Source organism: Mesoplodon densirostris, chromosome 1 (assembly GCF_025265405.1).
Source record: "Mesoplodon densirostris isolate mMesDen1 chromosome 1, mMesDen1 primary haplotype, whole genome shotgun sequence".
NCBI classification, from domain to species: Eukaryota; Metazoa; Chordata; class Mammalia; order Artiodactyla; family Ziphiidae; genus Mesoplodon; species Mesoplodon densirostris.
Window position 1 is genome coordinate 219,146,849 of NC_082661.1, and position 72,089 is coordinate 219,218,937.

Genomic DNA, 72,089 nt, shown 5'->3' on the forward strand with positions numbered 1-72,089 from the left:
TCATATTCATCCTGACAATTCCATACTTCAGCTATATATAATGATTGAAACAAGTGTCTGTGCTTGTAGTGTTGCATCAAATATTTAATCACCTCAATAACACTGAAAATAAATATGTCATAATCTATATATCATCAAATAATCAGCACTCAACTATATGTTTATGACATTTAGAGAAATATAAAAATATAACAATAAGATACATAGAAACTCCCTAGAGCAGATCAGCTTTTCTTGTTATGCTCAGTAATAGATTCAAAGGAGCTCAATCAAGTAAAGCATATTGATAAAATATGTGTTGATTAATCATAGCAATATAGTTATGTGTTAGATGCATGGGGCCATGCATCATTTGAAACATAATTTACAAAAATTCTCAGTAGAAATAGTGTTGAGTATCTAATTGCATGAAGTTGCCAAAAGATGCAAAGGGATTTATTTTTATTTTTTCTTCCAGTTTTATTGAGATGTAATTGTCATACAGCACTGTATAAGTTTAAGATGCACAGCATAATGATTTGTTTTATGTACAGCATAAAATGATTGCCATAATAAGTTTAGTGAACATCCATCATCGCATATAGTTAAAAAATAAAAGAAAAAAAAATTTTTCTTTGTGAAAAGAACTCAGAATCTACTCTCTTAACAACTTTCATATGTAACATACAACTGTGTTAATTATATTTATTATATTGAATGTTACATCCCTAGTACTTATTTATCTTATAACTGGAAGTTTGTGCCTTTTGACTGCCTTCATTCAGTTCCCCCTCCACCTACCCCTTACCTCTGGTAACCACAAATCTGATCTCTTTTTCTATGAGTTTGTATGTTTGCTTGTTTGTTTGTTTTTGAAGTATAATTGACCTATAACACCATGGTAGTTTCTGGTACACAACATAGTGATTTGATATTTCTATACATTACAAAATGATCACCACAATTAGTCTAGTTGCTATTTGTTTTATTATTTGTTAATAATATTACATTATTATTAGCTATATTCCCTTCACTGAACATTTCGTCCCTGCGACTCATTTATTTTGCATTTGGAAGTTTATTCCTTTTCATCTCCCTCAGCTATTTCACTCATCCTCTCCAAGAGACAGGAAGTGTTTTCAAAGAGAAGAGAATTACCATAATACTCAGATTTAAGTTCAGGAAGAGTCACATGTCCTTATATTGGGCTGGCCATGAAGTTCAGGTTTTTCTGTATGATGTTACAGAAAAATCCAAACAAACTTTTTGGCCAACCAATATGAAGAAAAACTGACCTAAAGAAAGAAAGAATACATTCAAATCAATTGAGGAAGTCAACACAAAAAAAGAATACTAAAGAAATGAATTGGAATGTTCAAAGGCAAACACCTAGTATGAAAAAAGAACAGGTTTGAAAAAAAGGAGGTGCTTGGGAACAAATAAATTTACTTGCTTGATTTTTTCCTTACAGTTTCCTGAGGTTGGATGTGAATTTCATTGTGCCCCAGGGCACCGGAGTTCAAATTAGTATTACTAATTTTTCATCACCAAGTGGAGTTAGTATCTAGAAAGTCACAACTGAGTGTCACTCCATCCAAACAACTAGAACAAGCTAGGTAAGCTACAAATGAAGGGTGTTAAAAAATCAGAGAATTGACTATGCAAAGAAACCAAAATGAACTAAAATCCTGAAAGTTATTAGCATTTGGACACCTGCTTTCACTGCTAACAAGGGGAGAAATGGAGAAATCTTCCAGAGATAAGGGTAAGACATGTAGAAATCTGAACAACCTTTAATGAACTTTCACAGCAGAATGTAGATCAGTATGATGGGTGAGAACCATAGGGCACCTCAGCCACAGAGTAAGCCTGTACCCACCTGCCCAGTCTTTCCCCAAGTATTCACATAATAAGGTACACTGCAGCCCAGAGACAGAGCAGCAAAGTTGAGAGAGATACCCCTCAAGGTACCTGGGCCTTCCGAAGGAAAAGCAGCTATATACTGAAAGCTGGGTCTAGGGAGGGAGTAATCAGAGAAATTCATAAAAATTTTCTGGGCTTTTGCCACTGTACTGCAGCAGCATGCCAAAGGCTGGGGCAGAGCAGGAGAACAGAGAGAAATCCCTGTGGGAAACTCTGGCGCTTCACCAAGTGTACTGCAGCAATACAGAAGCCTATGGACTGGGCTGCAGGACAGAGAGAGACCTCCCAAGTAGCAGGACCGGAGAGCAAAGAGAACTCCCAAATGGCCCAGAAAGCTGGAAGCTGGATGTTAATGAAAAAGAGGTTAGCAGACTCTTGCCAGTGCCCAGGTCCCAAGCCTCGCTAAAGGGAAACATTTTAAGTCAGTTCTTCAAAGTATTTTAAATCAGTGATTAACTGAATTTAACTAAAGCTTCAAGAAAACTCAGACGGAGGTCAAATATATATTAGGCTGATTTAGTCCTCATCACTAATGGCTGATATAAGAAGGGCACACATTTATGGAGATAAATATTATTTTCTTTGGTTGCTTATGTACAAATTCTGTCATAAAAAGCAATAATAATAATAAACAAAAAGAAATAAGGTATATGACCTTTGATGAAGAGAGGAAATAATGGAAACAGAACTAGAATTAGCCACAATGCTGGAATTATCTATCAGACAGTGACTTTTAATTAACTGGGAAAAATATGCCTAGTGAAAAAGGTAGACAACATGCATGTACAGATGATGGATTTTAGCAGAAAGGTAGACACTATAAAAATGAAGAAAATGAAAAATACAATATCAGAAATCTTTTTTTCTATGGGATTAACAGAAGACAGGACACAACAGAAGGAAGAATCAATGAGTTTGAAGACCTGTCAACAGAAATTATACAAAGTGTAACCCAAAGAGGAAAAAAAAGGTGCAGAACACCTGAGGTCTGTGGAACAATATCAAATGGTAAGGCAATATATGTGTAATTGAGGTCCCAGAAAATGAGCACATAGAAAGTGGGCCAGAAGAACTATTTGAAGAGATAATTTGCTGGGATTTTTTCCAAATTGATAAACCATATTAACCTATAGACTGAGAAAGCTCAACAAACCTCATGCAGAGTAAATGCAAAGAAAACCATAACTGGTTTCATCATACACAAACTGATGAGAACCAAATATATAGAAACAGCTAAAGAAAAATGAATCATTACATAGAGATATATTGGTAGCTGACTTCCCATCAGAAACAATGAGAACCAAATACAATTGAATAACATCTTTAAAGTGCTGAAAGAAAAACAAAAAAGAACCATCAAATGAAATTCCATATTGAGTGAAAATATGCTTCAAATATGAGGGCAAAAGAAAGACATTTTCAGACAAGCAGAAGCCAAGCGAATTGATTGCTAGCAGACCTGTACTGGGTGAAATGTTAAGAGATATTCTTCAGGAATTGATACCATAGAGAAGTCAGATATGCAGAAACCATTAAGGGGACCAGATAGGGTAAAAGTATGGGTAATTATAAAACATCTTTTTACTTTATTTACATACAAATTTATTTTTAAATGTTTTAAAAAGAATACTGACTTATTAAAGCAATATGTTTTTAGCATATACAGAAATAAAATATATTACAATAAGCATGGAATTATACCATTGTACTTTTAAACATTGTAATGAAGTAGTATAGATAGGAACAAATATGAAGATGACAGACAAGCTCAACCACAATATACTAAATTAAAATGAGCTAATCACTCCACATAAAAGGCAGATATTGTTAAACTGGATTTTAAAAAATGGATTCGATTATATGCTGTTCCAAGAAACACAGTTTATATATTAATAAAGATATTGAGAATAAAACCATGAAAAGATACACCATGCAAATGCTAAGCACAAGGAAACTGCCATGGCTATATTAACACGACAGTGATTTTCACTAGAACTAAAGACATAATGATAAAAGAGGAAATTCATTAAGAAGACCTAGCAAGTTTAACTTTATAACTACATAAAAACAAAACTTTCAAGTATATGAAGTACAACTTAAACACTAAAAGAAGAAATAGACAAAATTCACACACAGTTGGATATTTTAAGAACCTTATCTCAGTGGTTGAAAGGACAAGTAGACAAAAATATAGGTATCATGGTGGAAGACTTGAACAAGAGTATCAACTTAGTTGACCCAGTTGATATTTGTAGAACTCTATACCCAACAGCTATAGACACACACATTTTTGGTAAGCATACATAGAATATTCACCAAGAAAGACAATAAGCTGGGTGCAAAAAACAAGTCTCAATAAACTTCAAAAGATTGATATAACAATACAGAATAGTGTTTCTGACCCCAATAATGTTAACTAGAAATTAGTAACAATAACATATCAAAAACATCACAAAATATTTGGAAATAAAAACACAAATGGCCCATGATCAAGATACAGAACTGGATCAGTCTGGTAAACTTTCAGATGCCATCAGGAAACAAGAGTGTGGGTATATAGCTATAGAGCTATAGCTTTAAAAGCACAAGGAAATGATTATTCCTTCTAATGTGAAACAGAAATCTTCTTATATGTTTCATGATCACTGACAGTTAATTCCTACTTTTTGGAGTCTTGATCAACTATGTCATTCATTTCTGTCTGAAATATATGGGATATTCTTTTTTACAATTTCTCCCCACTGCTCCCATTTTATTCTTCATCCCCAGAAAATAGTTTATAGTGATACCAGAATAGTATGGGCAGCAGCTGGTAAATACATTTAGTTCCCCCAGGAGTCCACAGTGCTATAGTTATCATTTTAACAACAGAATGTTTGTAAGGGAAGGTTAGGTGTCAGTAATGAATGTTGTTAATTAATCAACTCATGATCACAGTTGTAATTTAAATAATACAATGTTGGTATAGTTAAAAAATAAGTTCTCTAGTATTAAAAATCTTACAATAAAGCAAGGCAAACAAATGTAAAGAATGAGATATTATGCAAAAATGGAACATAAAACCCATAATGATTGTTCAATAAGTGCAGCTGCATAAAACTAACGTGCATAAAACTATTTTACTTTGATCTTTCATAAGAAGACTTGATGGAAATTGGTAAAGTATACAAAAATCAAAAGATTTTACATCTGATTATAATACCTGCATCTATAGAATAATATCTGATCACAATTCTTTTCTGTTAAATTACTAGTAAGTATTGGGCCAATTTTGCATATGTAACTAAATTTTCTCCTTTATTTGGAAGTCGTTTTTGCTCTTCAGATTATTTCTATAATCAAAGTAACCTTGTTCTATTTTATAAAAGTAATGCATGGATATTATTAAATATATCATATATAGAAATGTCTAAACTGAAGAAATGTATAAAGGAGAAAATGAAGTTGCACCTTAAATCACCCTAGAGATCATCACTGTTCAATAGTCAGTAAATATCCATTCATACTTGCTTATGTACATAAACAAAATTTGGAGATATGTATACATATATATGTGTGTGTGTATAAAACATTCATTAAATGTGCATATAATTATAAATACATATATACACCTATTATCCTGTAATCTTATTTATTCACATAATTATGCAAAGCAGTTATATTTCAAAATGTACTATAGGTAATAAAAATCCAACATATATAATAGCTGTATGCCAGGTATTTTTCTCAGCATTTGACATAAATTAACTCATTTTATCTTCATAATAATCAGTGTGTTAGATACAATTATTATCATTTACAGCTGAGAAAAATGAAGTATAAAGAGGTCAGGTAAATTGTCCCTGGTTACATCACTAAGATGTGGAATAACAGAGGACTTCATCCTCTTTTATAGTTGCCTGACAGCCCAACGTATAAATGCACCATGGTTTATTTAATTAATCCCATATGGATGAACATGTAAGCTACTTCTACTATTAAAACAGATGTCACAATAAGCAATCCTATACATATATATATGTATATTTGTCCAGTCATTTTCAAAGGATAATTTTGTAGGATAAATAGACTAGCTGGGTTCCAGGAGACTGGGGGTGGGGGTTGGGGAGAGATACACATATGTGTGTACATATATGCATGTACAGTTGCACCTTGATTACATGGTGGGGCTCACGGGCACCAACCCCAAGCAGGTGAATCCATGTATAACATTACAGTCTGACCTCCATATTCAAGGTTCCTCTGTATCCATGGTTCCACATCTGAGGATTCAACCAGCAGTGGATAGTGCAGTACTATAGTATTTATTAAAAAAAACCCACGTATAAGTGGACCCATGTAGTTCAAACCTGTGTTGTTCAAAGGTCAACTGTACATAGTAAAACAAATAGAAGAAAAACAGTTTTTGTTTCTTGAAAGATTATTGATAAGGGTACAAATGGAGAAATATAAACTTTGATGATGAATTTTCTATATGCATATAGATATGTTATACATGTGCGTATATATAGTCTTACAAATAGGTTTTATACACACACATATATCATGTAAGTATTGTGTATGTATCATGTGCATATTGCATATATATTTATGTAGGTATATACAAACATGAAATTGTATATCAAAGTGTATTTTTATCCATACATACCTTTACCAATAATCTTTGCAAAAAACCCACAAAATTGTGTTTCTTTTACTATTAGTAATATTATGTATCTTTTCATAAAGTTTATTAGCTATTTATTCTTTCTTTCCCAAGAATATTTGATCCTGTGTTTACTTCTACTCTGGGAGACTATTGTTTCACATTTGTGGCTGCAGTCGGGTAACTGCTTCTAGGCTACGCAGTGCTCTCAAAAGGAAAGCACATGTTCCTATAATTTATCTATAGTTAAAATAAAAGTGCCTGAGAGTTGGCCTCTGTGGGAAGAACACTTGCCTGGAATGCAGGAAAATAGATGCACAAGCCCCCATGTGTGATGCGCCTGCCTCTATTTGTAATGCAAAGTTTGTTAATAAGAGCCAGCTGTCTCTTATAGTGCCAGGGAGTTCCTACTCAGAACATGTTTACTAAAAGGCCCTCTCAAGCTGACAACCAACTGGGCAAGTATCCTCAAGCTGTTTTTAAATGAGAGAAAAGAAGGGAAAATGGGGTTAAAGATACATTTTATAGAACCCCTGCTGAACAACTTCAGGAAGCTTTCCAATAAATTTAAGGTGGTACTCAATAAATGAAAACAATTCTACTTAGAAATTGCCTTTAAGTCCCTTAATAGCCTTCATTTTCCCTGCATTTGGACCATTTCATCAAACCAACTTCTAATCTGGTCATGATGCAGATCTCTTTACTTGTTCAAAATATCTATCAATTATTTATTTTTCAGTCATATGCCAAAGTGTTTAAAGATCATTTTTCTTAGATCTGAAAATGAATGCCTTGAAATGAATTTTTCAAAATGAAATATTACTCTTACCTACTGTGTGTGTATGTGTGTGTGTGTGTGTATGTATGTGTGAAAGCACTTTAAACAAAGAATAACATACAGTTTATGTGGAAAGATTTAGGAAGCCAGTAAGGAACTCTATTATTCACAGAAGAATAACTGTGGAAGAGAACTTAAGCAAGTTGTTTAATGTATGGATTATGATTTGGAATATCCTGAGAAACAGGACATAGTTGGAAGAAATCCTTTAGAGATTTCATGTGGTAAACCATGTCAGCTCAAGCAGTATATTATTTGAAAGTCACTAATTTTGAATAAACTACTGATTTCCAACCTATGGAAACTTTGCATAATTCTATGGATATACTGAGTTACTGCACAAAGTTAAATAAGATCCAAATGCAAATCAAAATGTAGTATAACAGAGATGTTGCTTTACATTTACAGGCTTCTTAAAAAATCAGTAACAAACAATGGTGGTCCAGAGGAAAATATTGTGAGTAAAAAAATACAAGTCGTGAATAGATTTTATAAAATACCAGTATCCAGGACATGAAATTTTGAAATGTTCCTTTTCAGTAGGAAATGTTGAATGATACATTGTTGACAGCAGTAGCTCATAAGTGAGAAGGACATGGGTTCCAGCTTTGTGACCTATGGTAAGATACTTACATGGTGTTCTGAGTCTCAGTGTATCTCAGTGTCTTTATTTATAAAAGAAAGACAGTTCTTACCTCATGGTCTTCTGTGAGAATTTTTGTTTTTTTAATGAATGCATCGGTAGCTAGTGATAGATTTTTCATTCATTACTTAGTCAAAGAATTAAACGATGCTGTTCTATGTTGGCATGATTTTGAGAAATGAACGTAGCACATTATATGCAGAAGTTCAAACTGAATCATATTGCCACACTGGAAGGAGAGTCGGCAATCTGAATCAACACAGGGAGCAATTCCATTTGTAGAATCCATAATAAATAAATCGAAAAATAATAAAAAGTATATGTGCAAGGTTGTTTCCTAAAATTTTCCTTATAGTAGCAAAAAACAATTCTAACACAGTAACAACACCCTTTGCCATGTAAAGCAGGACATGGTACATAATAATACTTATTTACATGGCTGATATAATTCTCTTACATTAGCAGTCAAATTAAACCTATTGAACTGCTATTTCTTAAGTTCTCAAGTTCTATTTGCCTAGCCCTTACTAGGGTGAGCTAATTACAAAGATGGAGGAAATTTTTTTTAAAAATCTGACTCCTCTCTTAGGTCTACCTATCCCCTTATGAAAAAAAATCTAAGCATTTCTCATATTTTAAAAATGTTGCAAAACACATTGGTCAGGTTGCAAAGAGTAGGAATTTATCTCTATAATTTTACTAAGGTTTCCTAACTCATTCTGTATTCAAAAGCATAGAAATTGATGCTAGGTCACTCTTGCATTTATTGACCCAATAAATGTTTATGGAGGGACTTCCCTGGTGGCACAGTGGTAAAGAATCCGCCTTCCAATGCAGGGGACACGGGTTCAATCTGTGGTCAGGGAACTAAGATCCTACATGTCATGGGGCAACTAAGCCCATGAGCCACAACTATGCGTGCTGCAATGCAGAGCCCACGCACTGCAACGAAAGATCCCGCGGGCCACAACTGAGACCAGACACAGACAAAAAATAAATAAATAAATAATAAATCTAAAAAAATATATTGATGGAATACCTACTCTGTGCCCGGAGTCAAAGCCTGAGTGTAAACAATGGCTGGATGTATCCATTGATTCTAAAACAAGAGTTATACTAATGTTTAAAAGAACCTGGTCATGAAAGAAATAAATAATTGCATTACTTTTTCCCCCACTCACTAATATAGGGGAAGTAACTCAAAAAATAAATAAAATTTGTATCCAATGATTGACATTTCTCTAAGCTTATTTAATGGTAATTTATTTTTCTTTTGCTATGTTGGCCTTTATTTGCAACTTACAAACTTTTGACTACTAGATCTGATTTGAATATTATGAAAAAGATTACAATAATAGCATTTCCATTACTCACATACAGAGTGGAGAGAAAGAAAATAGGAAAAGGATGAAACTATCATAGTATATGGTGAATCCTAGATGAAATACTTTACATATATTGGAATCCCTTTCTAAGGGACGTTATGTATAATTTCAACATACAAGAAAAGCCATCTTACCTAATTGTGACTGAGCTAGAATTTGTAAACGCAGAGACAATGACTTCTTAGTAAATTTGTCACTTTCTTCGTACAATGCAGATTGTGAAGAGAAATGAACAATTACAGGAGACTCAGTTCAAGTTTGTTGAGTCTATTTAAATTCAGCAAATGTTTATTGAACACCCACTGAGTGTCAAATCTTGGTGCTGGAGTAATCGATTCATAATGGTTTGGATGGTTTTCAGTTAACAGAGTTTGCAGTATTTCTTTGCTGTATGTGTGGTTGGGTGGGGTTCTGAGATAATTAATGTATTAAAATCATATAAATTCCTGGAGGAATGATACAGAAAGATAAACAAATGTTATTCTCTCCTCTCATAACTATCATTTCTTTTCAACAACCTATTTGTCAGAAAATTGTGCCTTAAAAACAAATATGGAAAACTCATAGTTGATAACAAATGTAAATGGAAATCAATCTGCAAATTATTTTGAAACTTTACAAAAATCTTGACAAATCAACATCTGCTCCTAGAAAGTTACTCAGACATGCTAATAAATAAAGAAAGATGAGGCTCATAAAACCATGAGGCTAAATGGGACTTCAGGATGTATCTTTATTTTTTGTCTTCCCAGGAGAACTATATCAAATCATTCACAGAAGATTTGGCTATTTTATTCATGCAAACCTCCAAAAAGGAGTTTTTCTTTTTTTTCAAAGCTGTGACAGGAGATTCATTTATTCTCTAAAGTGATATTTATCGAATTCTATGGCAAGCCACTTAATATCTCCTCATATGGTCAAAACTCACTAAGCTTACCATTTAGCTGCCAATTTTTATTTTTTTATAATTGAATTTCTTTAGCACTTCTCACAGATTATTCTAAAATATTTCACAGCCTGTGCCTCTCTTCAGTATCCTCTTAAATCTACTCTTTAAAATTCTCCTGTAGTTTTTTTTTTCTAATATGAACAAAGTCAAAGCATCTAGAATTTAACCAGTGTGTAGTCTTAGGAGATAAACTCTTATAGTAGCAGAAGCATGAAAAACAGAAATCCAGGATTTTTATCTTATGTCGTTTTGTCACACCAATGGTTTATCTGAATTCTAGGCACTGTTGAAGGAAACTACTGACATCAGATACTTGTATAGTTCAGATCTGGGACATAGGGTTGTACTTGTGTTAAAGGAGGTACCCATGGGTGGTGAAAAGCAAGAAAAGTAATTCCAATAGCAGGTTCTCAGAGACAGCCATTGACAGCCTTGCCTGCTCATTTGCTTCCCATGAAGCCATTTGATTTAGATAACAGTTCTGCTTTCAGGGCTTGGCATATGGCAAATCCCAAATCCACACCAACAAAAGCTTTATATGGTTGGTTTCCACTAAGAAGGGCCTACAGTAATAGGGCACCCTTCTGCGACCTCCAATACTGAAACCCTGGTACTCAAACACCCCTTACCCTCCCACCCCACACCCCTTGTCAAAGTCCTCAAAATAGGATTTTGACGGGCACAAATAGGCTGAGCTTGACGGCACCTCCAGAAGTGACCACATGATGTTACATTTACTCCAGAAGAAAGGGGTTTGTGCTTTTTAGTGGCACAATTAAATGTCAGGCATCTCTTTGCGTACATTTTTAAATATAGATGGGGAAACGCGGTAGGGACTAGATTCATTATCATGGGAATGTTTCTGCCTCCTTATCTAACTTAATCCCTTCCCTTTACCCAAGGGAATGATACAATTTATTGGATATTTTGTAAATGAATAAACAGGATAGTAGGAAACGGTGGAGGCAAGAGTGAAGGACTTGATTTCAGAGGCTAAATCTATCAATGCAATAAAAGCCTGGGAGTAGAGGGAGAAATTAGGTAAAAGAAAACTTGAAATGGAGAGAATGGTGGGTGTGAGGTGTGAGAGATTCCAAATGAGTTCTGAGTGAATGGGCTGTTTGAGATGTGTCACCCTGGGCTGTTCAGGAGACGAGAGTAAAGAATGAAGTTCTTTTTACTTACATGAGTTATTGTCCAGTGCTTCTCTAAGTGTGTCTGTGCAGATGTGGAACCCCCTTCCCCCAGGTTTTGTGGGTCTTAATATAATATTCAGTTCATCTCTATTTCTCCCTCTCTAAATTTTAAACTTCTTAAAGGCAATTCTCTTTTATTCATATCTGATTTCTGGCCATGGCTGAACAGTTGTGTGATTACTTCAACATGTCCTGGGGATGCTACATTGACATTTCCAAATGCAAACCTTTTATTATTCAATACAATATTTTAATAACTTTCTCTTGAAAGATTTAATATATTTGTGTTACCTTAAATATGTATATATATATATAAATGTATAAATATATAGATAGAGGCATAGATATATTTAGCATATATCTTAAAGGTACATATATTGAAGGTATAGTCAGAATATTAGACTTTATTCTTAAGAAATATTACAAAAGTGTGATGATTTTGTGCTTGAGAAAACATATCTTCTACCTCTGAAGTTATACTGTTTGGCAGCTACTGTTTGAACAAAGATATAATGTACATATTCTAATGTTGAGGTTCTAAAACATTTAAAAATAACTTTTAAGTTTTATTACATTCTAAGTCTAGAATATCACCTAAGAAAATAATTTTTTTCTTTTTTTCTTCCACAGTCTCTCTCTCTTTTTTAAAAAATTTTCATTTTATATTGGAGTATAGTTGACTAACAAGGGTGTATTAGTTTCAGGTGTACAGCAAAGTGATTCAGTTATACACATACATGTATCTATTCTTTTACAAGTTCTTTTCCCATTTAGGTTATTACAGAATAGTGAGCAGGGTTCCCTGTGCTATACAGTAGGTCCTTGTTGGTTATCTATTTTAAATATAGCAGTGTGTATATGTCAATGATTTTTAATTCACTAAATAAATTTATGTACAAATACATTCATTGAGCATTGTTTTTTGATAATGAAAAATTGGAAATATCCAAAAATATCCTAAAAAGAGATTAACAGTTTAGTTAAATTAGTATAGTTTTAAAACAAAATAGCTAGAAAATATTTTGTTGTGATGTTGATGAGAAAGGTAAGATTAAACTAATATACATATATATGAAACAATCATAACTAACTTTAAAGTATAGATAGAAAATGATTAGAAAGTAATGCAGTTGAATGTTAACAGTGTTTTTTTAGTGTTCTTTAGATTATTTTTTCTTTCTTTTTACATTTCTGTATTAACTATATTTCTATAATTGCATAACTTTTAAAATTAAAAATAACTTTAAAAATCTTATTAAGGAATAATTAGATCACTATTTTTTTCAATTCTATTAATAAAATTTCTTTTTCAAATTTCTCATGTGCCAAATAAATTAGCATGCGTAACTACTCATTCAATCAACGTATATTGAGCACATTCTATATATGAGACAGTGTGTTAGATGCTGGGGACACAAAGTGTCAGGCTTTGAATTAGTCATCTCTCCTATGTTACTTTTTGAAATAATGAAAACTATTATTAACAAGATAATCATATATATTATAGGAATTTTTACTATTGGAATTATTAAAATGTATTGTACTACCTTTTTGTATATGTTGGGTATTAAAAAATATATAAAAATCAATAAAATATATTAGCTACAATTAAGTTCCAAAAGATATTTTAGAAGTAAGCCAGCCTAAAAGTAAGTACAGTAAGTCCCCTACATACAAACCTTCAAGTTGTGAACTTTCAAAGATGCGAACATGCTCCTGTATGCCAGCTGTGGTACTGTACTACTGTGCTTTTCAAGGTACTGTACTGTAAGATTAAAAATGTTTGTTTTTTGTTTTTTATGTATTATTTGTGTGAAAAGTATTATAAACCTATTACAGTACAGTACTGTATAGCCGATTGTTTAGTTGAGTACTTAGGCTAACTTTGTTGGACTTAGGAACAAATTGGAGTTATGAATGCAGTCTTGGAACAAAACTCATTCATATGTAGGGGAGTTACTGTAATAAAAAGCATGCTTATACTACCCTTTCACCCCAAGAAAAGAATCACACTAAAAGACAAAAAGAATTTAAGAAACAGTAAGATAACAAACTAAAATCAACCTTGGAGTTTAATCCATCTATGAACTTCTTTTACTATCTATACTCACTCCTTAGGTGATTTCATCCAGTTCAGCAGATTAAATAGCATCTTTAGGTTTGTGTCTCCAAATCTTATATATCTGGTATAGATCACACCCTTGAATTTCAGGCAGCTATCCAACTAGCTCTTCATTCTCTTCACTTGGATATCTAATCAACACCTCAGACCTAATGTTCAAAACTGGCCTCCTGAGAGTTTCCACTGTTCCTCTTACAGCCTTTAGTTCTATTTTCCCAGAGGCTTAGGCCAAAATCTTGATGGTCTCCCTTATCTTCTCTTTTTTTTTTTTCTTTCACACTCACGTATGATCTGTCAGCACATCCTGTTGGATGTACTTTCAAAATAGTTCCAGAATCTGGCCAATTCTCTCTACCTCCACTGCTGCCATCCATCTCTCACCAGAATCATGATCTCCCCATTTCTGTTCTTACTTTCTCCTCATTTTCTTCTCAAAAAAGACACCAGAGTGATCATGTCAAAATCTAAGTCAAATGCCTCATCACTGTTCACAACTCTCCACGGGGTTTCCCACTTACTCAGCGTACAAGCCAGAGTCCTCAAAAGGCCCTCCAAGGCTCACTGTGATTTGCTTCTCTCCCATGGCCTCTTTGACTTCACTTCCTGTTCACCTCATGCTAGTTGCCTCTGCTCTACCACACTATCATTGTGATTTCTTAAACAACACGTCCTCACTTGAGGGCATTTGTGCTGTGCCTGGGTTCTTTTCTTAATAGCCACAAGGCTCATCCCAACTCTTCCTTTTGATCTGCCTTCAAGTGCCCCCTTCTCAGTGAGACCTCCTCTGGCCAGTGTTGCAAGCCCTGCCTCCCACACGGAAATTCCCTAACCCCCCTCCCTACTTTGTTTTTCTAACCAGCAGTTTAATTATTTTAATATCTTACACACTCCCCTCCCAATATAAGCTTCATAAGGGCAGATATTTTTGTCTATTTTGTTCAGTGCCACATCTCCAGTGCCTAATAAAGATGCTTGGCACATAGCTGATACACAACAAATATTTCTTAAATTAATGAATGAACGACCCATGGGATGGTTGTGGTAACACAGGTAGAAAGCTGAGTAGAGGCGAAAGAGGGACTAAAGAAAGAAGCATGCTTGTTTAAGAACTGGGGAATGTAGCTGAGTTATTTCTCCCATCAAAAAATTAATAGAGGGCCTCCCTGGTGGCGCAGTGGTTAAGAGTCCGCCTGCTGATGCAGGGGATACGGGTTCGTGCCCCGGTCTGGGAGGATCCCATATGCCGCGGAGCGGCTGGGCCCGTGAGCCATGGCCGCTGGGCCTGCGCGTCCGGAGCCTGTGCTCCGCAACGGGAGAGGCCACAACAGTGAGAGGCCCGCATACCGCAAAAAGAAAAAAAAAAAAAAAAAAAAAAAAAATTAATAGATGGTGAAAATAAATTAATATTGGCCAGTTTGTGTGGTTTCACATTCTCTACCAACCAGCCTCATTGAAAAACTGGCTCCTATCTTTAGAGATGGAATTGCTTTGGATTGGTCAGTTTCTGGCAGTCTTGCCACAGCTGAATTGCTCTCCCAGCTCCTGCTTCCAGCTGATGCATGAATGAGAGAGTGGGCTCTTCAGTATCTGGACATGGGGATACATTTTTCAATGTCTTTGAATTTACATAATAGAGAGTTAAACTGCTGAAGAAGATAAACACGATTATTGGAATCATCTACATTTGCAGGACTTTGAGCTGGAAATGATTTGAGAAAGATATAGTATATTCAGTGTTGAGGGATCTAACTTTTTCAGTAATTGGCTAAAGATGGAAACAAATAATTAGAAAATTAGATATTAGAAGTTACAGTTTATATTTCAACAAGGACACTTGATAGGATTTTTTTACTGTGTTTTATAAAAATCAATTGTTAGATGCAGTAAGGTCAAGCAAACATAAATATGACCTCCTATTTATATCTCTGAGGCTCAAGTGACAATGATGCAGAAGTGCCATATTCAGAATATAATTCACAGATAATTATGTTCCATATTTGTAAGGAATCTAGTACATAAATCCTTAAATGGAGCAGTTTAACCAACTTTTAAAAGAATGAACAGCTGAATGGAATTGTAATGATATAATGTAGAAACATAAAAATCGAAAGAGTATGGTCACCCTATAAATTTTCTCCATTTCATATTTATGCTCTCTCTCCTCGATTTATTGTATCATATATCAAATTATTCAGCTTCCTTGGAAACCCATTTTTATAAGAATAGCCCCAGTGATACAGCCATGGTAAGTCTGGAGTAGGAATTTAAGGATACATGACAACCTATATACTCCAGATGGCCTTGTATGATTTCTTCAATCGTTATAAAATGCAAAGAAGCTCTATGGACATCAGTCAAATGGTGACATTTAAATGTTCACTAACCTAAGATTTTCTTGTGTGAAGAAGGCGTATGGATAAATATGCACATTTGGAAAACAGTGGAGTCCCAGCCTCTGCCACACAGGCCTGTAAAATAGCCAGAATGGGCCAGGAATGATCAGATGAACTCCCACACAAAAGCAAATCATGCTGTACCTTGAACCAATTCTTCATCTTGAGTGTCAAATTGGGCTTAGAAATAGCTTCATAGCTGTTGATAACACTGGATTATTTAAATTGCCACTGAATTGCCCCCTTCAATTACTTTGTCGTGATCAGTAAAAGGCTCACTACATTATGTAAGGTGGTGTCTAGACCTATTGTTCATGATGAGCTGTATGAAGCATTTAGTATTACCTTCTTAAAAGACACTTATTTCATACAGTTCTTATATATAATTTTTCAGATATTCTTCTGTCTGTTGCTAATAACTACTTTAAGTGTACTTTGAAGTAACCATTACAGAATATTTATATTTCTCACTCTATTACATGTTTTTGGCCTTCCTTAATCTCATTCAAGCATATTTTTTATTAGAGAAATAAAAATTATTATTAGCTTATTTCACAGAGAAAGTTTTTTCCTTCTTTATCTACAAAAATAATTCAGATGTGTAAAATGTCTACAATATACAAAGCAGTTGTATTTACAAAGCAGCCATAAGCCAGAAAAATTTTAAAGCCAAAGTATATCTTTGCATGGCACTAATTTTACTCAGAGGTGACTACAAAACAAAATTTTATTACAGTTAATGTAATATATTAAGGAATAGAATTTAAAAGTCATATACATTTTTTATTTAAAAAAAAAAACTAGTAAATCAAAGAAATTTTGTGTTTGTACAGCTGGTTCAGACTTAGCCCCAGAGTCCCAGGGTTATACATCCATACCCCAGAATCTTAAGACTTACATAGATAAAAACGGCGAGACACAGCAAATATATAATTTATTTGTTTTAATCATTGTGACAACTGTGTGTGGTAGGTAGAGCAGAAGTTTAACAATCCCATGTTACAGAAAGGGAAGCTGAGGCTAAAAAGAATTCCATGATTTGCCAAAATGAATAATTATTGTTTTGAGACATGGTCCCAGGTCTTTAAACTACAAGTTTGCATCTTTTTCCTGAATGTCATGCTCATTTTACTAATAATGGTGAAGGACAAAAAAGTATAAAGAAAAAAGTAGTAAAAACATAGACAAGAGTAGACAAACCCATCAAATCAGAAATTAACTTTCTCCCTCGATTTTAATATATACTTTCTCTGATTTGTAAAAATTCTATTTAATAAATTTCTTAGTACAGCCCTTTTACTATGGCTCATTTGCCAAAATAATCTCGTAAGAATCACCCACAAGAAGTACCTATCCATCTATCTATCTATCTATCTATCATCTATCTTCTATCTACTTACCTACTTATCTAGTTATTTTTATGTCTACGATGAGTGAAGTACAAAAATCAAAAGCTAAAAGGAAATATTTCCTGACCACAATAATGATTACATAAAATTTTTCTCTGCAAGACAGCCATGGCCTGATGTGATCTGTATTGGATGCTGTAATATGAACTAAATGCAGTATATTAGCCAAAGGATCTCAACAGCATATGCAGCTGTTAATTGACAAAAATAAATTCAGCTGGTACATGAACTCATACCATGAACCATGCTTTATATTCCAACAGTTTATGTGAAACTGAATGGGGCCCACATGGCATAACAATAAAACGGTTGTTAGAAAAATGGCCTCCTCTACCTCCACTTGATTTGTATATTTAAGTACTCCCATGGTTTCACACTTCATACAAAGTCATTACTTAAAGGGGGAATCACTGAAGAAACAAAAGAAAAAAATTGTTGAGGAGTTCAATTATTTTGTAATGTCTTCAAATAAATAAATAAGTCAACCAGTTCCATCCAATTTTAGAGAAGGAATTATTTAAAATGTGAGCTTTACGGTTGGTATTTCTTATAATAGAAATTTGTGAAACTGAAATTTCCAGAACTTGTGTTATGGATTACTAAAGAATGACTTAAAATGAAATGTGTATTCAGTAAAATCTCTTTACATGGCATATATTGCATCTGTTTGACAGATTGGTTTATGCTACAAATACCATGTGTAACAGATATTATTTTTGCCCAGATACTAACTTTGACTCTTGCCTGTGGATCAGGAGGATTTTTTTCAGTAAAAATGAGAAGTATATAAAATAAATAATCTGAATTGTCTCACTTTACTAAATATGCATTCTGTCATTTAATTCTCACAGAATAACTATTAGATAAGTAATTTTATCTGCATTTCCTATAAGAGTAAGTCAAGGTTTATAGCAATTAAGCAGCTAGCCCTAAATTGCACATTAAAACTGGTAGTTGATCCCAGGCCTATGTAAATACTCCAAAACCAATGCTTACCATATTTGCCTCTAAATGAGTACAGGAATTTAAAAAAAAATCAACCCAAGTCGGGTTATCTTTTCATTTTCTAAGCTTAGAAAAACAACATAAAATCATGAAATCTTTAACTGGGTGTGACAGACAGACCCTGAGGTGACCCCAGTGATCTCTGCTATCCGGCATTCAATGCCCTTCAAGATCCCTACCCCTTGAGTGTGAGTGGGACCTGTGACTTGTTTGTAACTGCTAGAATATGAGAAAGGGATGAAACTTTCTGTGATTATATCCCACTGTATAAGTCTTGCTAGCCAAATTGCTTCACAGCTTCTCCTTGTTAGCTTGATGAAGTAAAAAGCCCACCTGCAAGGAATCTCTGGTGTTTTTTAGGACCTGAGGGGAGCCTCAGATGAGAGCTGACAGCCAGTAAAAAGTCAGGGCCCTCAGGCTTACAGCCACAAGGAAATAAATTCTGCCTGGATGTGCTTAAAAGAAGATACATTCCCAGCTGAGCCAGATGAAAACGCAGTTCAGACAACGCCTTTATTGCAGCCCTGCTTCATCTTGAGCAGAGAAACCAGTCCTGTGCCAGGATGCCTGACCTATAGAGAATAAGAGGTAATAAATATGTGTTGTGTTACCCACTAAGTTTATGGTAATTTTTTATGGAGAATATAAAACTAATGCAGGATGAGAAGCAGGATTGGCAGGAATATTTCAGAAACTAAAATATCTCTATTTTAATTCACTTGCATCTGAACCATATCTGTGTGCACTCTCCATCCTTGAGATACCGACGCTAGACTTCTGCAGTTACCTCAGTGATCTCGACCTTGAGGCCTAGAGAAAATCCCAAAATGGATAGTGCTCAGAGTTACCTCATGTCAAGTGGAGAGAGGTTTTGCTTTCTCTCAAGTTAAAGTATTTTTATTCTGCAAGTGAGAAATCATCTCCTGAGTCATTATTATTCAATACCAAATATGTAATATTTGAGTTGAGATTTTGCTAACACACAAGGAAAAAAAATAACATTATTCTTTTATTTTTCTTGCTGCCCCTTGATTTTCTTGGGTGCCCTTTATAAAAAGTCAAAACATACCCAGGGAAAAATAACTGATTTTCAGAAACTTTGGAGTTATGTTGCTTAATTTCAATGACTATTAAATGTCAGGAAATCATCTGAAGGGAAAAGTGATGTTGATGCTAAATTCTAAATAGTGTTTGGAAGAAATTTAGATGTATTTACAAAGTGCTTCCTGATTTATTGTTTGTATGGTTTCTATCACTACCATAAAGAATCACCACAGTCTTAGCCATTTAAACAACATAAATGTATTTTCTCATAGTTCTACGGGTCAGAAATCTAGTGGGTTTGGCTGGTTTCCTTACATAGGGTCCCACAAGGCCAAAACCATCAGGGCTCTGCTTTTTTCTGGAGGTTCTTGGGGAGAATCCATTTCCAAATCCTTTTCGAATCTACCCACTGACAGAATTCAATTCCATGGCTTTGTGCTACTGAGGTCCCCATTTCCTTGCTGGCTGTTGGCTTCAAGTGTAATAGGGAAGAAACTTTGTATTCTCTTATAAGTTGATCACTAAAGGGATGTTGCCCATAAGCTTAAATTTTACATAATGATCTATCTCTGGGAACCTGGCCTCCCAGGTAATGAAGGTTAAGCTAAAATACCTTTGGTTAACTCAGGAGCATCTCAACCAGGCCCACCTGTGCGTGGCTGGGGAAAAGAATCAATTAACGTATCCCTTCGGAGCGCAGCCAGACGCAGGACTTTAACCCCTCCCCTTTTAGTATAAAAGAAGGCTGAATTCCGTCTCGGGGGAGACAGTTTTTGAGCGCGGTAGTCTGCCATCTTCTCGATCTGCTGGCTCTCTGAATAAACTTGCTATTCCTTGCCCCAAAACCTTGCTTCTCGAGTGATTGGCCCGTTTTGTGGCGAGCAGTATAAGCTTGGACTCCGTAACACTGGAGGTGAGTTCATTTCTTGGCTTATGACCACTTTCCTTCCATCTTCAAAGGGGCTCAAGCTCTTCTCACATTTTAAATTTCTCGGCCTCACCTCTCGGCTGCCCTTCTCTTCTGTGGCATCTCTCTGACAACAGCCAGAGAAATTTCTCTGCTTTTAAGGGTTCATATGACTGGATTGAGCACATCCAGATAATCCAGGATGATCTCCCTACCTCAAGGACTGTAATCTTAATCATAGCTGCAAAGTCCCTTATGCTGTGTAACCATAACATATTCACAGGTTTGGGGGATCAGAGAGTGGGCACGTTGGGGGGGGCTATTATTCTGCCTACCACACTATTCTTCAATTAAGTTTAATTATAATTTAATAATAGGCAGCTGCATAGAGCCTTAAGCATCTTTAAATGGGGGGAAATGGTATCTCAAAAGAGTTTTCTGTTGTGTAATTTTTGTGAGCTTTGTTTGGAATTGATTCCATCACTTTCTTTTCCTGTCTGTATAGAAGCCCATTTGAAAGCCTCTCTGTAGTTATCAACTGTCATAACTTTTTGTTTTTAGTATCTAGCTATCTAATGATACATTCCTCTATTTTTTCTTTACTTCACTGACTTTTTAAAATTGATAAAATTTACATAACATAAAATATTAAATTAACTTTTTTTTTTTTTTTTTTTTTTTTCCCTGTACGCGGGCCTCTCACTGTTGTGGCCTCTCCTGTTGTGGAGCACAGGCTCCGGACGCGCAGGCTCAGCAGCCATGGCTCACGGGCCCAGCTGCTCCACGGCATGTGGGATCTTCCCAGACCGGGGCATGAACCCGTATCCCCTGCATCGGCAGGCGGACTCTCAACCACTGCACCACCAGGGGAGCCCCTAAATTAACCATTTTTTAGTGTACAGTTCAGTGGTATAAAGTACATACACAATGTTTTGTATCCATCACTACTATCTATTTTCAGAAATTTATCATCATCTCAGATAGAAACTCTCTACCCATTAAGCAACAACTCCCTATTGCCCCCTCCTCCCAGCTCCTGGTAACAATTTCTCTCCCTAAGAATTTGCCTTATTCTATATACCTCATATAAGTGGAATCATACAATAGTTTTTCTTCTGTAACTGGCTTATTTCAGTTAGCATAACGTTTTCAAGGTCCATCCATGTTGTAGCATGCATCAAAACGTCAGTCCCTTTGATTGCTGAATAACATTCCATTGTATGTATATATTACATTTTGTTTATCCAGTCATCTGTTGATGGATACTTGGGTTGCTTCTGTCTTTTGGGTTTTGTGAATAATGGTACTATGAACATGAATGTACAAATGTATCTTTGAGTCCCTACTTTTAATTCTTTCAGATATATAACTAGAAGTGTAATTGTCAGATTATTATTAAAACTCTATTTTTAATTTTTTGAGGACCCACCATACTATTTTCCATAGCAGATGCACCATTCTACATTCCTAGCAACAGTGCACAAGGATTCCAATTCTTCTCCATCCTTGCCAATACTTATTTTCTGGGTTTTTGTTGTTGTTGTTTTGTGTGTTTTTTTCATACTAGCCATCCTACTGAGTGTGAGGTACTATCTTAATGTGGTTTTAATGTGTGTTTCTCTAATTATTAGTGATGAGTATCTTTTCATTTGTTTATTATTGACCATTTGTATACCTTCTTTGGAGAAATGTCTATCCAAGTCCTTTGTCCATTTTATAATTGAGTTGTTTTCTTCTGTTGCTAAGATGTAGGTGTTCTTTAGTCTCAATATTAAATCCATATTAGATACATGATTTGCAGAATTTTTCTCCCATTCTTTGGGTTGTCTTTTCACTCCTTTTATAGTCTCCTTTAATACACGAAAGTTTTTAATTTTAATAAAGTCCAATTTATATATTTTTTCTTTTGTTGCCTGTGATTTTGGTGTCATATTTGAAAAATCATTGCCAAATTCAAGGTCATGAAGATTTTCCTTTTTTTTTTTTTTTGCAAAGAGTTTTATAGTATGAGCTCTTAAATTTAGGTCTTTGATCCATTTTAAATTCACTTACTTTTAAGCTTATCATTTACTCTTTCATTTTTCAAGATTTCAGTTCAGATAGCAAAAAGTGTCGTTCACGTTTTTTTCATGGCTTGGCAGCAAAAAATACTTCCCCTTCTGTTTCAAATGAAAATCTAGGATATGAACAGTATTTAATTGCTTGATATTGTGTTTTATTCATTTTAATAAATGTAATATTGAATCAAGATATAGATACTTTATAAACTATGGCCACTGACCTTTTTCTCATTATGTTTAAAAATGCACGCATGAAAATCTAAGGAGACCAATTTTCTTCTGCTTGGTAAGAAAGTTGTTAAATTTGTGTACTTATTTTGTGTGATAAAGGATTTGGCTGGCTGTTACCCCAGTTCTGAGGAAATAACCTCCTAACCCTTCGAATTTCCCAAGTGATAAGACTGTCTTTGTTATCCAGGGTGGGCCCCTGGACCACATTTGATAGTTTATGCTAACAAGGTGAATCGTGGTGGGCCCCTATATAGTTTATGCTAATGAAATGACTCAAAATGGGGGCTGGCCATGCCAGAAAGACCAATCATGTAATTAGAGGGTTTGGGCTTTGACCCAGGTGATATCTATCCTACCTCTGAGGGTAAGGAGGATGGAGATTGAGTTCAATCACATAGCCAAATCTTTTAATCAGTCATGCCCACAGAATGAAGACTAAATGAAAACTTTGGACACTGCAGCTTAGCTGAAGTACCCTGGTTGGCAATACTTTTTGAGTATTATCACACTTTGGTTCTGAGAAGGTAACCACATCCCTGGAAAGTTTGCATTTGGAACTCTCCCCAACTTTGCCCTGTGTATCTCTCCTTTTGGCTCGTTCTAGTTTGTATACTGTTGTTATAATAAAACTAATGCTAAGACTGGGGCTTTTAGTAAGTTTGTTGAAAAAAAAAGACTCGATGATAAATCTGAAGGAAGGTTAATGGAAATAAAGGACAATTAATGGAAGAGAAGAGATGAAGTCAAGGGTTCAGTTTACATCAATTGTAATACATCATGTGCTGAATATGAGAAAGAAAGATTACTCTGGGCTTGAGGTATCTGAGAGAACTTCTTGGAGGTGTCAAGTCTTGTTCAGGACCTTGAAGTTAGAGCAAAGTGAATGAGAGAGAAGATGTGAGTTTTCCAGGCAGGGAAACAATGTGAGCACAGTCACACAAACTGCTCATCAATTTTAAGAGAAACTTCATGGTGTGAAGATCTAGAGGTACAAATTGAAACTGAGAAACGGTTTTACTTTTTTCCTAGAATTTATCTCCTAAATTAAGTGATAAAAGTCTGATAGCCAATAGAATGGACTAGGCATATGCTATGTTTTTCTTATTTTAGTATATACAAGACTGAGCATTAAAAAGAGATCATATGCCACAAGTATGCCACTTAAGCTCACCACATGGAACTAGGATACTTAGGGGGTTTTTTTCTTTATTTTAAATTTTAAGCTAATTTTTTACTTATTATAAAAATGTACATGTATGGCATAAAAGCTAATTTTAATAAAGATAATATAAAGAAGCAAAATAAGATCATCTAGAGATAATAGTCATTATAGATAACTTTATATTTTTTACATAGATATCCTTTTGGTCTATGCATTTTTTTACATAATTGGGATATTATAAATAGAGACAAAGAGAATTCTACTTTAATTGTATAAATTCATAAGCAGTTTTCCATGTCTTTATAAAAAAACATTTTGAAGGACTGAAAAGCATTCTAATATAGTTAGCCATTTGCCTTTTAAATATTTCATTTGTGTTCATTTTCACAATTCCAAATATTTATATACGTAAATCATTATATACATTGCAGATTATTACCTTAAATATCTAGGCATTATATTATGGATACAGTGGGTAGGACTGAGATACCTTATTTTGACAACCAACTTCTTTATCAAACTTGCAAAATATTTGTTTTATATAATTTAATGAATAACCAAGAATCAAACCAATACCCTCATACACACAAAGAGAAGACTACTTTCTCCTCTTGGGGTCTCTTTGACACTGTTATGGAAGAATGAGCTTGTGGGAAATTATTTTGTGAAAGCATTTTGTTTGTTCAGCTGAGCTAAAAGAAAAGAAATAGCTATACCACATACCTGGAACAGTGATGTACATCCACTATAACCATGTAACTAAAATAAAATATGATTTATAACGGCATTTAGAACAAGCACATTCTATCAAGGAGCATCCATGGAAGAATGCTTTCCAGGAATCTGAGTCTGCCTGTACCTCCCAAATCCACAGCTGAAACTAAGAAAGAGCTTCCTTTAATTCAATGTAAATCCTATGACAAAAGGTAGTATGCACTCCTAGATAGGTAGGAAAGTACGTATAGAATTTTCCCCCTTGACTAGACGAAGGTGCCCAGTTTTTTGGCAATATCAGTCTAGATACTGCTGTGAAGGTATTTTTTAGATGTGATTAATATTTAAATCAGTACACTTTGAGTAAAGCAGATTACCCTCCATAATGTGGATGGGTCTCATCCAGTCAGTTGAAGACTTTAAGAGAAAAGACTGGGATCCTTGAAAAGGAAGGCTTTCTCCCTCTAGATGATCTTCAGGCTCAAGTCTGCAACATCCAATCTTGCTGGGATATAGGGATATATCTATATCTCTATATAGTAGTCCTATGTGTTCTTTTCATTTTATATATGTGTGTGTGTGTGTGTGTATATATATATAGGGAGAGAGAGAGAGTGAAAGAACATAGGATAGGAGATAAATCTATGTTTATCCATTTGGTTCTTTTTCTCTGGGGAACCCTGACTAATTAGTTAAATAGGTGAATGGATATGGATGGAGAGAGGGAGAGATGGCCAGATAGCCAGATAGATAGAGGTGTTGCTCCCAGGTGATATGACAGTGTGCATTGAAAGTGCATTGGAATAATAGTCAAAAGACTGGTGTTTGAGTTTTGGTTCTACCGTTTATAAGTTGTGTGACCATAGAAAAGTCATTTAACCTCTCTGAGTTAGTTTCCTTATCTATAAAATAATATCAATAGTCTCTTTGCCCATCTTGCCAGGCTGTTATAATGATTAATGATAAAAATAACATGGATAATGGCTGCTAATATTTACTGAGTCCTAACTATGAGCCATGCAGTGGTAGTCACTTTGCATACATTATCTCATTTAATCCTCAACAAAAAACTTCAACGTAGATACAATTGGTATCTTAACCTCATAGACAAAATCTCATCTCAAATGTTATATCCTCAGAGACCTTCTTGATTATCCTACCTAAAGTAGCATCCCCTTTATGCAACTTTCATTCATCTCCCTGTTTAATATCTTAAGAGCACTAATCACAATCTAAGATTTTCTCGCTTAAATGACTTGTTTACTATTTTACTATTAACTTGGCAGAGAGTAGGCTCTCATTTAATACTTAAGATGAATGAGTGAATGAATGAAAATTTGGGGGGGAGATGTGAGCATATATTATAATTCAACATATGTAACCATTAAAAATTTAGAAGTAAAAGCTCTAGAGATGAACATTATTGCAGTTTACACTATTGCACAAGTGACAGGGCCTCAAAGACTCATCTCTACTCTTTCTGAAGAGTAGAAGAAGAAGCCTAAAATACAAAGCCTCTTCCTGGTTCTTATTTCCACTATCTTGTAGAAACTGAGGGTGGGGAAGCTCGTCTAAGAAGGGAGATGCACTCCAGAATGTACTTTTTCCTTGCAACACTTACTCTGGAGAAGATATTTAGTGCATGCTGCTGATTTTTGCCCTCCTCCATCATAACTGCCCTTGTACTGTAACCTAGTCCTTCAGTAATACAGTCCTTTAGCCCTGCTGTCTTGGTGTTATGGTCTTGGTTTTATTTGAAGGACCTAGATGACCAAGGAGGACAACCTCCACCTCTCCACTAACTCCCATGCTCAGCAGCCTGTACCCAAGAGAGCAGGAGTGCTAGAAGGTGGTCAGCGTTATTGTGAGTGGGGGATCCCAGAGATGCTGGGACATGTGCAAATCAAAAGGACCAGCATCTACATTTCCCCACCATAGTCTAGGCTGAGCCAACCTACAAACAAGACAAAGCAAGGGCTTGAGGAGGAGTGTGGGGAGAGGTATTTAAACTGCAGTGTTACTGATGAGGAAACTGTGACCAGACACGTCAGGAATTGTCCAGGTTTACATGTTAGTGATAGAGAAAGGTCTAAAACTCTGATTCTTTTTTTTTTTTTTTTTTTTTTTTTTTTTTGTGGTACGCGGGCCTCTCACTGTTGTGGCCTCTCCCATTGCGGAGCATAGGCTCCGGACACGCAGGCTCAGCAGCCATGGCTCACGGGCCCAGCCGCTCCGTGGCACGTGGGATCTCCCCGGACCGGGGCACGAACCCGTGTCCCCCGCATCGGCAGGTGGACTCCCAACCACTGCGCCACCAGGGAAGCCCTAAAACTCTGATTCTTTCCACTAAATGGTGCTTCACTTTTTTTCTTGACAATGAGTATTACAAAGCTTATTTTCAATGAATATATTTGAACAATAATGAGAAGAAATGATATTTCAGAATATGATAGATGAATACCTGTATTTGGCAAGGCAGTTTCTTCCCATAGGCCTAATTAGGTTATAATTTCAAAAGATTCATGTGACTCTCTGATGGTGCCTCTACTATATTTTCATGCTTCATTTCTTACCCCCCCCCACCAAAATGGTGTTGCAAATGGTCCAGCAGCTGTTATAACCAGGCATCGCATTTTCCTTCTATTTATAATTTTGTAGAAATTCTGATAGTCGCTCTTATCTTTAAATGTAAAGTCAAAGTAAAAATATTACTTTCCCATCTTCCACATTTAATGCTTTCAGAGCCAAGCTGTGGGTGAAGGGCACTTTCTGTTTGGCTATTATTTGGTGTCTTCTGGGTTGAATTTTGAGATCTCATCAGCAAAATTAGCATTACCTGGTAGACTGGTGGTTCTCTTCATTGGGAAATTGTGCCTTAAAATTGTGTGAAATATTAGTGAAATGGTTCAGACCTTCAGGCCACATGAGACAAACTGGGCTCAGATTGATGTGACACATGCTCACACTTCAGTGTTAGAGGGCAGCTGTGAGCAGTTGGGCTCAGGGAGCTCAGTTACTTATATTTTTTATGACAATTAATGATTTCTTTAGCTCTTCTTCCCTAAACACTTTCATAACCAGAATCCCCGAATCCTTCCTTTTTCTGTTATTTGTATTATATTTGCATTGGTTTTTTTTTTTTTTGCCTTTTTTAAAAATCTCCTGAACCCTTGCTCTAAACTCATTCTTTTCATCATTTTTGAACAGATTATTCACATAAAGTGAACTTCGTTTTTATGCATAGTTGACTTGGCATACTGTATTTTTACAAGAGTGTAACAAATGTGGAAGCTGCCACAAAGTGCATGGTTTCCCATAGGGCTTAATTATATATTTCTTTTTATAAGACAAGGTAAGCCACTGAAGTAAAAAATTTCACAGCATAACAGTGAGAACAGTAGCCATCTAATTAAATCTTTCCCTAGGTGACAGATATCAGGTGAAAACATCAAGGTGGGCTCCAGATAACATCTAGTCCACTCTTCCTCTAATTTTCACTTATCTTACTTTAAACAAAGAAGGAAGAGGGAGCACTTATTTGTGGAAGTTTAAAGAAAGCTGTAAAAGTGGCCACCAGTGACAAGTGAAATATGCTCCGTAGAATGAAATAGAACATACAGAAACAGCAAGTGCCTGCTATTCCAATATTCCCTTCAACTATGTTCATAAATAGACTGAAACAAGGCAAAATAATATATACATACCCTCCTCTGTACTGAAGGAAAATGTTTATAAATCAGGATCATCCTGGGAGAATATGCTTATAAAAATGGACCATACCCACATTGTTTTCAGGAAATCAAGTCAGGATATATCTTCAGTCTCCCTTAAGATATATCCTGCCCGTGACCCATTATTACCCACTTCACTGCTTCCACCTTAAATGGAAATGCTTTGAACTCACACCTCAGTTACATCAGTGGCCTAATTTCCTTGCTTCTACCCCTTACCCTTTATAGTGTTTCACCAAACCAGCACTTACAGTGACCCTTTTAAAAGAGAAGTCAAATCTTATCCACCTTCAAATTGGCAGTCCTGTCACTCAGAGTCTAAGCCTTATAATGGCCTAAAAAGCCATTACTGGACTAAAAAGCCTTACTGGACATAGAACTTGGTGTTCTGATGACCTATTGCTGTGTAATAAGTCACCCCACAGTGATCATTTTATGATTCTCTCTCATGGTTCTGGGGTTGATTGAGCTCAGCTAGGTGGTTCTTTCTCAGGTTCTTTCATGGTGGTGGGGACTGGAATCATCTGACAGTCTTTACCAGTTACAAGACTGACAACTAATCCTGGCTGTAGGTGGTCGTGCCCTGTTAGCTGGGATCTACACGTAGCCCCTCCACGTGGCCTACACATCTCGCAGTTCTAAGAGCAAGCAATCCAAGGAACAGTAAGCAGAAGTTACCAGTTTCATAAGGTCTGGACCTAGAAACTGGCACAGCATAACTTCAACCACATTGCCAGTCAGTCACCCACCTCCATTCAAGGGGGAGAGACCTATAAGCTCCACCTGTCAGTGAGGGAAGTGTCAAAGAATCTGGGAATTAGGTTTCAAAACCACTATAGTTGGCTACCTCTCAGAGCTTATCCATGTACCTCTTCTCTTTGCTCACTCAATTCTAACCATACTCACTCCCTTCTGGTCCTTAAACACACCATCCAGGCCCCTTCCTTGAGGCCTTTGCACTACTGCACCCCCTTCCCCCCACCTCCTGCCATGACCACACACAGATTGCCTACACTCCATAGTGTTCCTGAAAGCTTTCTCTAAAATATCTCCCTTGAAACTATGCTATTTTTTATACTAGGGTATTTGTTTCTTAAAGAAGCTTCATCTTACTCTTCCTTTGGTATGCTTAATGAGCAAAGTCATTACTGAATATAGAATGGGTTGAAGGGTGATTAATAATTGATATTTATAAGAATGACTTAAAGAGAACAAAAATAACCTTGACTCATCAAAAAATTATGTTTGGTATGATGTAGATAGTAAAGCAAAGGATTAACAGTTTAATTTTAATAAGATTTTCAATTATGAATATTGAAATAAGGAGAAAATTCTGGTTAATTTAGGGTTAACCAGAAAATGATTTAAAATACTTCTTTTCTTAGATCTCTTTTAGTTCAAGTTTCCACTGAAATATGTAATGCTGTATCACAATAGATGAAAATTGTATCTTGTGTTTATATCTTATTTATACCTGAGTATTCAAGGTGTTTTTTGCTGGAAAGTGATGTGAGAGTTTGTTCAAAGATACATTTTATCTTTGCTATCTTAGGAACTGACAATAAAAAAAACATTACAAATGGATGAACATTTTCAGGCTTTTAACAAGTGAGAAATACATGCTTGGTGAAGAAGTATCAATATAAAACATAGAGTAAAACAGTGTTACAAAAACATCCTTTGATGAAGGAGGAAGGGCTAAAGCATAATTATCCTATGTCATTCCTCATGTCCAATTAACCACCAAGTGCTATCTGTTCAATCTCTCGAATCTGTCCTTTTCTCTCCACCAGGGCACCAGCACCTTGAATTACGGCATCATCATTTCGCAGTCCACTATGGTAACAATTTCCTAAATGGTTTCCATGACTCCTGTCTTGCCCCCTTAAGTTCACTTTTCACATTATCACCAGGGTAATATTTCTTAAACCTGAATTATGTAGTGACACAGTTTCTTTCTTAAAACCCTTCAATAGCTCTCTGTTGGCCTAAGGGAAAGGAAAGTTTAAACTCTTCAGTGTGACATGTAGGCCCTTTTATGGCTTTGCTTCTCCCACGGTAGCCACTCAAAATCTACTCCTTCTGAAGCACTATCAGTTCCCTGAAAGAGTCATGCTTTGCTTACCTTCAAGCCTTTGCATTTGTTATTCTTTCTGTCAAAACACATCTTCATTCTCCTTTCTTTCCTTTGGGAACATGTAAAAGTGTTAGCACCTGCCCATTATCTAGTCCTCTCTATACACATGAATTAGGAGTAGTGGATACAGAAAATTATAATTCAGATGCTTCCAGGCAAAGTAGGACCAAGACCAGGAAGGACTGATCAGCACAAGTGGGCACACACCGTACCCAGTTTAAAAGAAGGTCCAACAGTATATTGCAATGGACATGAGCCTTGGATAGGCTGAGGCAGGATGCACACCCCTTGCTCTCAAGTGGGAACAAATGAATGTGTTGTCTCTGGCTTATTGCTAATAAAGAAGGCCAACTGTCCTTGGGGCCAATAGGAAATTCTTCTGGCTACATTGAATTTGGTGCTTGTGACTTGGGACCTTATAGCAAGAACTACTGGATCACAGTCAAATCTGAGGATTAATATTTGCCTGCTCCTGGAAGACTTTCCTCACTTCCCCTGGCCTTTCCTTCCCAGGCTAAGTTAATGCCCTCCGATGTGCCTGTGACAGCCTGTGCTTATATCTGTAGAAGCACACTGTCATTTGTGCTTTGTAAAAAAACAATGTTTTTTTTTTTTTTTTACTTCCTCCACCTATCTGTATGTTCTTTAAAGAAAAGAAGTATAAATAATTCCCCATCACCTAGTAGACACCTGAGACATAGTAGACTCTGAATTAATAAAGTGAGTGATGTCCTGTGACTTTGAGGGACACCAAAGTCTGAGACTATCACTACTGTATATTTACCTTCAAATTCTAGGGTGGAAGAAAACAGGTAGAGGACACGACTTCCCTGGATAAGATGTCTTAGCTTACTTGGTGAGAACCTGTGGTTCTAAAATAAAACAGCATTATGTTCTAGCATAGTGGTCAGAGTCTACATTCTTGCATTCATCCCAGTCTCAAAGGAAAAATGATGAATATTTCATCACTAAGCATGATGTTGGCTGTAGGTTTTTCAGAGATGCCCTAAATCAGGCTGAGGAAGTTTCCTTTTATTTCTCACTTGCAGCAAGTTCTTATTAAAATGAGTGCTAAATTTTAATCAAATGCCCATACTGATTCTATTGAGGTTAATTTATGATACTTTCTTCATAATATGGTAATTAAATTGGTAAAAATGTTAGTGCTGAACAAACAGCATTTCTGAGAAACTTTCTTGATCATGATGGATTAGCCTTTTTATGTATTATATGATTTGATGCACTATATCCTGTTACGGATTTTTGTGTCTATGTTCATAAGTTTCAGATTTGATAAGTTTTATTGACATTGATTCGAGTTCACTAAATCTTTCTCCATCTGTGCCCAGACCACATTAGCTCATCAGATAAATTCTTTTTTTTTTTTCAGATAAATTCTTTATGATTCATATCATATATTTTTATCCATAGGAATCCCTTTTGGTTCTTTCTATAGTTTCCATCTCTCTCCCATTGTTCCCTTAAGTTGATAATCTTTCCTCTGGAACACTTAACATTATATCTCATAGTTATTTTTAAGTCTCTGAAAATTCCAACATCTGGGCCATCTCTGAGTCTGATTTTATTGATGCTTTTCTCTTTTGACTATATATATATATATTTTTTTTACTTTATCTTATAATAAAAACACATGATGTGTTTTATCACATGACAGTAACTGTATAAAAACAACAAAAAAAGTATGACATTAAATATTTTTTGCCACTTAGAAAAGTTTGTGTGTTGGGAAAGGCAGTCTCACGTTTACAGGCTTTTGACTCCCACTCGGCCTCATAAGAATGGGCCTTGGACCTGGAACATTTCCTTACCAAAAGAAAGGGAACCTCCTATACTGTTGGTGGGAATGTACTATGGAGAACAGTGTGGAGATTCTTCAAACTAAAAAAAAAACTACCATATGATCCAGCAATTCCACTCCTGGGTATATGTCTGAAAAAAAACACAAACACTAATTTGAAAAGATACATGCACCCCAGTTTTCATAGCAGCGTTATTTACAATAGCCAAGATTTGGAAGCAACCTGAGTGTCCATCAACAGATGAATGGATAAAGAAGATGTGGTATATATGCACAATGGTATGCTACTCATCCATAAAAGAACAAAATTTTGGCATTTGCAGCAAACATGGATGGACTTGGAGGGCATTATGCGAAGTGAAATAAGTCAGACAGAGAAAGACAAATACTGTATGTGATGACTTGTATTTTTTAGATTCCACATATAATAAACTAGTGAATAAAACAAAAAAGAAGCAGACTCACAGATATAGAGAACAAACTAGTGGTTACCAGTCGGGAGAGGGAAGGGAGAAGGGGCAATATAGGGGTAGAGGATTTTAAAAAAGGGTTATTATGGGAATTATATGAAATCATGTGTGTGAAACTTTTGAAAACAGTAAAGTACTATAGAACTTAAAGAATCTTCCATTCGATTTTTTTAAAAGTTAAAAAAAAACTTTAAAAAAGCTCACACAGCCTATGCCACGCTTATCACCTTGTGTGGAAATACCTTTCCCTGTTTCATGTTCAGTGGGTTCTCTGTGGTTCTCCTTACATGTGTGTGCTATAGAGCACTTGATCAACCCTACCACTATGTCTGTCCTTCACAGGGATGGCACGGGGTGTTTCCACTGCAGCACGGGAGGGCTGCACATAGGAGAACTGCCCTGCATTGGCTGCTGAGAGAGAGACCTGCAGGCCATGGGAACCGACACCCACTACAGAAGCTGATCTCACTCTGTCCCTTCTCTATGTAAGTAAAGCATTGTTTCATCCAGTGCTTGATGCACTGTTTTCCTTGGAAACTCCAGTACCAAGATTCAGTGGGCAGAGGTGTCTGGACTGCTATTTCTGGTGGTTGGCACAGTGATGATGTTTGCTACTCTCCGTGTAGTTGAGGAGTCTTCCCCTGGAAATGGGAACCAGTATACAGTGTTCTGGACGTCATGCCTCTTATTCTCTCAAGCTGTTGGTATAGGGGCCTGAGTTAATGTAATTTGTGTTTTATTTTGGCCTGAGTTTTGTTGTACTTCTAGTTAGATTCAGTTCACCACTGGTTTCAATTATTTGAGGGTGAGGTCATAATCTTCCCTTTAGAAGCTGAGAGGCTAGAAGTACATGGCACTGTTTCTGAAAACAGCATTGTGATTTGGGATCGTAAAATCTTTGGAGGATGCAATACATTTTTAATATGTTTACTGTAGAATAGATTTTTATTCTTTAAGTGGACTTCTGGTATTTTAAAATGAATTAAACATCTTTGAATCGATCTGGTTAAATACAATTTGTGTGACCAAAGGGTAAAATATTATTATGGGTACAGTAAGATAGTGTGGCCACAAGGGGAAGATGCTGATTTCTTGGGGTGTCTTATGCTCTGTCCCAAAGCAAAGTTCATAGCAGATTTCAAGCAATGACAGTCGCTTTGGACTAGATGTACTACTCAAGGCACTGCTTTCAAAAGGGCAATGTGTCTGAGTCAGTAATTCTAACCTAGTGCTTCTCGGAAGGTAGTGTGCATACAGATCACCTGGAGATCTTATTAAAATATAGGTTCTAATTCACTAGATCTGACATAAAGCCTGAGATTCATCATTTCTACTCAGCTCCCAAGCGATGCCAACCCTTGGATCACACCTTGAGTGGCAAAGGTTGTGTCTCTGGTCCAGAAGTCAAAATGCCTGACTCCCCACTTATGGTAGCTAGCTTCCAACATGGCCTTCAGTGATCTATGCCTCCTGGTATTAAACACTGTTAAGTCCCCTCCTTTGTCTGTATGACCAATTAAATATGACAGAATAGATGTTATCTCACTTCTGAGATTAGGTTACCAAAGGCACTGTGGCTTCTGTCTTGGTTTCTCTTTTTCTATCTCATGTCCCTCACTTTGGTGGATGCTGACTGTCATATCACAAACATCCCTCTGGGGAGGCTGACCTCGTGAGGAACTTAGGCCTAAAGCCAACTAACACTGCAGAACTAAGTGAGATTCCAAGTGGATCCTCCAACCCTATTTAAGCCATCAGATGACTATAACCTCAGACACCAGTTTGACTAAAACCTCATAAGAGACCCTGAGCTAGAACCCCCCAACTAAACTTCTTGATTCCTGACCCTCAGAAACTGTTAAATAATAAAGGCTTATTATCTTAATTGGAGTAATTTCTTATGGAGCAACAGAAAACCAATATAAGTTGCTTAACTTCTCTATTTTAAACACAGTGATGTCCGTAGATTTTAGAGACACTAGATCAGAACTTTTTACTTTGGGTGCTTTAGTGGATTAAATTGTGTCACCTCCCTACCTACAACCATATATTTAATTCCTAACCCTGGGTACCTGTGAATGTTACCTTATTTGGAAATAGGATTTTTGCAGATGTAATCAAGTTAAGATGAGATCATTCTGGATAGGTTGGACCCTAATTCCAGTGATTGGTATCCTTATAAGGAGAGATATAGAGACACAGACACAAAGGGAAGAAGACAGTGTGACAACAGAATCAGAGAATGGAGCAATGCAGCTGCAAGCCAAGGGATGATAAAGACTGCCAGCAACCCCCAGAAGCTAGGAAGAGGCAAGGCAGGATTCTTCCTCTTCAGGGCTTTCAGAGAGAGTATGGCCCCGCTAACACCTTGATTTTAGACTTCCAGCCTCCTGAACTGTGATAGAATACATTTAAGTTGCATTAAGCAGCCCCGTTTATGGTAATTTTTTATGGCAACTCTAGGAAACTAATACAAGCGCCCATCAGAATGATCTGTTACACATCTAAAAATATACATGCCAGGTTCTCGTTCTTACTCATCCAGTGAATAAGCATCTCAAATTCTTATTCGTACATACCTGGAGCTCAAGTATATATTCTTTAGCACCAAAGCTTATTATAATGCATATTCAAGCTTGCAAATCACTGGACTAGATGATTTTAAAGTCCTAACTTTAAAATTCAGTGACTACAAGTCCTAGTGAACTATTTTAAAAGGAAAAAGGTAATGTATTAATGTATAACCTACTTTGATTATTCATGCAAACACATGAAAGCCATTTGCAATTGTTTTCAGGGATACACATATAAACCTAATTAACTCTTTTGTATGAAAGACATTCTAGGTATTGGGTTGTTGACGTTAAATTGTTTGGGAGTTAATACCAGTTTTAAAGATAACTACATTTAAATGTTTACAAATTTATAATTATCCCAAACAAGAACAGCATATGGTTTTGCTCCTGTAAGCACTCCACAAAGAATAACTGCCTGTATGTTGCTACTTTTTTGAATTGTGTGATAAAGTGGAAAATTATCAGGATCTGGCTCTTCAGTTTTTGCTAAAATAATTAGTGAAAAAATTGAACAGATGCTGGATATAAATAAATTTCACAAACTCAGATATTTAGAGATCTATGAATTCTGGGCACCACTTGTAGAGATATATTTATGATGGCCTCAATGAAACAGTTATTTTGTACATTTCCAGGTCAGTGCAGTGAGGTGAATCTCTCTTCCAAAAATCACCACAGCAATGTGGAGCCAGAATGTCATGGTTTTTATCTGACAGTAGGAGGGTAAACAAGCTCTGATTCCTATATAGCCAAAGCCTCAGCGGTCATAAATTACTTCCAGCATAATACTGCTCTTCTTTTTCTGTTCTCCTACTGGCAGTACCAAAGCATAGGAAGCAAAATTTCCCTACTAAAAATAGAGATTCTAAAATTTGTTTCTGTGACTTATAAAAGAAGAGGTGACATGAATAGGACCACACAGATTTCAGTACACTTGGTGAGGGCTTGGTGAGAAAGGCTGCCACTTCCACTGCATCATCAAATTTACCAAGGAGGAGGATTAAACCAATGACAAGTACCATTCTTGGGAAATTGAATTTAGGACTGCTATCGCTGCCACATTCAGAGTAATGATGGTACAATAAGATGAGTGCACACAGAAAAGCTGAAATGTATAAGAGTGTTTCTAACAACAGATACTTACCAGAGGGCAACTTTGGATTTATGATGATTTCTGCATATTCAGGCAGAAGGAGCCAGCATGAAGCAGAAGATGTGATTCACATGTGGGCTTCAATTAAGGCTATCAAAGAGCAGCAAGGGAACAAAATACTAAGGTAGGAAGGTAATTAGAACTTACTCTTAACATTCCTTAATTGCCAACCTTTATCAGCAGCAGATGGTAAGTGAGCAGGAATTTGGGGGAATAGCCACCTTTTTGACATTACTTCTAATTAAGAAGGCTTTCTCAGTTATCAGAACAAACTTTGAAATCATTGCATTTTTCCCAGGTCAATATTAACTCAGAAGGTGTAATGAATTCTGTTCCCCTTCTGTCTATCATTTTCTCTAGCTGCTTCCATCTGTTCTAAGGTGAAAAGATGAACTTTCCAATGATTCTAGTCCAGGTTGCATGCTCAGGGCCCCCAGTGACTCATGAGTGTTACTTCTCATTGGATAACTTTTAGGGGAGAGCCACCTTAATGGCACCATTGATACCTGGGAGAGTGTAAAATGGGCTCTAATAGACCACCATTATGTGACAGCATGGGAATTTGATACAAAACAACAGTGAAACAAAATATTGCTACCTAGCACCAAGCTTGAGTGCAATACTGTTTTGGAAGAAGAAATCGTCCCAGGCCAATACAAGACCAATGCATATCAGCTGAAGCCATTTGTATACCTCTTCAAAAATTCTATTCTTGGCAGACTCCATGTTAAGACAATAATTCTGCCTAAAGGCCCTTTTCTTCAACGTCTCTGATAGGCATATCTGTTAAATGCCTCTGATAAAGGCACCTGATACAACATGACCACTTTGACAGCTTCTCTTTTTTTTTTTTTTTTTTTCTTTTTGCGGTATGCGGGCCTCTCACTGTTGTGGCCTCTCCCGTTGCGGAGCACAGGCTCCGGATGTGCAGGCCCAGCGGCCATGGCTCACGGGCCCAGCCGCTCCGCGGCATATGGGATCCTCCCAGACCGGGGCACGAACCCGTATCCCCTGCATCGGCAGGCGGACTCTCAACCACTGGGCCACCAGGGAGGCCCGACAGCTTCTCTTTTTATAGAACATTTGTCAGGTACTCTATGGCAGTGATTCTCAAAGTGTGGTCCTCAAAGCAATAGCATCAGCATCATCTGGGAAGTTACTAATAATGCAGATACTCAGGCCTCGTTCCAGATCCACTGAATTAGAAACTCTGGGGGTAAAGCTCAGATCTGTGTTAAAAAGCCTCCAGTGTGTCTGATGGAAACTAAAGTTTGAAGCTGTGATAGAAATAGACACCAGTTACTGGGTGATACCGGTATACCACACTAGATTCAGTGTTAATCATTTAATTGTAAGCATTTTGTCAGTCATCACGATAACCATGTGAATCAAGTTTTATCATTACTCACGTTGTATAGGTCAAGAAGCCAAGGCTTATCAATGTAAAGTAACTTGACCAAAGTTATGGAACTAACAAGTGGGAGATAGATTTCTAAGCACATTCTGACCAGTCTAAAGCTCATACTCCGAACCACTGAAGAATATCCAAGCAGAAATGGGAAAGACAGGGACTTCTCCAATGCTGTGCAAAGATACACTGTAGGCACAACAGAAAAGTCAACTGTAGGCCCCAAATAGAAAAGGCTACATAAAACTTTTCAGAAAAACAAGGCCCTGGGGATCAGTAATTGACCCAATGGTGAGAAAAAATGACCTCTCTTATGAACATAAAAACTCCTGTATTGTGGAATACAATCACTTTACCCCCATTTAATGCATGATTTAAGGTTATGTTAATACATATTTTCCAAAATTTCAATTGGGAAGCAACTAATCTGAAACCTAAATAAGTTATAGTTTTGGAAATTATGACAGATACTCCATTTTCATTCCATCTAATAACCATAGGAAGGTTATATGTAGTTTAGCTTCATTCAGGACAATCTTTAACACATTGTAATTCTGTGTTAATCATTTAATTAAAAAAAAGTTCATGAAAGTATGTAAAAACCAATTCAGTATTTGTTTTTTTGGATTTGTGTCAAGGATATGTTGAGTATATTATTCAGTGCCCCTCTAAGGACCCACATTAAACAAGACTTTTATGACTTTTCCATAATGATGATTCATGGTGAGTCATTAGTTCTGCAAGATTTTAGTGAGTCTTCCAGAAAACATTGTTGCGCTGTTGAGCAGGTCTACAAATGCTAGATTACACCTACTTATACATAGGTCTTCGTTGTACATCCCAGAGCCTTCAGCATACTGACGTGCTTTGTGAATTTCCAAAGAAGTTATAACATGGGTAAAGTTCCCCAATTCATTAAGCCATGGAATCCTTTTTTGGATGATTATTCTGAGAGACTATAGTTCTCTGGAATAAGTGCAAAGATACCTTTTTATAATTAAATACCAAGAGGAATGTCTTCCCTAAGGTATCATTACGCTCCATTTTTGCCCTACATTCGGGAACTCAATCAAGTCAGATATTCAGTTGTGCAAAGTGATAGCATAATGTAGAGGAAAAAGCATTAACTCCAAAGCCTGTCTACCAGGATTCAAATTCCAGTTCTACCGCTCCTTGGTTATGTGACTCTAACAAGTACATAAACTTCCTGTGTCTCAGTTCCCTCAGCTGGAAAATCTTTTTTTTTTTTTTTTTTTTTTTTAATAAGAGTAACCTCTTTGGAGTTTTTGTAAAGGTTAAAATTTGCAAAGGACTTAGAAGAGTAACTGGCATACGATTAAAACTACCTAAGCATTTGCTAACTAGCAACTAAACTAGCTTTCTCATGGTAATATTGTTGCTTTCTCTTTTGATCCAGGTCCTGCTTGTCAGCATCTATTTCTCTTTTATTAATTTTAAGGTACCTAAGTCACTTGTGAGTGGCATACTTTTTGGAATTATATAAATCATATAATGGCATATTTCAAAATGAAGCATATGGAATTAAAAAAAAACAAGCTTTCAAAATAAACCTGATCAGCCAGTGTTTCTGAGAACAGTTCAGGGAAATTAATGCTATGTCAGTTTATTGCAAATATAGTTAATGAGGCCTTTTCAGAGGATCTGATTTGTCATTGGTAGGGGCCAGCTTTGTGACACTGCTCCAAACTTAGTATCATCTAATTCCTTTTGCTCTGACCTTAGTGAATTTCCCAAGAAAACTTTCCTACTGGGATAAATAGCTATTGTGGAACTATTCTATTCCTCTTAAAATTATTTTAGTTTATCTTTTGTTCTTTTCTGATTTGGGGTGGTGTACTTTAATTTACCAGGGTTTGGACACCTTGAGCGAACTCATAGAAGTGTGCTTTTACACTGACAAAGGTAAGAAGTAGAAAAAGTTGCAGAGGAAGCTGAAACAGAAGCAGTGCCCGTGACTGAGACACATGGTCTTGCTAAGATTAGCAAGTCAGCTCTGCTTTCATTCCAAGGGCTACAGAGGGCTGTGCTGTCAAAGGGCCGTGCTCCACAAGTAGATCTGGTGATGAAGGCATGTTATTTGAAGAAATGGAGAAAAAGTGTTTGCAATCTGACAAGAGTACAGTTGTGAGACAATAATTAAATCAAGATGGAGACTAGGTTTGGAACCTGCCAGTGTTAATGAAGATTTATTCACTAGTGACATTTGACCAGATCTACTACGTGGATTCTTAGATTTCATTAGTTAAAGACGTAAAGCGGTCTGTCTGATTAAAAAGGGGAAAAACAGTAGGGAGTACCCATAAATTATTATAGCTCAATTAGGTGCAGACAGTTTAGTGAGTGTTTATTACTAGTACGAAGGAAGATTTTCCAATTAGATTAAAAGGTTTTGAAAACAACAGTTATAGTTACAGTGATTTAGACCCGTTGCTAGAATAATGCATTGTGAGATGCTTTATTAAAAGTAAACTGATAACTTATTTGTAGTGTTCACTGTCTATCAGTAGAACCCCTGCTATGAGGTACAGTTTCCCTCACAAGATCAATGAGAGGACTGGGCTAATTTCTTCTTGCTCTGAAAATTGATAAGAATATAAAGGTCACTGCTGAAAAGACCAGCATGATTTATTCAGGTTAATCATCAAGAAAGTGACATTGCATAAATCATTGGGAATTTACCTTGCCAGACTGGGCCCTTCAGGCAGGTTTCACTGTCAAAAGCTGGACCAAAGAAAGACAAAAAGAAGCCGAGGATTTGTTCAGACAAAGCCTTTGGCTCACTGAGCTGCCACCATAAGCTATTGTAAAACCTGGAAATGGCAAGAAATCAAAGGGAAGTTACAGAGACACCTCTGTAATAGGGACCACTAGAATTTATTACAGTACTTCAGTGGGATGAAGCTCTAAGATGCAGGTAGCTCATGTGTCTCTTTGTCTTGAAATATCCATGTGACTTCCAGGAGTGCTGGAAATGCCCTCCACTTTGCCACATGTCTTGGAATAGGCATTTCATTGGCCACAAAGTATCGATTTCTCACTACAGGTGATTAAATATGAAAAGAGGGAAACAAAAGCAAAGAAATGATAGCTGAGTTTCTGGATTCTGTGGATGCAAGCAATACTAATGCATGCTACACATAGATATCATGACATATATTACCAAAATTTTGCTTAAAGAATGAGATATTTTTTCCCTTAAAACTCTTGCTCTTTAAAAAGTAGCTTAGAAATAAACAGTATCCCTTTTTTTATTTCCTTATTGAAAAATATACTGAATTTGTCTTTCTGATAGATTTGTCCCCTTGTGGTTCTATTCTTTCTCATTCAGTTCTTCTAACTTTGACTTTCCTAACTGAAATTTTGAAGCCAGAAGCAGCAGAGGAAATATGGAAATATAAATGTATGGAAATATGTTAATATAAATGTTTCAGACATTACATGAAATTCCTAGAAATCTTACATGTTCTGATGTAATGTTATAAGTCATAATTCTAGTTATTACATTAAATTGTATATCTCAGAAATAACTAAATTTCCTTGTCAATTGCATTATTATGAACTTTCATCAAATCTTTAACCACATTAACATAAGACAACAAACTAGAATTCCATCTGTTGTGAGATTTAGTATTAATTTTCCTAAGAAACTGCTTAGTGAATCAATTTCATATTAGCATTAAAAAATTAAAATCTTAGTTCACATGATAGCATACACTTATATTTCCCTTGATTCTGGAATCCAGCTGCTTTTTTTGCATACCTGAACTGCTTTTCCTTGTTGCATGTATGTGCAATTGGACAAGTTTTATTTTAATTGAAGTACAGTTGGTTTGCTATATTGTGTTTCTGGTGTACAGCAAAGTGGTTGAGTTTATATAGATATATATATAAACTGAATATATATATATATATATATATATATATATATATATATATTCTTATTCAGATTCTTTTCCATTATAGGTTATTACAAACACAGTAGGAACTTGTTGTTTATTTTATATATAGTACTTTGTATCTGCTAATCCCAAGCTCCTAGTTTATAGCCCCCTTTCCCCTTTAGTAACCATAAGTTTGTTTTCTATGTCTGAGTCTGTTTCTGTTTTATAAATAAGGTCTTTTGTATCATTTTTTAGATTCCACATATAAGTGATAATATATGATATTTGTCTTTCTCTGACTTACTTCACTTAGTATGATAATCTCTAGGTCCATCCATGGTGCTGCAAGTGGCATTATTTTGTTCATTTTTATGGCTGAGTTATATTCCATTGTATGTATGTATGTGTGTGTGTGTGTGTGTGTGTGTGTGTGTGTGTGTGTGTGTGTATATATATATATACCACATCTTCTTTATTCAGTCATCTGTTGATGGACACTTAGCTTGCTTCCATGTCTTAGCTATTGTAAATAGTGCTGCTATGAATATTGGGGTGCATGTATCTTTTCAAATTATGGTTTTCTCTAGATATATGCCCAGGAGTGGGATTGCTGGAATCCATGGTAGCTCTCTTTTTACTTTGTAAAGGAACCTCCATACTGTTCTCCCTACTGGCTATACCAATTTACATTCCCACCAACAATGTAGGAGGGTTCCCTTTTCTCCACACCCTCTCCAGCATTTATTTTGTGTAGACTTTTTGATGATGGCCATTCTGACCAGTGTGAGGTGATACCTCATTGTAATTTTAATTTGAATTTCTCTAATAATTAGTGATGTTGAACATCTTTTCATGTACCTGTGGGCTATCTGTAAGTCTTCTTTGGAGAAATGTCTGTTAAGCCTTTTTGCCCATTTTTTGATTGGATTGTTTCTTTTTTTGTTCAGTTGTACAAACTGTATGTATATTTTGGAAATTAAGCCCTTGTTGGTCACATCATTTGCAAGTATTTTCTCCCATTCTGTAGGTTGTCTTCTTGTTTTGTTTATAGTTTCCTTTGCTGTGCAAAAGCTTATAAGTTTGATTAGGTCCCATCTGTTTGTTTTTCCTTTTATTTCTTTTGCCTTAGGAGACTGACCTAAGAAAACATTGCTATGATTTGTCAGAGAACGTTTTGCCTATGTTTTCTTCTAGGAGTTTTATGGTGTCATGTTTTATAATTAAGTCCTTAAGCTATTTTGAGCGTTTTTTTTCTGTGTATGTTGTGAGGAAGTATTCTAACTTAACTGATTTACATGCAGCTGTCCAGCTTTCCCAACACCACTTGCTAAAGAGACTTCTCTTTTTTTTTTTTACTAGAAGAAACATAAAATGTTGTGTATTATTAAGAAATAGCTGTACATTTTTAACTTGCTTTTCTAACTCTAAACACAGATGGAGTTCAATTTATACACATACATTTCCTTCTAACTACCAGCCAGTTAATTATATGATTGATGTATGTAAGGGAAGAAAAGAAAATATTGCTCTGTCACTTTTCGTATATTAATACTGAATAGAACTTAAGGAAGACTTGTGACATCACTGCTTCTTCTTTCCTACCTCCACTAAGTCCACTTATCAAAATGTAAAAGTTTTGTTATTATTTTCTAAAAGAGAGTGGACATGATTAATGATTCTTATATTCTTTTGAAATCATATTACTCCTGTAATGACCTTATATTTTTCCATGTTACCCATTATTCAATTAAAAACAAAGAGGTTCAAAACGTTAGTATATTGTAAACCTTGGCTTTTTGTTCATTTTTTTTTTTTTTTTAATGGTGAATGAAGCATTTGGCATGAGTAGCTCTTATAAGTGATGGCTAAATACAGGTCAGCTTTTTTTTCAAATTCAAAAAATGAACAGTGTATTTCACATCTAGATCAAGAAACAAAACATTGCCCGGAACACAAAAGTTCCTCTCATGTTTCTTTTCCAGGCACAACTCCCTCAAAGATACCCACTGTCCCTAATTTCTTTTTTTTTTTTATTCAGACAGGAAGTCACAAAACTTATAATCATCCTCATCAGTTCACTCAGTCCCGTGTAATTAATTTCTTTTTCATCTTGATCTTTTGTTAGCACTATTATGAATTCATCAGTTTTCCATTAGAGTTCTGAAAATGCTTATTCATTCAGTTCAGCAGTATAGTCAGTTACCACAAACCTGTACTTGTCAGAGCCTTTTCCATGAATTTCTTGAAGATGAAACCCTTTTATAGGAACATTTTTGCAGATGCATCAGAGTTCACCCAGAACTGTCTGTAATGACAAAAGACTTAAAAATGACCGTGGTTAAAGATTTGATGAAAGTTCATAATAATGCAATTGACAAGGAAATTTAGTTATTTCTGAGATATACAATTTAATGTAATAACTAGAATTATGACTTATAACATTACATCAGAACATGTAAGATTTCTAGGAATTTCATGTAATGTCTGAAACATTTATATTAACATATTTCCATACAAATAACCCAAAGAAAGTTTAGTATTAGTTGTTTTTTTGTTTGTTTTTTAATACAGCAGGCTCTTATTAGTCATAATTTTTATACACATCAGTGTATACATGTCAATCCCAATAGCCCAATTCAGCACACCACCATCCCCACCCCACTGTGGTTTCCCCCCCTTGGTGTCCATACGTTTGTTCTCTACATCTGTGTCTCAACTTCTGCCCTGCAAACCGATTCATCTGTACCATTTTTCTAGGTTCCACATACATGCATTAACATACGATATTTGTTTTTCTCTTTCTGACTTACTTCACTCTGTATGACGGTCTCTATATCCATCCACGTCTCAACAAATGACTCAATTTCGTTCCTTTTTATGGCTGAGTAATATTCCATTGTATATATATTCCACATTTTCTTTATCCATTTGTCTGTCGATGGGCATTTAGGTTGCCTCCATGACCTGGCTGCTGTAAATACTGCTGCAATGAACATTGGGGTGCATATGTCTTTTTGAATTATGGTTTTCTCTGGGTGTATGCCCAGTAGTGGGCTTGCTGGGTCATACGGTAATTGTGTTTTTAGCTTTCTAAGGAACCTCCATACTGTTCTCCATAGTGGTTGTATCAATTTACATTCCCACCAACAGTGCAAGAGGGTTCCCTTTTCTCCACACCCAATCCAGCATTTGTGTTTGTAGATTTTCTGATGAGGTCCATTCTAACTTGTGTGAGGTGATACCTCACTGAAGTTTTGATTTGCATTTCTCTAATAATTAATGATGTTGAGCAGCTTTTCATGTGCTTCTTGGCCATCTGTATGTCTTCTTTGGAGAAATGTCTGTTTAGGTCTTCTGCCCATTTTTGAATTTGGTTGTTTGTTTCTTTCATATTGAGCTGTGTGAGCTGTTTATATATTTTGGAGATTAATCCTTTGGCCGTTGATTCATTTGCAAATATTTTCTCCCATTCTGAGGGTTGTCTTTTCGTCTTGTTTATGGTTTCCTTTGCTATGCAAAAGCTTTTAAGTTTCATTAGGTCCCATTTGTTTATTTTTGGTTTTATTTCCATTACTGTAGGAGGTGGATCAAAAAAACCTTGCTGTGATTTGTGTCAAACAGTGTTCTTCCTATGTTTTCCTCTAAGAGTTTTATGGTGTCTGGTCTTACATTTAGGTCTCAAATCCATTTTGAGTTTATTTTTGTGTATGGTGTTAGGCAGTGTTCTCATTTCATTCTTTTATATGTAGCTGTCCTGTTTTCCCAGCAGCACTTATTGAAGAGACTGTCTTTTCACCATTGTATATCTTTGCCTCCTTTGTCTTAGATTAGTTGACCATAGGTGCATGGGTTTATCTCTGGGCTTTCTATCTTGTTCCATTGATCTATGTTTCTGTTTTTGTGCCAGTACCATATTGTCTTGATTACTGTAGCTTTGTAGTATAGTCTGAAGTCAAGGAGTCTGATTCCACCAGCTCCGTTTTTTTCCCTCAAGACTGCTTTGGCTATTTGGGGTCCATTGTGTTTCCATACAAATTTTAAGATGATTTGTTCTAGTTCCGTAAAAAATGCCATTGATAATTTCATAGGGATTGCATTGAATCTGTAGATTGCTTTGTGTAGTATAGTCATTTTCACAATAATGATTCTTCCAATCCAAGAACACGGTATATCTCTCCATCTGTGTGTATCATCTTTAATTTCTTTCATCAGTGTCTTAGAGTTTTCTGCATACAGGTCTTTTGTCTCCCTAGGTAGGTTTATTCCTAGTTATTTTATTCTTTTTGGTGCAATGGTAAATGGGAATGGTTCCATAATTTCTCTTTCAAATTTTTTGTCATTAGTGTATAAGAATGCAAGAGATTTCTGTGCATTCATTTTGTATCCTACAACTTTACCAAATTCATTGGTTAGCTCTAGTAGTTTTTCTGGTGGCAGTTTTAGTATTCTCTATGTATAGTATCATGTTATCTGCAAACAGTGACAGTTTTACTTCTTCTTTTCCAATTTGTATTCCTTTTATTTCTTTTTCTTCTCTGATTGCCGTGGTGAGGACTTCCAAAACTATGTTGAATAATAGTGGTGAGAGTGGACATCCTTGTCTCGTTCCTGATCTTAGAGGAAATGCTTTCAGTTTTTCACCATTGACAATGATGTTGGCTGTGGGTTTGTCGTATATGGCCTTTATTATGTTGAGGTAGGTTCCCTCTATGCATACTTTCTGGAGAGTTTTTATCATAAATGGATGTTGAGTTTTGTCAAAAGCTTTTTCTGCATCTATTGAGATGATCATATGGTTTTTATTCTTCAATTTGTTAATATGGTGTATCACATTGATTGATTTGCATATATTGAAGAATCCTTGCATCCCTGGGATAAATTGCACTTGATCATGGTGTGTGATCCTTTTAATGTGTTGTTGGATTCTGTTTGCTAGTATTTTGTCGAGGATTTTTGCATCTATATTCATCAGTGATGTTGGTCTGTAATTTTCTTCTTTTGTAGTATCTTTGTCTGGTTTTGGTATAACGGTGATGGTGACCTCATAGAATGAGTTTGGGAGTGTTCCTTCCTCTGCAATTTTTTGGAAGAGTTTGACAAGGATGGGTGTTAGCTCTTCTCAAATGTTCGATAGAATTCACCTGTGAAGCCATCTGGTCCTTGACTTTTGTTAGTTGGAAGATTTTTAATCACAGTTTCAATTTGATTACTTGTGATTGGTCTGTTCATATTTTCTATTTCTTCCTGGTTCAGTCTTGGAAGGTTATACCTTTCTAAGAATTTGTCCATTTCTTCCAGGTTGTCCATTTTATTGGCATAGAGTTGCTTGTAGTAATCTCTTAGGATGCTTTGTATTTCTGAGGTGTCTGTTGTAACTTCTCCTTTTTCATTTCTAATTTTACTGATTTGAGTCCTCTCCCTCTTTTTCTTGATGAGTCTGGCTAATGGTTTATCAATTTTGTTTATCTTCTCAAAGAACCAGCTTTCAGTTTTATTGATCTTTGCTATTGTTTTCTTTGTTTCTATTTCATTTATTTCTGCTCTGATCTTTATGATTTCTTTCCTCCTGTTAACTTTGGGTTTTGTTTCTTCTTCTTTCTCTAGTTCCTTTAGGTGTAAGGTTAGATTGTTTATGTGAGATTTTTCTTGTCTCTTGAGGTAGGCTTGTATAGCTATAAACTTCCCACTTAGAACTGCTTTTGCTGTATCCCATAGGTTTTGGATCATCATGTTTTCATTGTCATTTGTCTCTAGGTATTTTTTTATTTCCTCTTTGATTTCTTCAGTGATCTCTTGGTTATTTAGTAACGTATTGTTTAGCCTCCATGTGTTTGTGTTTATTACAGTTTTTCCCTGTAGTTCATTTATAATCTCACAGTGTTGTGGTCAGAAAAGGTGCTTGATATGATTTCAATTTTCTTAAATTTACTGAGGCTTGATTTGTGACCCAAGATATCATCTATCCTGGAGAATGTTCCATGTGCACTTGAGAAGAAAGTGTAATGTGCTGTTTTGGGATGGAATGTCCTATAAATATCAATTAAATCTATCTGGTCTATTGTGTCATTTAAAACTTCTGTTTCCTTATTTATTTTCATTTTGGGTGATCTGTCCATTGGTGTAAATGAGGTGTTAAAGTCCCCCACTATGATTCTGTTACTGTTGGTTTTCTCTTTTATAGCTGTTAGCAGTTGCCTTATGTATTGAGGTGCTTCTATGTTGGGTGCATATATATTTATAATTGTTATATCTTCTTCTTGGATTGATCCCTTGATCATTATGTAGTGTCCTTCCTTGTCTCTTGTAACATTTTGTATTTTAAAGTCTATTTTATCTGATATGAGTATAGCTACTTCAGCTTTCTTTTGATTTCCATTTGCATGGAATATCTTTATCATCCCCTCACTTTCAGTCTGTATGTGTCCCTAGGTCTGAAGTGGGTCTCTTGGAGACAGCATATATATGGATCTTGTTTTTGTATCTATTCAGCAAGCCTTGTGTTTTTACTTGGAGCATTTAATCCACTCACATTTAAGGTAATTGTCGATATGTATGTTCCTATGACCATTTTCTTAATTCTTTTGGGTTTGTTTTTGTAGGTCTTTTTCTTCTCGTGTTTCCCACTTAGAGAAGTTCCTTTAGCATTTGTTGTACAGCTGGTTTGGTGGTGCTGAATTCTTTTAGCTTTTGCCTGTCTGTAAAGCTTTTGATTTCTCTTTCGAATCTGAATGAGATCCTTGCCTGGTAGAGTAATCTTGGTTGTAGGTTCTTCCCTTTCATCACTTTATGTATATCATGCCACTCCCTTCTGGCTTGTAGAGTTTCTGCTGAGAAATCAGCTGTTAACCTTATGGGAATTCCCTTGTATGTTATTTTTCATTTTTCCCTTGTTGCTTTCAATAATTTTTCTTTGTCTTTAATTTTTGCCAATTTGATTACTATGTGTCTTGGCGTGTTTCTCCTTGAGTTTATCCTGTGGGACTCACTGTGTTTCCTGGACTTGGGTGGCTATTTCCTTTCCCATGTTAGGGAAGTTTTCAACTATAATCTCTTCAAATATTTTCTGTGGTCCTTTCTCTCTCTCTTCTCCTCTGGGACCCCTATAATGCTAATGTTTTTGCATTTAATGTTGTCCCAGAGGTTTCTTAGGCTGTCTTCATTTCTTTTCATTCTTTTTTTATTGTCTTCCGCAGCAGTGAATTCCACCATTCTGTCTTCCAGGTCACTTATCCGTTTTTCTGCCTCAGTTATTCTGCTATTGCTTCCTCTTAGTGTAGTTTTCATTTCAGTTACTGTATTGTTCATCTCTGTTTGTTTGTTCTTTAATTCTTCTAGGCATTTGTTAAACATTTCTTGCATCTTCTCAATCTTTGCCTCCATTATTTTTCCGAGGTCCTGAATCATCTTCACTATCAGTATTCTGAATTCTTTTTTCTGGAAGGTTGCCTATCTCCACTTCATTTAGTTGTTTTTCTGGGGTTTTATCTTGTTCCTTCATCTGGTACATAGCCCTCTGCCTTTTCATCTTGTCTATCTTTCTGTGAATGTGGTTTTTGTTCCACAGGCTGCAGGATTGTAGTTCTTCTTGCTTCTGCTGTCTGCCCTCTGGTGGATGTGGCTATCTAAGAGGCTTGATGGGAGAGACTGGTGGTGGGTAGAGTTGACTGTTGCTCTGGTGGGCAGAGCTCCATAAAACTTTAATCTGCTTGATTGTTGATAGGTGGGGCTGAGTAACCTCCCTGTTGGTTGTTTGGCCTGAGGCAACCCAACACTGGAGGCTACCTAGGCTCTTTGGTGGGGCTAATGGCAGACTCTGGAAGGGCTCACGCCAAGGAGTACTTCCCTGAACTTCTGCTGCCAGTGTCTTTGTCCCCACGGTGAGCCACAGACCCCCCCACCCCCGCCTGTGCAAGAGACCCTCCAACACTAGCAGGTGGGTCTGGTTCAGTCTCCCCTGGGGTCACTGCTCCGTCCCCTGGGTCCCAATGCACACACTACTTTGTGTGTGCCCTCCAAGAGTGGAGTCTGTGTTTCCCCCGTCCTGTCGAACTCCTGCAATTAATTCCCACTGAGCTTCAAAGTCTGATTCTCTAGGAATTCCTCCTTCTGTTGCCGGACCCCCAGGTTGGGGAGCCTGACATGGGGCTCAGAACCTTCACTCCAGTGGTGGACTTCTGTAGTATACATTTTCTCCAGTCTGTGAGTCACCCACCCAGCAGTTATGAGATTTTATTTTACTGTGGTTGAGCCCCTCCTACCATCTCATTGTGGCTTCTCCTTTGTCTTTGGATGTGGGGTATCTTTTTTGGTGAGTTCCAGTGTCTTTCTGTCAGTGATTGTCCAGCAGCTAGTTGTGATTCTGGTGTTCTCGCAAGAGTGAGAGCATGTCCTTCTACTCTGCCATCTTGGTTCCTCTCCGAGACTTTTCTCCATTGTATGTTCTTGCTTCCTTTGTTGAATATTAATTGACCATAGGTGTGTGGGTTTATTTCTGGGCTCTTTATTATTTTCCATTGATCCATATGTCTGTTTTTGTGCCAATACCATGCTGTTTTGATTACTGAGGTTTGTAGTATTGTCTGAAGTCTGGGAAGATTATGCCTCCAGGTTTATTCTATTCCTCAGGATTGCTTTGGCAATTCTGGGTCTTTTGTGGTTCCATATGACTGTTATGATTACTTGTTCTAGTTTTGGGGAAAATGTCATGGGTAATTTGATAGGGATCACATTAAATCTGTAGATTGCTTTGGGTAGTATGGCCATTTTAACAATATTAATTCTTCCAATCCAACAGCATGGGATATCTTTCCATTTCTTGACTCATCTTCTGTTTCCTTTTTCAATGTTTTATAGTTCTTAGCATGTAAGTCTTATACCTCCTTGGTTAGGTTTATTCCTAAGTATTTTATTGTTTTTTGATGTGATTTTAAAAGTGATTTTACTTTCTTTTTCTGATATTTCATTGTTAGTGTAAACAAATCCAACAGATTTCTGTATGTGAACCTTGTATCCTGCTACTTTGCTAAATTCATTTATCAGTTCTAGTAGATTTTCTGTGTAGTCTTTCAGGTTTAGTGAATGTTCTTGAGAGAAAAGATGCAACACTCTTCTAATCTGGCCCACATACTCAGAAGTTCAGAGGTTAGAGTAATTTCAAATAAGTCATGAATATACTGCCTGAGGTATCAGCAACCTTCAAGGGATCAATCTGGGTAACCACATGCAGTAAATGTCGCTTTGTATTAGCTAAACAGTGGCTTTAGGCAGACAGAAATCAGTGATCAGTAAACCATATCAGTTAAACTAAACAGCCTCCACTGTTTATATATGAATAAAAGAAAGAAGGGGAAGAGCCATGAACAGAAGCCAGCTGAAGATTGGGAGTCAAAGACCCTGACTAGAGATCAGGGGGAAAAGAAAACAAAGCAAACAAAAAAAAAACAGGCATTATTTTTTTTCAGAGTGGTGATTTTTATTTTTTTTTTAGAAAATACTTTTTTTTTTTTTTTTGCGGTACACAGGCCTCTCACTGCTGTGGCCTCTCCCATTGCGGAGCATAGGGTCTGGACACGCAGGCTCAGCGGCCATGGCTCACGGGCCTAGCCACTCCGTGGCATGTGGGATCCTCCTGGACCGGGGCACAAACCCGTGTCCCCTGCATCGGCAAGCGGACTCTCAACCACTGCACCACCAGGGAAGCCCGAAAATACTTTTTTTAATTTAAAAATTTTTTTAACTCTTTTTTTTTTAAATATTGGAGTATAGCCAATTAACAATGTTGTAGTAGTTTCAGGTGCACAAGCAAAGAAACTCAGCCACACATATTCATGTACCCATTCTCCCCCAAACTCTCTTCCTGTCCAGGCTGCCACATAACATTGAGCAGTGTTCCCTGTGCTGTACAGTAGGTCCTTGTTGGTTATCCATTTAAAATATAGCAGTGTGTACATGTCCATCCCAAACTCCCTAACTATTCCTTTCCCCCCCATTCTTTCCACTTGGTAACCATAAGTTTGTTCTCCAAGTCTGTGAGTCTATTTCTGTTTTGTAAATAAGTTCATTTTTATTTCTTTTTAGATTCTGCATATGAGGGATATCATACGATATTTTTATTTCTCTGTCTGACTTACTTCATTCAGTATGACAATCTCTAGGTCCATGCATGTTGCTGCAAATGGCATTATTTCATTCTTTTTAGTGGCTAATATTCCATTGAATACATGTACCACATCTCCTTCATCCATTTCTCTGTCAATGGAGTTTTAGGTTGCCTCCATGTCTTGCTTATTGTAAACAGTGCTGCAATGAACACTGGGGTGCCTGTATCCTTTCAGACTATGTTTTTCTCCAGATACATGCCCAGGAGTGGGATTGCTGGATCATATGTTAGCTCTATTTATAGTTTTAATCTCCATACTGTTCTCCATAGTGCTTATAGCAATTTACATTCTCACCAACAGTGTAAGAAGTTTCCCTTTTCTCCACACCTTCTCCAGTATTTATTATTTATAGACATTTTGATGATGGCCATTCTGACTGGTGTGAAGTGATACCTCATTGTAGTTTTTTTTTGTTTGTTTGTTTTGTTTTGTTTTGTGGTACGCGGGCCTCTCACTGTTGTGGTCTCTCCTGTCGCGGAGCACAGGCTCCGAACGCGCAGGCTCAGCGGCCATGGCTCACGGGCCCAGCCGCTCCGTGGCATGTGGGATCTTCCTGGACCAGGGCACAAACCCGTGTCCCCTGCATTGGCAGGCGGACTCTCAACCACTGCACCACCAGGGAAGCCCCTCATTGTAGTTTTGATTTGCATTTCTCTAATGATTAGTGATGTTCAGCATCCTTTCATGTGTTTCTTGGCCATCTGTATATCTTCTTTGGAGGAATGTCTATTTAGGTCTTCTGCCCATTTTTTGATTGGGTTGTTTGTTTTGATGATATTAAGCCTCATGAACTGGTTGTAAATTTTGGAGACTCATCAGTTTTTGGTCACATCATTTGCAAATATTTTCTCCTAATCTGTGGGTTGTGTTTTTGTTTTGTTTATGGTTTACTTTGCTGTGCAAAAGCTTTTCAGTTTCATTACATCCCATTTGTTTATTTTTGTTTTTATTTCCATTATTCTGGGAGACAGATTGAAAATGATATTGCTGAGATTTTTGTCAGAGAGTGTTCAGCCTATATTTTCCTCTAGGACTTTTACAGTGTCCAGTCTCACCTTTAGGTCTTTAATCCATTTTGAACTTACTTTGTGTATGGTATTAAATAATGCTCTATTTTTGTTAACATGTAGCTGTCCAGTTTTCCCAGCACCATCTGTTGAAGTGACTATCTTTCCACCATTGTGTAGTCTTGCCTCTTTTGTCCCAGATTAATTGACCATAGGTGCATGGGTTTATTTCTGCAGTCTCTATCCTGTTCCATTGATCTATATTTCTATTTTTGTGCCAGTACCATACTGATTTGATAACTACAGCTTTGTAGTATAGACTGAAGCCTGGGAGCCTGATTCCCCCAGCTCCATTTTCCTTTCTCAAGATTGCTTTGGTTATTTGGGATCCATTGTGTCTCCATACATATTTTAAGATTTTTTGTTCTAGTTCTGTGAAAAATGTCGTTAGTTATTTGATAGGGATTGCATTGAATCTGTAGATTGCCTTGGGTAGTATAGCCATTTTGACAATATTGACTCTTCCAGTTCAAGAACATGGTATATCTTTCCATCTCTTTATGTCATCTTTGATTTCTTTCATCAGTGTCTTATAGTTTTCTGAGTACAGGTCTTTTGCCTCTTTAGGTAGGTTTATTCCTAGGTATTTTTTTCTTTTTGATGCAGTGGTAAGCAGGCTCTTTTCTTGAATTTCTCTTTCTGATCTTTCATTGTTAGTGTATAGAAATGAAACAGATTTCTGTGTATTAATTTTGTATCCTGCAACTTTACCAAATTCATTGAGCTCTAGTAGTTTTCTGATAGCGTCTTTTAAGATTTTCTATGTATAGTATCATGCCATCTGCAAACAGTGACAGTTTAACTTCTCCTTTTCCAATTTGGATTCATTTTATTTCTTCTCAGGTGCCATAGCTAGGACTTCCAAAACTATGTTGAATCAAAGTGGCAAGAGTGGACATCCTTGTCTTGTTCCTGAACTTAGAGGAAATGCTTTCAGCTTTTCACCATTGAGTATGATGTTAGCTGTATGTTTGTCATATATGGCCTTTATTATGTTGAGGTATATTCCCTCTATGCCCACTTTCTGGACATTTTTTTAAAATCATAAATCGATGTTAAATGTTGTCAGAACCTTTTCCTGCATCCATTGAGATGAGCATATGGTTTTTATTCTTCAATTTGTTGATGTGGTGTATCACACTGATTTGCAGATATTGAAAAATCCTTGCATCACTGGGATAAATCCTACTTGATCATGGTGTATGATCCTTTTAATGTATTGTTGGATTCAGATTGCTAGTGTTTTGTTGATGTTTGCATCTATGTTCATCAGTGATATTGGCCTGTAATTTTTTTTTCTTTTTTTTTTTTGTGGTATCTTTGTCTGGTTTTGGTATCAGGGTGATGGTGTCCTCATAGAATGAATTTGGGAGTTTTCCTTCCTCTGCAATTTTTTGGAACAGTTTCAGAAGGATAGGTGTTAGCTCTTCTCTAAATGTTTGATAGAATTCGCCTGAGAAGCCATCTGGTCCTGGACTTTTGTTTGTTGGGAGTTTTTTTAAATCACAGTTTTGGGGCTTCCCTGGTGGTGCAGTGGTTGAGAGTCTGCCTGCCGATGCAGGGGACACAGGTTCGTGCCCCAGTCCGGGAAGATCCCACATGTCGCGGAGCAGCTGGGCCCGTGAGCCATGGCCGCTGAGCCTGCGCGTCTGGAGTCTGTTCTCCGCAATGGGAGAGGCCACAGCAGTGAGAGGCCCGTGTACCACAAAAAAAAAAAAAAAAAAAAAAAAAAAAAAAATCACAGTTTCAATTTCAGTACTTGTGATTGGTCTGTTTATATTTTCTATTTCTTCCTGGTTCAGTCTTAGGAGACTGTACCTTTCTAAGAATTTGTCCATTTCTTTCAGGTTGTCCAATTTATTGGCCTGTAGTTGCTTGTAGAAGTCTCTTATGGTTCTTTGTATTTCTGGGGTGTCAGTTGTAACTTCTTTTTCATTTCTAATTTTATTGATTTGAGTCCTCTCGTTTTTTTTCTTGATGAGTCTGGCTAAAGGTTTATCAATTTTGTTTTTCTTTTCAAAGAACCAGCTTTTAATTTCATTGGCATCTGTTGTTTTCTTTGTTTCTATTTCATTTATTTCTGCTCTGATCTTAATGATTTCTTTCCTTCTACTAACTTCAGGTTTTGTTTGTTCCTCTTTCTCTAGTTGCTTTAGGAGTAATGTTAAGTTGTTTATTTGAGATTTTTCTTGTTTCCTGAGGTAAGATTGTATTGCTATAACCTTCCCTCTTAGAACACTTTTTTGCTGCATCCTATAGGTTTTCATCATTGTGCTTTCATTTTCATTTGTCTCTAGGTATCTTTTTGATTTCTTCAGTGATCCATTGGTTGTTTAGTAGCATACTGTTCAACCTCCACGTGTTTGTGTTTTTTATATATTTTTTTCTTGTAGTTCTAATCTCATAGCATTGTGATCGGAAAAGATGCTTGATATGATTTCAGTTTTCTTAAGTATACTGAGCCTATCCTTGTGGCCCAGCATGTGGTCAGTTCTGGAGAATGTTCTGTGTGCACTTGAGAAGAATGTGTATTCTGGTTTTGGATGGAATACTCTATAAGTAGCAATTAAGTCCATCTGGTCTAATATGTCATTTAAGGCCTGTTTTTCCTTATTCATTTTCTGTCTGGATGATCTGTCCATTGATGAAAGTGGGGTGTTAAAATCTCCCACTATTATTGTGTTACTGTTGATTTCTCCCTTTATGTCTGCTAGTATTTGCCTTATATATTGAGGTGCTCCTATGTTGGGTGCATATGTATTTACAATTGTTATATCTTCTTCTTGGATTGATCCCTTGATCATTATATATTGTCTTTCTTTGTCTCTTATAAATCTTTAAAGTCTGTTTTGTCTGCTATGAATATTGCTACTCCAGCTTTCTTCTGATTTCCATTTGCATGGAATACCTTCTTCCATCCCCAACCCGGCCATTATTGATGTACTAAGTACATGAACAAGGTGCTGAGTCAATGATAATTGTTTCCCCCTTCTAGAACAACTGTGAAAAAACACTGAGAACTCTATTACTGACTTCCTGGAAGAGGGTATAACTAGTTAAGCTGGATGTCCTACTGAGTATTTGGAATCAACACATTCTTTGGTCTTCCTAGTGGTCATTTTTCAGAGAAATAAATGTGTTGCAGAAAATGGCCTAAGTTTCTCTCCATTTAATGACTTCTACCTTTAAATGAAGATATTTTGACTTGTGAAAGAAAAACTAATTTTATTTCTGGCTCCAGTTAAATACCTGTTTAATTTCTGAGACACTGCATAAGAGCCATCCAGAACATATTTATTGAAATTTACTCTTTCAGGGAGAATACTGAGTTGCCACAAACTCTTCAGATATCTACACTCACAATGTTTTGGTCTGAAAACAGAAGAAGGCCAAGCAACCAATTCTCCTATCTGAAATTTATTTGATTCCCTTTCTAATATGCATGTTGAAATTTTAAAAAGTAGCCTTATGCTGATAATCACTAGCAATCTGAACAATAAACTTAGAAACTAACTGTTACATTCTATCATCAAATCCTGTCCATAATGTCTTTGAAATAGCACATATATCCATTCTATTCATCATATTTACAATTTTCATTTTCATTCTGTGCCATTATTTCTTCTATTCTAAACTAAAGCAATTATCTCATAAATGACTCTATTGCTTCTGTTTTTATTCAAATATTTGATCCTAAAATCTTTTGTAAGCTACCATTTGCTGAGCACTTACTAAATGTAAGCCATCATGGTGAAGGCTTCACAAACAAGCTCATCTAATCCTCACAGTCACCCTGAGAGTTAGGAGGTGATAATGTGGATTGGCTCCTTCAACATTTAATCTTAACTTTTTCCCAGTGTACCTTCCTGGCCTGGAAAGTGGGAAAGCTAAATGCCACATTCCCCAGACTCATTTCCAACCAAGTGCATCATTCATATGCATTCATGCAAAACTTGAATCAGAACTGAGGGAAGTCTAGAGAGATGCAGAACTGGAGGTGTATGTTTTCTATTACAAACTATAGCAAAGATGTCATGACTCTGGACTTGAGAGATGTCATGGTGACTTCTTGATACAGCAGTGGCTTCCTGATTATGGCAGGAGCAGCAGTATATCCATGTTGGTCCAGTTCTTCATTGGCTTTGGGCATCATTTTTTAAAACTCAGCAAATGCTTCCAAAGGCCATTTGGTATTCTGTAGTAACTCTCTCCATGCTTAAACCAGGCAGAGTAGATTATAGTAACCACAAATAAGCACTAAACTCTGTAGGTAAATTATATTCCCACTGTCTATTTGAGAGAGAGTAGTTAAAAGTATTTTAAATTTATACAGATAGTAAGTAATGGTTTAGGATTTAAATCCAGACAACACTGAGACATTGTTTTAAACCACTATGGCATGATGTGTGTGCACTGTTTTAATTCTCTCTTTATAAATTCATCACCGCTGACAAGATGAAGTCCAAATACATTTGATTATCACCAAAAGCCATTTTTAGCTTATCCCAAGTCCCTTTCTTGTTTCTCCTTTTTTTTTCCCCCAAAGCATTCTATGCTCTAGTCATGCTGAAATTACTCCTGGCCTTGCCCTTCCATCTTGTTTTTCACCCTAATTCTTTTATCTGGAATTCTTTCCACTCACTTAACTTAGCCCAATTCTACCCATACTTTGGAGAATTTATTCCAATCTATTGCTCTGAGAAAATTGTAGTGCTTAATTGTCCTTTCTTTTAAATTTCATATCACTTATTATATATCATTGCTTTGATAATTAAACATAATGCCTTATATCTCACCATTATCTTATATAGTGACTCTTTAAATTCTTTATGGCTAAATCAGAAAGTTTTTGGTAAATGTGCTTCCTCTTGTAGTTCACTGAATCCTCCTCAGCAGTATAGATATCCTGGTGACTTGCTTCTTTTATTTGTATAATAATTTTAAGATGATGATTTTCAAGCTATAGCTCTCACAAGGATTTCCTAGAGAGTTTCTTAAAACATGGATTCCTGGGCCCCATCCTCAAAAATTCTTATTCAGTAGAGCTGGGATCTGAGAATTTGAATTTTTAACAAGCTCCCAGGTGATGCAAATGCTGCTAGTCTTGGAACTGTATGTCAGCCTTGTGGTAAGAATAATGGTCATTTCTATAAAAATATTTTTTAATTATTTTTAATTAATTTTTATTGGAGTATAGTTGCTTTACAACATTGTGTTAGTTTCTTCTGTACAGCAAAGTGAATCAGCTATATGTATACATATATCCCCTCTTTAAAAAATTCTTTTCACAAGTACTATTTTATTTGATCCCCATAATAGCTCTCTTAGAATTCTAGTATTACACCATTTTAAAAATTAAGAAAGGATATTGTGAAGTTTAAATGATTCTCCCTAGTCACAATGGTAGTAAGTAGCAGAACAAGATTTCTAAATCAGGTCCATTAATTTTAAATTCTTTTCTTTCCCTTGACATCATAATGCCACTCCCTTCTCTTGAAACTTGAAAATAATTTATAGTAAATTATTTGTTACAGTAGTTTTCATTCCTTGCAATCTTGAAGCTCAGAAGTAAAATTTTCTTGTCATAGGGTATATTTATTTTATAATCCTTGGTCATACTAATTTGATGTCAAGTGAACAAATAAAACAGTTTTATACAACTCTGATCAAATGAAAACCTTTACTGAAGAAAAAGGAAAATGTAAGGGAAACAGAAAGAAAGCATATATTCATTTACATTTCAGAAGATTCTAGAAAATTGCATATGAGTCAAGACTATTTTAGTTGCAAATGACAGAAACCCAACTCAAACCACTTTAAGCAAAAAAAGGAAATGTACTGATTCACAAATCCAGGGAGTAAAGCTTCAGTTAAGGTTGTTATCTAGGTGTTTAAACAATACTACTAATATTTTCTTTTTCTCTTCAATTGTCAAATTCTTTTCTCTGGTCTGGATAATTCAGAGAAGCTATACTCTCATGATGGCCAGAGAGTTACCAGTAGTTCCAGGTATGGTTCCAGTTAGTACCTCATAAACCCCATACAAAAGATAGATGGTCTTTCCCCATAGTCTGGCTCACACCTATTGGCTCTGTTTAGCTCAGCCTGATTCATATATCCACTCAAGTGACACTTGTTAACAACCAAAATTCAACTGAGTAAATTTAAAGACCTAAGCTTGCAGAAGCTTTAAATGATTCATGAATCAGGCAGCATCTCATCTGGCAAGCAGAGAGATATTCTGAGGGGTTATACAAAATAGAAGGCTTTTAAAGAAAGTGGGATAAGGAAGTCATCAGCAAGAGGGAAATGAAAGTTCATTGAAGGAAAGTAAGAGCTCAGGTGATGATAGCTTCTCATTGACTGAGCTGTGGCAAATCCATTGACTGGGCTTGTTGCTGGGCAAGAAGATCTTCCTTCCCCCTGCTGGCTAGGAAAGTAGTTACACTTCCTGTTTGAGAGTACAATGTAGTCTCTTTCAATTGGGGTCTGCAGTTGACCAAGATCGGTACCATGTTTGAGTTCCCTCTACAGTCCTTCCTGCCTCCAATTTTAGTTGAGGTTTTTCTTTTATTAATTTTCACACACTTTAAAGCACAGAATATCCAACTGAGACAGGGGTTTGAAAATGGTTAAAGGGTAATTTAAAAAAAAAAAAAATTGGAGTATTATTACCAGAAAAGGCTGGAACATTATCTAAAGCAGGCAGAAACAAAAGATGTCTAACAGGCCACTAAATATTTGGGTATAAATTTTGGGAAAAGTAATATGAACCTGCATATAAGGAAACCTTATGTTGATTTGGGGAGTCTGAAGAGATTAATCATGCACATGGATAAAAGTAATCTGATTAAGTGTTTTTCAAAAGTCCTTTTATGAGAGTGATCAATATTAGTCATTTCAAGATTAGAATTATGTTCTTCCAGATGAGAAACAATAACAACAACAGAAAGAACAGAGGTGACCATAAAGGGGTACATCCATGAAGAGAAAAATACCAATATTGGTGTTTTATAGGTATCAGAACTATGATTGGTCTTTGTAATAGATTGTATTTTGTTCCAAATTATTTTTTTCCTCCTTCCTTGTTAGAATATTGCCTTTCTACCTTTTATTATGTGACTTGCAGTGCCTTTCTATTGAAGAAGTATACTTCTCAACCTCGTGGCACCATGCTGGCCCAAATGATCTGCATTTGAGTAGAAGTGAGAATATGCCAGCTGTGAGCAGAGCTTTAAGAGCCATTGAGTACTTTGGTTTGGACTCCTTTCCTCTGTTACAAGAATAGCATGTTCTAGATAGGTACTTCAGGCTCTATTTTTAGCCTGCATTCTGGAATGAGGGAGGAATGTGGGGCAGGAGCAGAACTAGTGTGACAAGTAGATAAAACAAAACAGAAACAAGAAAAAAAGCAAAAACTAAACTACAAAAAAAGTTTGTTCTTATAAACTACTTGAGATTTGAGGGAGGGTCATTTGTTACAGCAAACTAACCTAGAAGAAAATTGACACAGTCTTGTGTAAATTTTGTTGAGTGACCTGGAGAAAGGCCTGCATTGTTTTCTCTTCAATTTGTAGATAACACTAAGCCATTTTGAATAATAAAATGAAAACCTCAAGCTTTATGCTAACAGCTTTACCAACTTTATTTTCAGTATCCAGTTCAGACTTCTCTGAATCCCTATTACAAATATCATGAATCCCTTTACCAGTAAGGAAACTCACTCATAGGTCATAGACTATGACTCGCCTAAGGTCATAGATCTACTACCAGGCAGACTCAAATTAAAATTCCAGCTTAGGTGCCAGGCTTTGAAGCATTTATGAATTTTGGAATGAACAAGTGATACATAACACATGTTTGCAGTGATAATCCAAACAATGGTAATGGAATTGCAGACCCTAAGAATGTAGAAATTACCCTAGAAAGAGTAAGAAAGAACACTGTAAGACACCTGCATGAAAGCAATTGGAACACCATAGACACTGAAAATAAAAGCTGGAAGAGTAGGTGACAAATCTAAAAGCCATGAAGAGTGTTAAAAATTAAAAAAATGAATATGGCTTCAAGTATAAATTTTAGACTATAATGAGTTATTATTTCATGTTGCTTGAATAAATTTAACTTAAATAAAATTGTGTTATGGGTTGAATTATGTGCCCCCGACTGCCAAATTCGTATATTAAAGTTCTAACCCCTAGTATGTCAGAATGTGACCTTATTTGGAAATAGTTGTTGCAGATGTAATTAGTTAAATTAAGATGAGGTCATACTGGAGTAAGATGGGCCCCTAATTCACTATGACAGGCATCTTTATGAAAAGGGGAAATTTGGACACAGACATGCACACAGAGACTGCCACATGAAGATGAAGGCAGAGATCAAGGTGATGCAGCAGAGGCTAATGAAGGATAAAGATTGCTACCAAACCACCAGAGGCTAGGAGAGAGGAATAAACAGATTTCTCTCTCCCAGCCCTCAGAAGGAACTGATCTGGCTGACAACTTGATCTCCATTTTCTAGCCTCCAGAACCAAGAGACAAAGCCACCCACTTTGAGGCACTTTATTGTTGTTTAAGCCACCCGGTTTGTGGTACTTTGTTACAGCAGCCCTAGAAAACTATTAGAAATTGATGATTACTAACTTAGAAAATAAGTTGTAAACTTAATACGCACCACTACAAAGTGATAATCAGCTTATCAGTAGGATAAAACAAAGTTTGTATAAATTCATAAAGCTAAAAGCAGCTGTGAAGGACAACTGTGATATGTTCATGCTTCTAGTCTGAGGCTGACTTAGAGGGAGAACCTAACAGAAAGCTTGAAAAGTTGTTAGTTTATTCTATCAAAGGGATAAACATTCGAGGTTACTTCAATAATTGTGTATAAGACTGGGATGATTTTCCAGATTTAAGTTTTGGTATTTCCCAAGAGTGTCTAATATCTCCTTGTAAATTTTTAGTTGCTTTAAAAATGTAGGCATAGTGGAAAGGGCAGAAGTACTTTGGCTTCTCGTGGAAATAGTGTATTCTTTAATGCCCTATAGCACTCAGCTGAAAATGGTGCCTTGATGGATGTGAGAGAGTTAATCCACATCCCAGATACCTAACTTGCTCCCTGGGAGTAAATTACTCATGGCAGGGCAAGGTCATTCTTCATTTTAACCATCACCATAACATTTTATATTGTCAAGTGCTACGTGGTTTCTCAATCCTTAAAATCCCCTGGTGAAGTAAAGGGGATGACAAACAAATTATGTCTGATTTACAGACTAGGGAACTGGGACTCAGGCAAGAGACAAAGCCGTCATTGGTAAGGACCATCCCAGAAGGCAGGAACTGTGGCTTGGGTCTCTGTTTATCATGTAGAGTGCAGGAATAAACCTAAGGGATATTAGCTATGCATGCAATTCTTATATTTCTTGGAACTTTAGCTCCCCATCCAAGCTGATTCTTAGCAGCAGCCATCTGTCAAAGAAACAAAAGGTACAAAGAAAGTTAAGTACAAATTATGTACAGTGTGTTAGAATCTAAGCTGCAAAATCAAAATGAAACACACTGTAACTTAAAGTCAACTCCCCAAAACAGCATCCACGAAAATAAGGACACTCTACTATGTGCCACTAGTTTGACAGGTGAATCCAGTTAAAACTATCAGTGGAGGCATGGAAAGGGGGCCAGGAGAGAAAAAGCTTAGAAAAAAGTACAAAGAACAAACATTCCATTACTTAGTATAATTTCATCTAAAAGTTTACATTAATTTGAACAAAATCACTGTTTCTACTTTGTCATTTTATTATGAGGTCAAGCCACGACTTGGCATTTATTCAAACAAGCATGTTTTACGGACTCTTGCAGCTATACACTTAGCATTTGTCAAATTATCGCCTGTAAAACAATGCTGGGCTTTGTGTTGTGAGTCTTCTGGGAATGCTCAGATTCTACCAGCCTACCAACCTAGGATCCTAGTTCTTGAAAAGCGATAAAAATTTCAAAATGAGATATCATAAAGAGCCCTTAAGAGTAAGTCCACATTTGAGTCTCAACTGGAATGTTGGGCAATGGGATACAAAGTTGGGGTGGCTGGCTGATTTTCAAATTTCTGAAGTTGAATGTTGGACATTTCATGTCTGCTTCAAGCTGAATCCTAAAATGCAAGCAGCCAGAGCAGATGTGATTTTGTGAAATTTAATGTTTATTTTGCCTTTATTTTATAAAGTTTGAAATGTTCTAACCCATTTTACTGCTGCCAATCAGAGATCCAGTGTTGCCCTGATGTCCCATTGATTCTAAAATCAATGGCTGTGCTACCAGTGCTTAGAGAGCATGATTGTTCTTTGAAAGCAAGCTGCTGGGTAAAGATGACCCTTCTGAGTTTGATCAGTTTTTACCACAATGAGGCAGAAGAGTTAAGAATCAGTGTGATGATCTATTTATATTGATGTCACTCAGGTCTACAGCTCTTCTGGCACAAAGACTTACAGATGGAAATTACAAATTGGGGGTGACACGTGTGGAAACAGCTGCCACAAATATATGACACAGAGTATACTAAAACTTATTTCAGTGTTTTTACAATTCAATAAAATGAACACATAATTAAACTTAATTTTATGATCCAAATCGCACTCTTTAATACAATTACAGAATTTCTTCTTTGGTGGTAAGGTCATAGTATCTACTGAGCTAAATTACTTTCTAACAGACCAAGCAAATTAATTACCATTATATGCTCTCACTCTTAATAAATAAGGGAAAGTTCTCAGATACTCTTTCACCTGGACTTCAAGGTAAAATTCCACCCATTACAAGTATTTGGAAAAAAGTTTATCCTTTAATGAGAAATTAAACTTCAAAAGAATGTACACGATCCATTGGTGGGGCATTTTTTTATAAATTGTTTTTTTATTGTATTAAAATTCATATAGCATAAAATTCACCATTTTAACTACTTTAAATTATACAGTTCAATGGCATTTATACTAATGAACATGTGCAACAAATGAATAAGTATACTATTCACAATATTGTGAAACCATCATCACTGTCTTATTCCAGAGCACTTTCATTACCCCAAACGGAAACTCCATATCCATTAATGAGTCACTACCCATTCCTCCCTGCCCACAATCCCTGGCAGACCACTAATCTGTTTTTTGTCTCTACCAATTTGTCTATTCTGAATATTTCATATAAACAGAATTATACTGTATATGGTCTTTTGTGTCTGGCTTAAACTTTCACTTAGCATAATGTTTCTAAGGATATCCATGTTATTGCATATATCAGTGTTTCATTCCTTTTTATGGCTGGGTAATATTCTGTTGTCTAGATATACCGCACTTTGTTTATCCATTCATCAGTTGATCAACTTCTGGGTTGTTTATTTCTTTTTGACTATTCTGAATAGTACTGTTATGAATATTCATGTACAAGTTTTTGTTTGAACATTTGTTTTTAATTCTTTGGAGTGTTTACCTAGGAATGGAATAGTTAAGTCACATGGTAATTCTATGTTTAACTTACTGGAGGACTGCCAAACTGTTTTCCACAGTCACAGCACTATTTTACATACCCACCAGCAATATATGGGTATTCCAATTTCTCCATGTCTGTGCAATATTTGTTATTGACTACTTTTATTATTATAGTCATCTTACTGGATATTAAGTGGTATCTTATTGTGTTTCAATTTGCATCTCTCAAATGAACAATGATGTTGAGTATCTTTCATGTGCTTGTTGACCATTTGTGTATCTTCTTTGGACAAATCTCTATTTAAGTACTTCACCCAAATTTTAATTGGGTTGGCTTTTGTTGTTGACTAGTAAGGTTTCGTTATATATTCTGGATACTACACTCTCTCTATATATATGATTTACAAATATTTTCTCCTATTATGTGGGTTGCCTTTTCACTTTCTTCATAGTGCCCTTTGCACAACTGTTTTTAATTTTGATGAAGTCTAATTCATCTGTTTTGTTTTAATTTGTTTCTTGTGTTTTGGGTATAATATCTAAGAAACCATTGCCAAATCCAAGGTCATGAAGATTTACTTACGTTTTCTTCTAAGAGTTTTTAGTTTTAGCTCTGGCACTTAGTTCTTTGCTCCATTTTGACTTAATTTTTATATATTGTATGAGGTAAGGATCGAATTTTATTCTTTTGCATGTAGATATTCATTTATTAAAGACACTATTCTGTCCCACTGAATGGTTTTGGTACCTTCATCAAAATAAATTGGTCATAGATGTATTGGTTTATTTCTAGATTCTCAATTCTATTCCATTAATCTATATGTCTACCCTTATGTTAGCATCACACTTTTTTGATTATTGTAGCTTTGTAGTAAGTTTTGGAATTAAAGAAGTGTGAGTGTTCCAACTTTGTTCTTCTTTTCTAAGATTGATTTGGGTATTTGTGGTCTCTTGCAATTCTGTATGAATTTTAGGATCAGCTCTTCCACTTCTTAAAAATAAATGGTCATTTAGATTTTGATAGAGATTACATTAATCTAATGGGGAATAATTCCATTTTAACAATATTATGTCTTCTAACCCATGAATATGCAATGTCTTTCTATTTATTTAAGTCTTCTTTAATATATTTTAGCAATGTTTTATAGTTTTCAATGTACTAGTCTTGTACCTCCTTGGTGAAATTTACTCCTAAATATTTCATTCTTTTTTATGCTATTATAAATGGAATTGTTTTCTTAATTTCCTTTTGGGATTGTTCATTGATAGTATATATAAATACAACTGATTTTTGCATATTGCAAAATATTACAATCCTCCAACTTTGATGAATTCATTTCATAAAACTATGTTCTATGTTATAGTTACTAGTCAAAAACAGACTAGAGAGTGCCTGAATAACTTGGTACAATGAGTTACTTCAGAAAAACCATTACATTAAAAAAAAAGGATGGTTTTCTTATCACATTTCTATTTTAATTGATATTATGGCTATTATTACATACCTCTTCCACAAAATAATGGTGAATTTAAAATAAACCTTTCTGCATATGACCAGAACAATTGCAATGTACTCTTGCTTTCAGAAAGACTATTATGTTTGTTAACAAAACATTGTGTGTCTGGTGAGTAAATAATAAACCTGACAGCGCAAGACCTATGAACCACTGAAGAAAGCAAAGAAGAATTAGGAACTAAGCAAAATCGATTTTTAAAGAAATGGTCAGGAGATATAAAAATGTATTTTAACACTTTAGACTCAGATATATTTCTTGTGCAAGTTTATCTTAAATAGCACATAGGACCTGTCTATCTATTGGTAAAAACTTCACAGTATTTGCAGACAAGTTTAAACCAAAGCACCAGAAAGTCTGCCACTACAAAGAAAATAAACACACAAAACTTATGTCATAAAGTGTTATGAATTTAAAGCAGTCAGGATTCATAAAAAATTTAAAAGCTTAACAATGATTAGGGAGAAGGGACTAAGTGCCACTGAAAACATCTAGCTCAGAGATAATTACGTGATTAAAAGGGTGGGAATAAGAACATAATTCTCTAGCAATAAAGAAAAAGAGCTGAAGCAGAAATAGGTTGGCTCAGAATGAGACTGATCACAAAGGAAAATTGAAGGAACTAGATGATACATGGCCAGGGGACAAAAACCTGGAGAAGAATCAGATTTCACATTAAGAGCTTAATGAACAAAGTAAGCAACGTGCAGAGAGCTTAAGCAGCAGAATTATCAACCCATAACATCCCTATCTGCAGTACTCATAGAACCCGAGCTCTCTAGGCAGAGGTGTGAAGTAACTGGCTGAAAATATTTTAAAACAAGTACAAAGGATAAATTTTATGGCATCAAGGACATGACATTTTAAATAATTTTGTTTTAAAGTCCCAGCTTAAATTCCCTTGAGTGGTAGCAGGAAGAGGTGATCAGTGACAAAAAAGGGAGTTGCTCTTTAGAGTTTGCTCTAAGTCTGCTTTATCATGCTGATCTAATAGTGTTTGAAAGTTCAGGTCAGCATCCATCAGTGTTGGAAATCATTTAGCATTCAAAATTTCACAGGGTGTCCATAGAGGTGAACCCTGCCTCCAGCAAGGTCACCATATGAATATATTGCTTATCTTAAAGCTAAAAATCTAAACTAGTGGATGATTTTTTCCTCTATGAATTAAAGCATCCTTCATTTACAGAAGTTTTAAATATGACATCTCTTGTCTCATAATTAAAATGGTTCCAGTTTTTTAAAAAATCAAGCCCTGTATAGTATTAGGAGAGTATCTTTTACAAGGTAAACTTGTGGTGATATTCATTCTCCCATGTAATGGGCACTGTAACGCGGTACCCAGATTCCTTTCAGTGAAGGACTTGCTGCCTCAGCTATGGGAAGCGCTGGTGACAGACAGCTTTGAACTGTCAGCACCTTCAAGGGATTCACTCAGCTGCAGACAGCCACCTTGCACAAGGTCACACTCTTTGTGGGGTGGCCCACTCCAATGACTGACTGATCTATGCAGGAGTACAAAGGCCAGTTGTTTTAGCCCAAGTTAGAACAATTCTGAAAGCCCATTCTCCCTCCAGAGCACCCTGCTGGGTTGACTAGGGCTGCTGTTGAGCTAGGATTGCAGCTCAACTTCTCCCTCTGCTCACTCCTGCTTCCACACCCTCCCTTCCGTAAGTGTTGATCCCAAGGATCCTTAAAAGACATTCTGCATATTAAACTGCATACCAGAGACTGTTTTCCAAGGAGCCCCACTTCTAAGTATGTAAAGAAAACAGATCCAGATTGTAAAAACGTACAGATTACAGAAAATATGTAAAGAAAAATTTATCCAGATTATTGAATTATATACATATTTTCAGAGATAATAGAGTATTGAAAGAAAATGATAAAAAATGGAAGGACTTAGATAATATCAAGTAGAGAATTAAGGTTCGAGCTAATACATACATAGTGGTCAAAGGGAGTGTGTGTGAGTATACTCTCAAGGATATGCCTTTACTTTTTTTTTTCAAATGAATATTACCAGAATTAAAAAACAGGTGTTGTTCTTCTCCTCCCGTCCATAAGAAAATAGAATTCACCTACTCTTTACTGTTGGTGGACAAAATGAGGATTATTAATAAAATTGAAAAAGGGCAAAAAGAATAGAAAGTTGGAACAGGGAAAGGAAAATTTCTATAATAATTTTACAGTATTAGTTCATCTATGGTTCTATTTTCACTTCCAACACTGGTTTGTACAGACTTTTTTTTTTAATTTCCTTAAATCAAAATCTGATATTGTATATAGATTTCTGTTGACTTTGCATCACAAACATTTGTTTTTGCCTCCAAAAGCACATTTTAACTAGTAACAGAAAGGTTAAACACAAAGTTCATTCTTATATAACCTAAGTATTTAAATCTAAATTTTAAGTTGTTTGTGATTCATGCATATTCTGTTAGTTTGCTAGGGCAGTCAGAACAAAGCACCACAAACTAGGTGGCCTAAACTATAGAAATTTATTGTCTCGCAGTTCTGGCAACTGAAACTTTGAGATCAAGGTGTTGGCAGGGTTGGCTGTTTCTGTGGCTATGAGGGAGATTCTGTTCCATGCCTCTCTCCTAGCTTCTGGTAGTTTTCTGGCGATCTTCAGCATTCCTTAGCTTCTGCTGCATCACCCTGATTTCTGTTTCATCTTCACATGGAGTTCTCTCTATGTGCATTCACAAAGAGAGAAAATTCTCCCTGTTATAAGGGCAGAGTCATATTGGATTAGGGTCTACCCTGATCTGTCTTAACATAAAGTTCTGCAAACATCCTATTTCCAAATAAGATCACATTTACAGGTACTGGGAATCAGGATATCAATATCTTTTTTGAGGACACAATTCAACCATATACATATGAAATTTTTTTCATGCGCACAAGTAAGTTACAACAAGTTCTAGTAAGATATGTACGTTGAAGTTGGCCTAATACTTTCGATAACATTTAGCCTGAGAAAAAGAAAAAGAAAAACCTTACTTTGTTTTGCTGTAACTCTTATTTTATCATAAATTCTGCTCATGCCAGATTGATCTCAGTAAATTAACATGTATTGACTGACTATTACATGCAAAACATTTTGCTATGCACTTTGGGTGATACGAAGATATACACAAGTTGAGGACTTTTTAAGAGTTTGTAATATTGTATTTATAAAAATATCAAGGGTACAAAAGACATTTAGATCTACTCCCTGCAATTTAAGAAAAATGTTATAGAGTTCTTCAGTTTTGTATACATTTCTTCATTGCAGAATTTGGTTTATACTCTGAGAGCTGAAAGTTGTGAAAAGTCCTTGAATGATGTAATTCTATAAATTCATACCACCAGTTACATTGAGAATGACTATAATATAACAAGACCTTTTCAATTGATAAAGGAAATTTAAAGCATTTTTATTGCTGAATAAAACAATGATCTATTGCACAAAAGATCAATTGGTAGTTAACTTCTTGTTATAGGTTCAGCAGTTTACATTTATTTGACATTCATGAAAAATTATCCTTGGGTATTAATTGCATGACTTTAGTTGAGAGTGAACAGCTTTAGGCACAGGATCTGGGACAATAACCCTTCTTTTGTTTAAAAATTTTCTCTGTGACCCCTTAGCAAACAGCATACAATATATTATTATCTTTACATAAAATTCTGATTAATGCTATATTCAATTTCCCTGTTTCACTATTGTTTAAAAAAGAACAAAAATTTAGGCAAGTAAGAACCACTCTCTAAGAATATGGGTTTAAGTGTCATGTTCCATATAATCCTATAGATTACATAGATCTCTATTCACCCTCAAAGCAGTTTACAAGATTAAATTCAAAATGAGATAATTTGTATTTTTGGAATAATGTCTCTTTTTACAAATCATTTTATAAGATTTAAGACATATTTAGCCATGGGAAGAGAAGATAATCTTCACTAAAGAATTTATGCCTCTCCTATGATATCATCTGCTAAGAATAGTGTTAAATCCAACTTCAGATCTTTGATTGTAAAGAAAATTATATGCATAGGCACCAAGGTAAACTGAAGACAATTCATCAATAAGATCTACCTCACATAAAGATAAAATCATAATGCACAGATGTATATCATTCTGGATATCTGAATTATCTTGATAGGTGAGCTATAACATTTTAAATACTATCAATTAAAAATTTTAATTATTTTTAATGGCTGCATTTCTTCAACCTACTCTGCACTTCACTGTCATGTTAAGTAGATGTGTAATGAAACTTTCTTGACACCTTAGCCATTATTATTTAATATTTGTTACTTAATATAGCAAAATATGATTTTAGACACAGATGTATAACTAAGAGATTTAGTCCTGAGGGGGCCCTGACCAAGACATGGGCCCTGAATTTTCTTTCTTGATGTCAGTTTGCTTTTTAATTATCTGTTGCATCTTTATGAGAAACTGCCTTGTGAAAAATTAATTGGACCTCATGATTTGATGTTACCTTCTTTTATGTGGATTTCTTGTTGTTCAGAAAATTATATTCTTCATTATGTTAATCCCCATCACTCAAAAGTTTTGTCTCCAGCTGAATATCATTGGCTCAAAAACCGTCCCCAAAATCTTTGTATCCTTTCTTCTATAGTAAGTACCTTACTTTCAAAAGAGCATAAAGAAAACATACACCATATCTTTTTAAGAATTAGGTAAAAAATTTAGAGAGGTAGCTTACTATAAATTCAATAAATACATAGATAATTCTGTAGACAAGACTCTAAGATTTTCTTAGTGCTTGACATTTATTAGAATTCTAGGTATAAGTAATATTAAGAATACCACTTAACCTACATAAATAAATATACAGTATTTATGAGCACAAGATTACAAAACAAAGAACCTTTTTTATCTTGTGTTTTATGGGTAAAACTCAGCTTTTAAAATATATATATATATATAGTGCTTTGAACGATGCAGGGGTTAGGGCCCTCAACGCGTGTGCACTGGAAAATCTGCATATAACTTTTCCGAAGGCCTTCCAAACCTGTGGTTCTGCATCTGTTGATTTAACCAACTGCAGATCTCCTTTAGTACCATAGTAATTATTGGGAATAATCGTTGGGGAGGTCTGATTTAAAATAATGGAAAACTTAAAATAAGGCACATAAAATACATTTTCAGCAACCTTGGAGGTAAAGAGGTAGATAATAATTTTCCAGAGCTGCTAAAACTGAGGTACAATCCTAGTTTTTAAATAGCTACTGATTGGGAGAAATAAGCTATATTAATTAAAATGCCAGAGAGCAAGAAAACAAATGTCTTTAAAATTGGATGTAGAATTAGAAGCCACAAGGGAAGATCATTCAAGTCATAGCATAATTTAGCTGCTTCCCACATGGGGAACTTTAGGCAACATACCCTGGTGTGAGTAAGAGCAGGAATTTGTTTATGTTACCAAGGCTAATGACAACCCTGGGCAACATAGGAAAAAAGTGACAGTGCAAGAGTAACAGTATAAATTTTGAGAGCGTCCACATGATGGATTGTCCTGCTTGTGAAATCCCTTTTGTAATAGCGTTTAATATCTCAAACATTAACATATTAAGCAAAGATTAAATTGGTCAGTAACACTAAAGGACAGAAGATTAAAAAATATTCCTAAAAAAAACTGCCTCCTTGAAATGAGCTCTATAATCATCAAATAAGAATAAGTTTCCTCAAGAAAACCTAATGTTTTAAGTGATAGTGATAGTTCAGTTGAAAGAGATGAAAACTGACTAAAAGCAAATAAGAGACTTACTGGATGAAATTGCTGGAAAGGATTAGTTGGTGGGTAGGGAGGAAGCTTTTCCAACTTATGTTTTTCCAACTAATTCTGGTCTAGAAAATTTTTAAACAATTCAAGACTACAGATGTAAGAACTGTATTGTCTTAAGAGCTGTGACTGGCAACTGTCTCCCACATTCTAAATTTTCATTTTTCTTTCATGAACAGATTTTCATATCATGTAATATATTATAGAAGAATAGAATTAAGACAAAGACAATAAAAATTATTCTATAAAGTTTTATCATAAAAGAATACATGC